Raw genomic sequence first — 72,089 nt, 5'->3', positions numbered from 1 at the left:
AAATGTAATCACATGTAAGTTCTAGTATAATATATTTGTCCAATGAATACCCGTTTATCATCTGCATTTCTTCTTGGTGTAGCAATTTTAATGGCCAGTAGTGTATAAAAGCTCTGTACTTCACTATCGTATACATCCGGTTGCTGCATGAAAGATCCGTGTGTAAAAGATGGAAAGTTGCTCAGGTCACAGGAAGGAAGTAAGAGTAATCCGACGGATTACAGACCTGTAACACTGACGTCGATTTGAAGTAGGATTTTATAACATGTACTGCATTCGAAAATCCGCCTCGGTAGCTGAGTGGAGGCCGGCACAGTAGCTCAGCGTGTTTGGTCAGAGAGCTACCTGCCCATTGTAATAAAAATATTGAGTGATCGGATCAACGAACAACCTGAACGAGTGTCATCGGACGTCCGCCACGAGCAAATTCAACGAACAGTACAGAACAAAATAAGATTAAAGAAAAAAAGTAGTGGCCAGCGCGGCCGAATGCTGTGCAAAGGGGCCCGGGTTCGATTCTCTGCTGCGCAAGTCGCTGAAGTGGCGTCAAATCAAAAGACTGGCACCAGGTGACCAATCTTCCCGACAGGAGGCCTTAGCCACACGATATTTCATTTCATTTCCGTTCCAACATTATGAATTACCTTGAGGAAAACGATCTGTCAGAACAAATGCAGGAAATACCATTCTTGACAAGCACAACTAGATCTTTATTCTCATGAAATAGTGAGTGCTATCGACAGGGAGCCTCAAGATGTTTATATGTTCCTAGATTCCCAAATGGCTTTTGACACAGTTCCTCACAAGCTGTTTTTAAACAAATTGCATGCCTGTAGAGTATCGTATCTGTTCTGTGACTGGATCCATAATTTATTATCAAAAATATCACAATTCGTAGTAATTGATGGAAAGTTATCGAGTAAAACAGAAGTGATAACTGGCATCACCCAAGGAGGTCCTACAGGCCATCTGCTGTTCCTCATCTATATAAAAGGATTGAGAGACGATCTCAGCAGCCCTCTTAGATTGTTTACAGAAGGTGCTACATTTAGCGTCTAATAAAGTAATCAGAAGATCAAAACTATTTGCAAAGTGATTTATACAAGATATGTGTATGCTGCAAAAAGTGGCAATTGATCCTAAATAAAGAAAAGTGTGAGGTCATCCACATGACTACCAAAATGAATCTGTTAAATTTTGGATGCACGATGTTACTGTGAATTCAACTACGGGTCTAGGAATTGCAATTATGAAAAACTTAAATTGGAATGATCATATAGACAATGTAGTGGGGAAGGCAAACCAAAAACTGTATTTCATTGGCAGAACACTTAGAAGACGAAACAGGTCTAGTAAAGAGGCTGCATACACTGCACCTGTCCACTTCCTGTTCGAATATTGCTTTGCAGTATTGGATCTGTACTAGATAGCACTGATGGAGGATATTGGAAAAGTTAAAACAAGGGAACCTCATTTCGTATTATCGCAAAGTAGGGGAGAGAGTGTCATGGATATGATATTCGAGAGTAGTAGGAGATGGGTGGCATCAGTGCATTTGGTTAGTACGGTTTGTCTAAATAAGGGGCAAGGATGCACTCAGCGGCAAACCGATTGTTCTCCTATGACTAAGATGTCATTAACCTACTGTTCTGCTAACAGGATCCTTCCTTTTGATTCACAGGCCCTTAACCTATTGTCTCCCGGCACCTCCACCGAGCCCTCCCCAAAAACCCTCAGGAAACCCCCAACCTACCCCCTCCCCCTCGCTGATGCAGGTACACTTTTAGCTCCCAGTTATTCCAATAGCCTCATCTCATTCTTATCAATTGACTGACTACTTAATTAAATTTATCAATTAATAAACCTCTCCCACTCTGGTAAACCTCCACATCCCTCCTTCCCCCTCTCCCTGCTCCACCCACAGCTGGAAATTAATGGCTCTGCGGCGGAGAGAAACGATCTCATAACAGGAAATTCAAGGGTATATTCTTTATTTATAAGAAATTCAGTTTGGTGGGTTGGATTTTTCTTGCTCATTGTTCTCTGCTGTTTGGGAAGATGCAGGTCTTGTAGGAAGTATTTCATCAAATGCTTTCCTCATTTTTTTCCAATCGTGCAAGGAATACTGTCATGAAACACCTATGACATGTAATTACACTGGTAAAAATTTTTCAAGCGCGAAGCATGAACCATCTACTGGACCACGCAGAATGCCACCGCACGCACTGCCAGGAGTCAGGGTGCACCGGCAGCCCCTGCAAATGCGGCCATCAGCTGCCGAGCCACGTGCAGGAGTCCATTCATGACCCACAAGCATGAGGCTGTGGCATCCCTTTCACACTTCACACCCAAGAAATTCCTGTCGAAACAAGTGTTCTCCTAGCCACCAAAGCTGATGCATAGCCTTCATAGCTGTGGGTCCAGTACCGATCGAGATGTTTGCATAGAGGCTCACCCTCGCAGATGCAGCTAAAAGGTTGTCAGTGCTATACTGACGTCACATGTCTATGTAAATCACAGTCAAGTCTCACTCTGGATTTACTCTAGAAATCTGATGCAATGCTTTCAGAAAACATTTACGAAAATATCCCAGAATAACACAGGTTGCATTGTTGCTAGAGATCCTTACGGGATAGCCCATTCGTCATGCGTTATGCTGTACTGCCTTCAACATACATCTCAGAAATGGTAAAAATTCTCACCACTAAAAGTTTTCATCTTGTCTGTGCATGGTTGCGAAAACACCATTTATCATAAGAGCATTCTTGTTATTTGGGAAGAGAGCACTGTCTAAGCACAGATGGGAAATTAAGATGTGGATTTAACCTAATAATTAAAAATCAAATTGGACACTATTAAAACTACGTCTAACAAAAATAAGGAAAGAGTTGTTTTCTGTATCTAAAAGTGTATGCTAAAGTTAATAAAGACTTAGTACAAGAATATGTGCTTCTCTTGTTTGCTAATCTACCAAAAATCCTAAGATATTTCCTAAATACATTGATCTGTGGGCATGAATTCAGATGTGGAAAGTGGGTAGCTGAAGACCTTTAAAAGTTGTTGAAACTAGGTAGCTGAAAGTATAGTGAGCCCCTTTTCGTACCTATATGAAGAATTTAGCTGTCAGTGCAATATGGCGACCGGTACAAAATAGGTTTGCCACTGAAAGTCTCGTCTGCAGAAGAGAATGGCAAACAGTGCTGCCACACCGGCAGTAATTTGGCGGTTGAATTCAGGAAGAGCTAACCAGAATGCTCCATTCATTCACAAGAATTCCTTTGTGCTGGGACACAATAGCCTCTACAGACTGGTTCAAACAAGATGGGGGCAAGGTATCTACTTAAAGTTCTGAGAGTAATGTGATGTCTTGTTTGTTCAAGTGTTCAAAGACAGGATGAAGCATACCATCCGTCCCTGGCAGGATTGTGGCATTAGGACATCTCCACTGTAGGTCAGAGCTTCGAATTCTGTTTGTGAAATTGTTCTGAATTTCCCATCTTTGCTTAGACAGTGCTCTCTTCCCAAACAACAAGAATGGGTTTATGATAAACGGAGTTTTCGCAACTACGCACAGCCATAATGAAGGCTTTTAGTGATGAGAACGTTTACCATGTCTGAGATGTATTTTGAAGGCAGGACAGCGTAACACATGATGAACAGGCTGTCCCACTAGGATCGGTAGAAAGAATGCAACTTGTGTTATTCTGGGATATTTTCATAAACAGAGGGAGACTTGGCTGTTATTTACATAGACATGTGACATCAGTATAACACTGTCAGCCTTTTAGCTGCACCTACAAGGGTGAGCCGCACCTATGAGAGCTATGCGTCAGCCATGGTGGGTAGGAAAGCAATTGCTTCGACAGGGATTTCTCATGTGTCAAGTATAAAAGGGCTGCCACCATCTCATGCTTGTGGGACCTAAACAGACACCTGCACATGGCCCGGCAGCTGATAGCCACATCGTTGCTTTGTGGGGCTGCCAGTACACCCTGACTCCTGGCAGTGTGTGTGGTGGCGTTGTGTGCAGTCCAGTGGACAGCACATTGTTCGTGTTAGAAAGATTTTTACCAGTATAATTACGTGTCATAAGTGTTTGATGATGACATTCCTCACACAATCGGAATAAAAAAAGTAAATCAATCAATGTGATTACTCCAGAATGAGATTTTCACTCTGCAGTGGAGTGTGCGCTGATATGAAACTTCCTGGTAGATTAAAACTGTGTGCCGGACCGAGACTCGAACTCGGGAGTTCGAGTCTCGGTCCGGCACACAGTTTTAATCTGCCAGGAAGTTTCAATGTGATTACTTCTTGCACGGCCTGCATCTTTCCTAACAGCAGAGAACAACGAATGAGAGAAATCCAACCACACAAACTGAATTTTTTATAAATAAAAAATATACCCTTGAATTTCTTGTTATGAGGTCCTTCCTCTCCATCGCAGAGCCACCAATTTTCAGGTAGGGGAGGGGGGGGGGGGCTGGAGGGATGGGGACGTTTACCAGAGAGGTAGGACTAATTGATCAGTTTAACTAAGTAGTCAATGATATTGAGAAGAATGAGAGGGGACTATTCAAATAACTCAGAGCTGCAAGTGTACCTATATCAGTGAGGGGAGGGGGTGGGTTGGAGGTTTCCTGAGGGGTCAGAGGGGAGGAGAAGGAGAGGAAGAGGTGGGGAACAATCTGTTAAGGAACTGTCAATCAAAAGGAAGGATCATGTTACCAAAACAATAGGTTAATGACCTGTCATCACAACAGGTTGACCCTGAGTGCCTACTAGCCCCTGATGTAGGCAACCCACACTAAGCAAATGCACAGACACGGCCCTTGGCCTACTACTTTTGAGTTGGGGTGACAACCAGTAAAACAATGGCATTTTTCATTGCAGTGAAAATTTCCCATGACATTTCAATAAACTGTGTTCTGCTCCAAGTGCAAGAATATTTTGTGAACACCCACATTCATAGGGAGAAATGATCATTGTAATAAAATAAGGACGTCAGAGCTTGCACAGAAAGATTGAAATGTTCGTTTTTACCATGTGCTCTTAGTGAGTGGAACGGTAGAGAAATAGTGTGAAGGAGGTTCGATGAACCATCTGCCAAGCATTTCAGTGTGAATTGGAGAGCAGTTATATAGATATATATGTCGGATATCATTTGAGGTGAATAGAGGGTTAAGGTTCTAGCAAACAATGATAGTTTACTTCTTCTTTTCTGTTTAGTGAAGAAAGTGTTCCGACTCTAAATATCGTTCAGTCGACCAAACTTCAGTCTATAGTCTTCCTTCCTTGAAGCAACAATGGAAGGATCGTTGATATTGCGCATCCCTGAAAGTGCTGTCCAAATAATCAATCTCCCTTATATATTTCCACGCATCGGAAAAAGAGATACTGACTGGGATTCATTTCACATGTGGCGAAGTATCAGATGCTAAGGGGAACTGCTCCTACAAAAGCTGTTGAATAAAGAAATAAAGACACTTAACCTAAGTCCCACTGACTGTTGTGGCTTGAATTGTTACCTTGAATAAAATAAATATTTGTCTCCAAGATCAAATCTTTTTCCAAACTGGTTCCTCTGAGGCTACTGGCAAAAATTTATCTAAAATAACGTTTGTCTGGGGGAGATGAACAAGTCACATAAGACTCATCCCTGGGGAAATGAGATCTACATAAATGTTAATTATTTTGCCATAGGTATCTTAGGATGTACGTAGGTGCTTGAATATACAAATATACAGTATGCTGAACTGTTTTTAGATTTTTCTCATGCGTAGTATTAACGTGTCTCACATATAGGCCAACTTCTACAGCTTTTACAATTAAATTTTACTTTCATTTTCAAATCTTCTGTTAATTACTAAATGCCCTTAATATATGTAAACGTTTATAAATCGGAAGGGACGATGGTTATGGTACAGCTGGAAGGGTGGTTTGAGTTTTGTACTTGACAAAACAGTTGGAGGTGTGGAAGTCCTTCCCAGTGTATGAACAGGCGCCGACAAGAGAGGCGACAGCCTCTGCTGCAGGATCTCCTCATAACACAGACAGCAGACAGCAGAAGCAGATAGCAGGGCCGTACAGAACAAGGCTAGCCACACAGCCTGCTCACACATACAGTGACACGGAAATACTTGTCGCACCCACTGCAACACACTCTGACTGTCTTGTGCTTACTGCAGTATACAGTCTAATATTTCAACTTCTCATGTTTCAGGTTCCTCTGGTGGACCTGTATCGTCCTGGATCGGTAAGACCCATTTTAGCTTTTTACTTTTACTTTACATTATCCATAGATTTTTCTAAGTACTTTGCCTGGTAACAGGTAAAGTACATTTCTTTTGTTTACATTCCTTTCATCATCAAAATTAAACGAGTATGTGGACTTACTCTGGGGCCCCAGGTCCCTGACTGTACCAGATGTCAAAGAAATGATGATGTGTCCCAGGACGATGTAGGCTTCAGGACTCCAGAGTGTGGTTTAGGCCACTACTGGGAAGGGATATCTTCTTCACATACATTTGCAGCAATCCTTGTGTATATACAGGTGCTGTATCATACGAATTTGTCTAGTGCAGAGGGTTGTAATGAAGCTGTGTAGAGTGTAGAGGTGACTTTGTGTCCTTGATGGTGAAAGAGGAAGTGACAGCAGATATCACAGCTTACTCCTTCTTCTCCAGTATCAAACCAGAGGGCAATAAACATGATGTCACAATATGACCAACGAACCACAACTGACACTTTTGTACCCAGTAATTCAACATGTCTCTGCAGAATGCCAGGGCATTGAAACCAGGGCGCAGACATATAGTCTGGTGACCAGAGAGTATGCAAGACTATGTCTGAACATCAGTCTGATGGAAACCTATGGAAACATCTCGTATCATTAGGAATTATACGGAAAAGTCATAGACTGAACGCCTACACATCCTGTTCATAGCTACAGCCGCAGAGGCTGGTTCCAAAGGCGTGTCCAAATTCTCTGAATCTTCATGTATGTAACGTCTATATAGGCAACATTTATAAAATTATTAACAACTTTTTGTCTTTTTGGCCCCGGTTTATTTTCCAGAGAAACACAAATACGTCATTCAGTTTTATTTGGAATGAGAAGCTCCTACGTGGAAATGAGCTATACAGATCTCTACCTGCCCTGTGGTCCTCCAGCCCACTGCTGGATGGAGTGTCATTGTATCTTTAAAAACAATGCTTCCTCTAACAGAGAGAAGATTCTGCGAAGTCGAACTGCTACCACAACTGGAGTAGATCAGCTGGAGTTATCTCCAAGACATAGACATCTTGCTCGATGCTCTCCCAGGTATACTTAATAGGACCAGTGTCATATGACATGAAAACTTACACAAGTGGCCCCACGTGTATGGAGTGTTCCTAAAAGCATTCACACTTAACTGACAAAAGTAATGAATTGGACTCCTGAAACTACAAGTCAACACTGGGCGCTAAAGGTGGTGAAACAGATTTACGCAGTTATAATCAAACAGTAGGTTAAGGTACTGATGGCCGGGAGAAGATGATAGTAGTGCATCCACCTCTTTTCATCCTGCGTACTGAACATGTGGCTTGAACGAATTTGATCACTGCCATTGGTGTGCACCAACTTATATCGTGACACGTTACTCCTGATGTGTATTTTCCAAGCTTATAGGGCAAATATTCTTCCGATCTCCAACACTTCGACCACTGTCGGCAATTCAGAGTACACTACACTCCTCTCGATAAGATAGTTGGGACTGAGCGAGCTGGTGCTGTGGTCAGACACTGGACTTGCATTTGACAATACAGAAGTTCCAGCTCCATCCCTCACAAACCTGTCTTGGGGTTTCCGTGATGTCCCTAAGTAGCTTACGGTAAATTTCTAGATGATTCCCTCAGAAAGAAAGCAACCAGTTTCCTTACCTGTCCATCCCCATCCTTTCCCAATCCAGCCTTGTGCCCAACCTGCAGCACTCTTGGCATCAAGGGGACATAGAACCATAACATTTTTCTTGTGCCCACAGCAATTTCAGTGCTTGTTTTGTGCAGCGAGTGTAGGTACACATGTGGAGCGATGAATTGTCTGTCACAGGGATATGGCGATATGGCTGTTGGCAGGATGCTGTCGTCCAGCATTAAAATGGCTAATAGTCGCTGCATTATTATCCATCAGTCCACAGTCACAAGCCACGACAGTTGACAATAACAAATAACAGTATAAATACAGTGTTCACATGTCGACAAAAGGCTGTAGCGATAGTGATTTTCCTTGAATCGGTGCTGTGTCCTCACAACATTGGCTAAATGGTGATATATGTACTGATATCACAGATCCTATGCCATGTATGCTCTTCTGTTCAGTGTATCCCAACCATGGGTGCCAAGTCGAGTGGTATGATTTATTTTGCTGTGTCCAGAGAGTAAGTTTGAATGGAGTGTCATTCTGTGGACCCGACATGGCAGACAGCCCAGATATGTGACTGCTGTGAGTGCCACTGTGGTCGAGCTAGTATCGAGCATGTATGGTAGTATAATGAGTCAGCTGCAACTACAAGAACAAGCAATGTCTTCCAGCACGATCACCAATTTTTAAGAGGCGAACAAGCCTACAGAGAAGAACCAGTGGCCAAAATGTCATGGTGGCCAATGTGTCCATATTGTGGGGCGGACCTGAAGATGTTGGAGTTACTGAGCAGCTACATGGAGACGAATGTGCAGGTTCTGGGCAGAATTGTTCCTGAGGGCCTCAAGAATTTGATGCACTACACTTCTGTCACCTGAATGTCACTACAGTCTGTGAAGGGCATGACCGCTGTGTGGACACAACAACTTGGTGGAGTGGTTGGTGCCTGTTCACAGCCAGATGGACAGTGATCCCAGTTGAGGCAGAGAACCTGGCTTCAGCATATCAAGAGGAGCACTAACTGAGAACTTTTGCAGCTGACAGTTGCATGCTGGTGACTTTATGGTTGGTACAGTGTATCGTGTGGTATACTAGCTGAACATTGGGTACATCTGATAGCAAAAGCGTTCCACTTGCAAGTCTTTGGTTGTTGTGTGACAAGGTGTGGTTGGTTATTGATTGCACATAGATGTGTGGGTGTGTGTGCAGTGAATGAGAGCACTTCAGTTTGTTAACTACATGATGTGAGTGTGATTAATTGTATTGATCCTAAAATGTTAGCTTAAATTATGCTGTGAACATAACTCTCTTGTTGAGACTATTCTGCTTGAAATTCATCTTGTTACTTGTTCTATGTCAAAAATCAATTCATTGTATTATTAGATAAATTGTTGCTGAAAAAAAAAAAAAAAACACTTTCAGCTGCAAATGAACTTTTACAGAGCATAATGTGTAGTTCGTTGTGGTATTATATGGTGACAGTGGTGGTAGTAAACAAATACGCAGTTTTGTCTTATGATCCTAGTTAGGACCTAGAGTGTTTTTATATTCTGTCTTTTGCTACTGAAGTTGTCTCACATATTATTACTCGTTATGTGCCAAGCATTGTAAATTTTTGTCATTGTTAGCTGTGTACGATTGTCCTAAGGTAAGGTTATTTGATGGAAGATACTTTTTATTGGTTGTTTGGAGCCCAGTGTTGGGATCTTTATAGGCTACAGAAATATCTTACTTAAGGAAACTGTATTTCTAATCTGTTGATGTTAAACAAAATAAATTGAGTCCCACATGTACACAGCTCTCAGTCCAAACGCCACTTCATCTAAATCCTAGGCCACACATGTGACTCACTTTTTTCTTCAATAGCATGTGTCAACACAAGTAACCTGGAAGGCAAGCGTTAATAATTCCAACCACCGTTAAGGAATGGTTCGTCAAGATATAACGCCAGCAAACAGTCCTGGAACTAGAGTGGAAGAACCTTAGGGAAACTAGTCTCAGAACAAGCTAGGCCTAAGACATTCTTCAAAATTGGGCAGAGCACAAAGAGCTTTCGTTAGCTGTGCTAATCTAATGAGCATGACTCTCTTTTTATTGCCAGGGTGTCCATAGTAGTGGAAGTTGTAGAAACGTTAGTCAATGTGCAGTCTGGTCATATACTGAAGCATGTTTCTCGTCCTTGCAGCAAGTCTGATGAACGGGTAGCGAAGAACGAAGATTGGTCTGGGCCACCTGCTGCACCACCACCACCACCACCACCACCAGCAGCAGCAGCAGCAGCAGAGGAGGGTGTTGCAAGAGAGATGTCCGTGGACACCCTGAGCCTTGTCGCTGGTAAGTGGGGCAACTTCTTGTATGCAATTTAGTAGGCGCCGCTACTTTCTGCACACCTGTACCACACCCTGGAAAAGTCACAAACGTTCATGTGAGGCAAGCACTGTACTGTTTAGACCCAATCCTGTGACCTAGCCTTTGCTTCAGTCTGCAGAATTTTGCCAGCGAATGCAAAAATTATGGAAACCGTTTTGAGGAACTTCAGAAGTTTCATCCAAAGTCTATGATCGTATATAGCTATAGGTCTCAGAACTCTAGTTGGCTTCATGGAGCTGTGAAGGTTCGATAGATTCTTACACTTTTCTGTGCCGAATAATTTCAAATGTGGATGAAACATGTCATTTGACTGTAGCAAACGCTTATGATGAGATTTCGTCGATACCTCTTTCCGAGTAAAGAAATTATTCGGCAGATGATAAAATTGTCGCAGGTTCTTTTTTTGCGCTCTGGTTTTGACCCAAGCACATAGTGAATTAAATCAGAAACGAGCTTTGGTTAATGCGATAGCAAAAGTATAGTCAACCGCCCCACATTAAGTAGCATATGATTTTTGTGTCAACCTTAATGAAGTTCTGCCACTTCAATCATTAGCAAAACGGTATTCACCATTTTCGCAAAACTGCTGCTTTAAGTTCATTTTTTTTTTTCTCCAGGGAGTAATGATTGATCCATGACTAACCTACAGAAATTCAACCTAGCTGAGAGACCTTTGAACTGACTTTGAGCTTTTTAAATGCACTTTTGAAGTTTCTCCTTAGGGCATTTCGCTTCTACATTCACAACATTGAACACCCATTTTGAAACTGGTTCTTAAGATAAAAATTCATTTCCTGCGAGATGTCTACCTTTTTTTCATTCTTTATTTATTTCTTCCCTTATTGTATTTTGATCTCCCCCCCCCAGAAGGGGGGCAGGCTGGCAGCAGCATAATACGCCACTCTGCAGCCTACAGATAAATTTAAAAAACATAATAAGAAGATATAACAGTATAAAGAGGTGATAAAATGGTGACTGTTTAAAACTTGTACATGGCAAAAAAGTTGTGAAGAAAAATAAAAAACAAAGAGGTCAGTGATGCTGATTAAAAACGCTTAGGAAACAGACAGGCACAATTAAAAAACATGGTGACAGTCTGGTTTCTGTTCGCAACACTTTAAAAAGGGGACGTACAACACTGAACACTCATGGAAAATACTGCACTATAGAGTACAATGGCATATGGGTATGGTGTGGCGGGGGTGGGAGGGGGGGGGGGGGCAAATAAGGGGGAGGGGGAAGCCAATAGAGGAAGAGGGCACAGAAAAGGGGGGGGGGGGGGGCGGAGCAGGGCGGGCGCGACAAAGGAGTTGGGAAGACAGTGATGTCTACCATTCCATCAAACTGTAGAATCTTAATGCAGTACTCTTCCACTGTGATATCAACAGTTAGGTCGACAGATAGCTGATAAAGCACATATTTAACAAAATCACTTCCAAACTGACTACAAATTATATTGCCTGAAAATAAATAAATTAATTAATGAAGCACCCAGAAGACTTGGCTGGATGTCAAGTGTGACTTTGTATACCTGTACACCATAGATGGTAAGTAAACGATTAGAGTGGCAGTTCTCTGTGACTGGTAGAATGGCCCACCAGAGTGTTCTAGTGTTAGAAATCTTACAGACACAGCTACATACAGGCATTGTATTAAATCCAATGGCGACATGTGAAAATTTGTGTTGGACCAGAACTCGAATCCGGATGCTCCACTTCTCTATAGCAGTTCCTTTAATCACTTAAGGCACCTGAGCACAGCTCCTGCCCTGCCCAAATCCCTACATGCCATACACTACAGATGTAGTGTCCTCTGTCCATTATTACCCATCACATGAGTCGCACAAGTATTCAGACAAGTAAGTGCATCCCCACAGAAGATATTATTTTGAGGTGTCTGTTCTTTTGGACATGTTAGAAAGAACAGACACCATACATACATACATGCATTACTGTTGTTCATATTTAGTGTTGTTACTAGGCCTGGTAAAATTATAAGAGGCAAACCAGCGTCAACATTAAGTGATGACTGTGAAGGGCACAGAGATGCTGTGAACTGTTGTGAAACGGAGTTATAGCGCCTGACAGAGATTCAAAGAGTCCTCATGGCAGGTGTAAGTTTTTGAAACATTCAGATGTGACAGTGGCCCGATGGTGGACTGGAAGGGAATATGAATGTGAGTAAAATGTGTGTGAAATCTTATGGGACTTAACTGCTAAGGTCACCAGTCCCTAAGCTTACACACTACTTAACCTAAATTATCCTAAGGAGAAACACACACACCCATGCCCGAGGGAGGACTCCACCAGGACCAGCTGCACAGTCCATGACTGCAGCACCTTAGACCGCTCGGCTAATCCTGCATGGCAGGGAATATGAGGGCAGGCATACTCATCGTCATGGTTCCAATGAAACACTTATGATTACACCACAAGGGAGATTCTCCTTATTGTGCACGAAACATATTGTAACCCTTAGATATCCTTGTCTGCTATCTGAGAACAATTAATGGACTCCCTCTACATTCTGTGTCATCCTGCAACATTGGTCAGAGACAACCAGCAGCCAGACTAGGGGATTACTATGCCATGTGTGGGCTGGCATCAACACCACAACACAAAAGGCTGCATTTGGAGTATTGCTGTATGATTCTTCCAGTGGAGGGAAAAATCGGGTATCACTTCCAGTCGTGGCTGGTATTGACCAAGGTAACTCTGACAGCACAATAGTACGTCACTTACATCCTGCATCTTCATGTGGTGCCTTCTATGAGACAGTACCATGGCGCCATTTTTCAAGAGGACAACGATCATCCACATGCAACATGCGTCCCTATCAGCGCTCTGTGTTATGTTTAGCTATTAGCTCTGTACCCAATAGAATATATGAGACATCAGATCGTATGCCATCTCCATCCCAGTGAAACGATCCAGGATATCAAGGACCAGTTACATCAGCTGTGGACCAGCTAGCTTGTGTCAGGACTGGGTCAACAGTTTTATGACACAATTCTGTACTGAACCAATACATGCACCCAGACCAGTAATCCGGCAACCCCTTAAAATTAACCCACAAGAGGTGCACTCCTTTGTCTAGAGTTGAAATATTTACGACGAAGTCTTAGGATGCTCTTGCTCGCACTGTTTCATGGTTTACTCACGTCGCAGGCAGCTGGGGTACACTGATTCCATCCCGGAGGGGGGGACGGGGGGTTATGGGGTGGTGGCAGGAAAGTAATCCAGCCATCCCATAAAATTAACCATGCCAGTTCTGTACTAAACACTGCCGACCCTGTGCATGATGCAGAACAAAGCCAGTCTCAAAAGAAGAAGAAGTAATTAATGAATAAAAGTGAAAAATTCATATTCATGAAAAGTCAGTTTTCAAAATGCAAAGATGTAAGGAGAGAAATGTCTTCTGTCATTTCCAAATAAGTTCTTGTTAGTTCCCTTTCTATAAACAATCGTCACACAGGAACTAACACCATTTATAAAATTTACTGTTTCAGATATACTTCCTGCAAAGGCCCGAAACAATATTTTTGTCCCTTTTTGCAGATAGGATAAATAGTCATCCTAATTGGCCTAACATGGTTGAGAGGTTAGCGAAATAAGAGATTATCAGGAGCAGTCAAGAGTATGATGAGATCCAGAACATGTCATCTGTAATCGAAATAAAATGAAGCATTAAGACACAAACGGATAACATTCTATCAGAGGACATCGCTGTAGTGGAGTCCGAGTTGCACTGTTTGACTAAAATAGAGAAATGCGGAGGTGACAAAATGAAATTTCATGAGTTGAGAGGATACATGATGCTATTTCAGTGATTAACACACTGAGTCAAAATTACTTCATTTATCAGCAAGATGCTGAAATCCCTCCTGCCTGGATGCATGATCTAAATTGGTTAGAAAGGGTTTCTCCTGAGGTATCCCAACCCACAACGATTGTAATCGTACTTGATATTCTGGATACAGGAATGACGACATCGTTGGTGTTCGAACTGGTCTAAATCATGCACCATCAGAGATAGATCTAGGGATCTTGCAGGCCATAGGGGTATCTCAGTTACGCAGACAGGATACACGTCCATGTGTGGATAGGCATTGTGCTGTTAAAAAAATGCAACATGATACTGTCACATGAGAGATAATGCATGATGGTGCAGCATGTCCATGTCAAACCAGTGTGCTATCACAGTTCAGTTAATCTCTACCAGCCATGACCCGAAATGATATCTGATAGCTCCTCTCAATATGAGACCAGGTGCAAACAAATTGTGTCTATCCAAACCAGTGGATGAATGGGACCACTCCCCATGCCGCCACCACACTCGTTGACCATAGTCGTCAGGGTAATGTAGAACAACGATTTATTGGTGAGTGTGTGTGTGTGTGTGTTCAATTTTAAACCAATGTGATATTTTGACACTGCATTATTTGACCATCCAACCCAATGGACGCCCATTGTGAGGCTACTTTCAGTCCAGTCAGGAGCTGATAATGCTGTCTCTCATGTGTACGCAGCATATCAATGTCATTTACAGTGACCACTCAACATTTGAAGCTGTTCACGTTCCTTATATATCCTACCAGTTTTGATACAACACCAAACATGAACACCACTAACACAGTTTGGTGACCATTCTGTCTTAGAGAATTGCTACACAAATTTTTTAGAAATACGTGGATTCCGAATGAGATTTTCGCTCTGCAGAGGAGTGTGCGCTAATATGAAACTTCGAGTCTTGGTCCGGCACGCAGTTTTAATCTGTCAGGAAGTTTTAAATGCATGGATTGTGTGAACATAGACGCAGTTACATTGTTATCTGACCATGGTTTCTGGGAGTTTCACTCTTTTTTTATAAGGCAGTGGTTATACGTCAACTCCACATGTATACTAGGTGAACTATAGTGCAAGGTGCTTATGAAGAGTCGGCACTTCTAAAATTCAAGCAATAACAATTTAAACCACATGTTTATATAACAAGGAGAGTGGGCTCACTGTATTGCAATACAGAGTGTGAGATGACGTTAACCACATCGTGTTTGCCTACCAGTGACGGAAATACGGAACATGCATACTACTTCATCAGATTCTGTATGTGGGATACAAGAGACCTTCCACCATCTCACCGCTTCTGCCTGATACCGATGTCATTGCCTTGAACCTATTATCGAGCATCCTCATTGCAGACAATATGGAAATAAGACAGTTATTCCTCAAAAAAAAAATAAACCCACTGTGATGACCTATGCAGTCAGCAACTCTGAAATTAATGTGTGTTTGTGTGTGTGTGTGTGTGTGTGTGTGTGTGTGTGTGTGTGTGTGTGTGCGTGTGTGTGTGTGTGTGTGAGATAGTGTAGTCGAGGGATGAAAATTTTCTGAACTTATGCTGCAAAGATAGAACTGCTTGTATGGTGTGTTGGATGGCTGTATGACTGTCTTAACCAGCATAAAATAAAATAAAATTTACAGCAATGGATAAAATGCTTACTATCCACTCTCCAAAACACTACAAAATTGCTCCACCACTGCTCAGCATGTAACACAAGAACTAAGCTATTTGCTGTAGATACTCACGCGACATTTGTGATTTGATCATAATAACATTTTACCTGATGTTTTCTACACTGTAAACTTACAGCTCTCTTGGTGTAAACAGTTGAGATTAAATTTACTGCACAGCTAACTAATCAGTTTTGTGAATTTTATTGTGTTCTTACACCAGTTTATATTTCTTACCTTTGTAAACAAGGGTGCATTTTCATGAAAGTTAATCTTTTTCTTTACAGTGCACTCAGGCATGTCAGATATACAGGAATTTGTTTTGCCCGAAGTGGAGTCAGCATTCTGCTCGCTGGAGGTTGTGCATGAGAAGTAGACTGGTTAGTATACAATCAACACTGCTGTGATATTGCGTTCATAAACTTGTTTATATTGTTTTAGCTCTGTCAATTTGGGTACATTTTGATAGACTTTATCCCTTTTTTCGCAGCCTTCTCAAGCATGTTAGCCGGGAGTGTGCCAATTTTGGCCCCAAAGAACACCTGTTCTGCACACTCCACAATACGGCCCGCAGGGCCAGCACAACTCAGACCTGTAGGCCGGGAAGAAGCTGGATTTAGTCCAGAGCAGCAAGCATTCCGCTCACCACACGAAACGCCATTCAGACTAGAGCACAATAAGTAGGATGGTGAGTGTATGATCCAGTCTGCTTTATATTTTGTACACACACTTGTTTATATTTTTTACCCCTATCGATATGGGTACATCTTGATAACATGTAACCTTTTTGTTCACAGTCTACGCATTCCTGCTGGACAGAAGAGTGACTATACTGGCCCAGAGCAGCAAGTGTTGTGCTGTCTAAACAAAACACCCTTCAGGACCAAGCACTGGTCTGGGCTGTTGGCCTGAAAGGATCTAACTATAGCGTGGAGCAGCAAGTCTTCTCAAGCATGTTAGCAGGGAGTGTGCCAATGTTGGCCCCAAGGAACACCTGTTCTGCACACTCCACAATACGGCCCGCAGGGCCAGCACTACTCAGACCTGTAGGCCGGGAAGAAGCTGGATTTAGTCCAGAGCAGCAAGCATTCCGCTCACCACACGAAACGCCATTCAGACTATAGCACAATAAGTAGGATGGTGAGTATATGATCCAGTCTGCTTGATATTTTGTACACACACTTGTTTATATTTTTTACCCCTATCGATACGGGTACATCTTGATAACATGTAACCTTTTTGTTCACAGTCTACGCATTCCTGCTGGACAGAAGAGTGACTATACTGGCCCAGAGCAGCAAGTGTTGTGCTGTCTAAACAAAACACCCTTCAGGACCAAGCACTGGTCTGGGCTGTTGGCCTGAAAGGATCTGACTATAGCGAGGAGCAGCAAGTCTTCTCAAGCATGTTAGCCGGGAGTGTGCCAATTTTGGCCCCAAGGAACACCTGTTCTGCACACTCCACAATACGGCCCGCAGGGCCAGCACTACTCAGACCTGTAGGCCGGGAAGAAGCTGGATTTAGTCCAGAGCAGCAAGCATTCCGCTCACCACACGAAACGCCATTCAGACTAGAGCACAATAAGTAGGATGGTGAGTATATGATCCAGTCTGCTTGATATTTTGTACACACACTTGTTTATATTTTTTACCCCTATCGATATGGGTACATCTTGATAACATGTAACCTTTTTGTTCACAGTCTACGCATTCCTGCTGGACAGAAGAGTGACTATACTGGCCCAGAGCAGCAAGTGTTGTGCTGTCTAAACAAAACACCCTTCAGGACCAAGCACTGGTCTGGGCTGTTGGCCTGAAAGGATCTAACTATAGCGTGGAGCAGCAAGTCTTCTCAAGCATGTTAGCCGGGAGTGTGCCAATGTTGGCCCCAAGGAACACCTGTTCTGCACACTCCACAATACGGCCCGCAGGGCCAGCACTACTCAGACCTGTAGGCCGGGAAGAAGCTGGATTTAGTCCAGAGCAGCAAGCATTCCGCTCACCACACGAAACGCCATTCAGACTAGAGCACAATAAGTAGGATGGTGAGTATATGATCCAGTCTGCTTAATATTTTGTACACACACTTGTTTATATTTTTTACCCCTATCGATACGGGTACATCTTGATAACATGTAACCTTTTTGTTCACAGTCTACGCATTCCTGCTGGACAGAAGAGTGACTATACTGGCCCAGAGCAGCAAGTGTTGTGCTGTCTAAACAAAACACCCTTCAGGACCAAGCACTGGTCTGGGCTGTTGGCCTGAAAGGATCTGACTATAGCGAGGAGCAGCAAGTCTTCTCAAGCATGTTAGCCGGGAGTGTGCCAATTTTGACCCCAAGGAACACCTGTTCTGCACACTCCACAATACGGCCCGCAGGGCCAGCACTACTCAGACCTGTAGGCCGGGAAGAAGCTGGATTTAGTCCAGAGCAGCAAGCATTCTGCTCACCACACGAAACGCCATTCAGACTAGAGCACAATAAGTAGGATGGTGAGTATATGATCCAGTCTGCTTGATATTTTGTACACACACTTGTTTATATTTTTTACCCCTATCGATATGGGTACATCTTGATAACATGTAACCTTTTTGTTCACAGTCTACGCATTCCTGCTGGACAGAAGAGTGACTATACTGGCCCAGAGCAGCAAGTGTTGTGCTGTCTAAACAAAACACCCTTCAGGACCAAGCACTGGTCTGGGCTGTTGGCCTGAAAGGATCTAACTATAGCGTGGAGCAGCAAGTCTTCTCAAGCATGTTAGCAGGGAGTGTGCCAATTTTGGCCCCAAGGAACACCTGTTCTGCACACTCCACAATACGGCCCGCAGGGCCAGCACTACTCAGACCTGTAGGCCGGGAAGAAGCTGGATTTAGTCCAGAGCAGCAAGCATTCCGCTCACCACACGAAACGCCATTCAGACTATAGCACAATAAGTAGGATGGTGAGTATATGATCCAGTCTGCTTGATATTTTGTACACACACTTGTTTATATTTCTTACCCCTATCGATATGGGTACATCTTGATAACATGTAACCTTTTTGTTCACAGTCTACGCATTCCTGCTGGACAGAAGAGTGACTATACTGGCCCAGAGCAGCAAGTGTTGTGCTGTCTAAACAAAACACCCTTCAGGACCAAGCACTGGTCTGGGCTGTTGGCCTGAAAGGATCTGACTATAGCGTGGAGCAGCAAGTCTTCTCAAGCATGTTAGCCGGGAGTGTGCCAATTTTGACCCCAAGGAACACCTGTTCTGCACACTCCACAATACGGCCCGCAGGGCCAGCACTACTCAGACCTGTAGGCCGGGAAGAAGCTGGATTTAGTCCAGAGCAGCAAGCATTCTGCTCACCACACGAAACGCCATTCAGACTATAGCACAATAAGTAGGATGGTGAGTATATGATCCAGTCTGCTTGATATTTTGTACACACACTTGTTTATATTTCTTACCCCTATCGATATGGGTACATCTTGATAACATGTAACCTTTTTGTTCACAGTCTACGCATTCCTGCTGGACAGAAGAGTGACTATACTGGCCCAGAGCAGCAAGTGTTGTGCTGTCTAAACAAAACACCCTTCAGGACCAAGCACTGGTCTGGGCTGTTGGCGTGAAAGGATCTGACTATAGCGTGGAGCAGCAAGTCTTCTCAAGCATGTTAGCCGGGAGTGTGCCAATTTTGACCCCAAGGAACACCTGTTCTGCACACTCCACAATACGGCCCGCAGGGCCAGCACTACTCAGACCTGTAGGCCGGGAAGAAGCTGGATTTAGTACAAAGCAGCAAGCATTCTGCTCACCACACGAAACGCCATTCAGACTAGAGCACAATAAGTAGGATGGTGAGTATATGATCCAGTCTGCTTGATATTTTGTACACACACTTGTTTATATTTTTTACCCCTATCGATATGGGTACATCTTGATAACATGTAACCTTTTTGTTCACAGTCTACGCATTACTGCTGGACAGAAGAGTGACTATACTGGCCCAGAGCAGCAAGTGTTGTGCTGTCTAAACAAAACACCCTTCAGGACCAAGCACTGGTCTGGGCTGTTGGCCTGAAAGGATCTGACTATAGCGTGGAGCAGCAAGTCTTTTCAAGCATGTTAGCCGGGACTGTGCCAATTTTGGCCCCAAGGAACACCTGTTCTGCACACTCCACAATACGGCCCGCAGGGCCAGCACTACTCAGACCTGTAGGCCGGGAAGAAGCTGGATTTAGTCCAGAGCAGCAAGCATTTCGCTCACCACACGAAACGACATTCAGACTAGAGCACAATAAGTAGGATGGTGAGTATATGATCCAGTCTGCTTGATATTTTGTACACACACTTGTTTATATTTTTTACCCCTATCGATATGGGTGCATCTTGATAACATGTAACCTTTTTGTTCACAGTCTACGCATTACTGCTGGACAGAAGAGTGACTATACTGGCCCAGAGCAGCAAGTGTTGTGCTGTCTATGCAAAACACCCTTCAGGACCAAGCACTGGTCTGGGCTGTTGGCCTGAAAGGATCTGACTATAGCGTGGAGCAGCAAGTCTTTTCAAGCATGTTAGCCGGGAGTGTGCCAATTTTGGCCCCAAGGAACACCTGTTCTGCACACTCCACAATACGGCCCGCAGGGCCAGCACTACTCAGACCTGTAGGCCGGGAAGAAGCTGGATTTAGTCCAGAGCAGCAAGCATTCCGCTCACCACACGAAACGACATTCAGACTAGAGCACAAGAAGTAGGATGGTGAGTATATGATCCAGTCTGCTTGATATTTTGTACACACACTTGTTTATATTTTTTACCCCTATCGATATGGGTACATCTTGATAACATGTAACCTTTTTGTTCACAGTCTACGCATTACTGCTGGACAGAAGAGTGACTATACTGGCCCAGAGCAGCAAGTGTTGTGCTGTCTATGCAAAACACCCTTCAGAACCAAGCACTGGTCTGGGCTGTTGGCCTGAAAGGATCTGACTATAGCGTGGAGCAGCAAGTCTTCTCAAGCATGTTAGCCAGGAGTGTGCCAATTTTGGCCCCAAGGAACACCTGTTCTGCACACTCCACAATACGGCCCGCAGGGCCAGCACTACTCAGACCTGTAGGCCAGGAAGAAGCTGGATTTAGTCCAGAGCAGCAAGCATTCTGCTCACCACACGAAACGCCATTCAGACTAGAGCACAATAAGTAGGATGGTGAGTATATGATCCAGTCTGCTTGATATTTTGTACACACACTTGTTTATATTTTTTACCCCTATCGATATGGGTGCATCTTGATAACATGTAACCTTTTTGTTCACAGTCTACGCATTCCTGCTGGACAGAAGAGTGACTATACTGGCCCAGAGCAGCAAGTGTTGTGCTGTCTAAACAAAACACCCTTCAGGACCAAGCACTGGTCTGGGCTGTTGGCCTGAAAGGATCTGACTATAGCGTGGAGCTGCAAGTCTTCTCAAGCATGTTAGCCGGGAGTGTGCCAATTTTGGCCCCAAGGAACACCTGTTCTGCACACTCCACAATACGGCCCGCAGGGCCAGCACTACTCAGACCTGTAGGCCGGGAAGAAGCTGGATTTAGTCCAGAGCAGCAAGCATTCCGCTCACCACACGAAACGCCATTCAGACTAGAGCACAAGAAGTGGGATGGTGAGTATATGATCCAGTCTGCTTGATATTTTGTACACACACTTGTTTATATTTTTTACCCCTATCGATATGGGTGCATCTTGATAACATGTAACCTTTTTGTTCACAGTCTACGCATTACTGCTGGACAGAAGAGTGACTATACTGGCCCAGAGCAGCAAGTGTTGTGCTGTCTAAACAAAACACCCTTCAGGACCAAGCACTGGTCTGGGCTGTTGGCCTGAAAGGATCTGACTATAGCGTGGAGCAGCAAGTCTTTTCAAGCATGTTAGCCGGGAGTGTGCCAATTTTGGCCCCAAGGAACACCTGTTCTGCACACTCCACAATACGGCCCGCAGGGCCAGCACTACTCAGACCTGTAGGCCGGGAAGAAGCTGGATTTAGTCCAGAGCAGCAAGCATTCCGCTCACCACACGAAACGCCATTCAGACTAGAGCACAAGAAGTAGGATGGTGAGTATATGATCCAGTCTGCTTGATATTTTGTACACACACTTGTTTATATTTTTTACCCCTATCGATATGGGTACATCTTGATAACATGTAACCTTTTTGTTCACAGTCTACGCATTACTGCTGGACAGAAGAGTGACTATACTGGCCCAGAGCAGCAAGTGTTGTGCTGTCTATGCAAAACACCCTTCAGGACCAAGCACTGGTCTGGGCTGTTGGCCTGAAAGGATCTGACTATAGCGTGGAGCAGCAAGTCTTTTCAAGCATGTTAGCCGGGAGTGTGCCAATTTTGGCCCCAAGGAACACCTGTTCTGCACACTCCACAATACGGCCCGCAGGGCCAGCACTACTCAGACCTGTAGGCCGGGAAGAAGCTGGATTTAGTCCAGAGCAGCAAGCATTCCGCTCACCACACGAAACGCCATTCAGACTAGAGCACAAGAAGTAGGATGGTGAGTATATGATCCAGTCTGCTTGATATTTTGTACACACACTTGTTTATATTTTTTACCCCTATCGATATGGGTACATCTTGATAACATGTAACCTTTTTGTTCACAGTCTACGCATTACTGCTGGACAGAAGAGTGACTATACTGGCCCAGAGCAGCAAGTGTTGTGCTGTCTATGCAAAACACCCTTCAGAACCAAGCACTGGTCTGGGCTGTTGGCCTGAAAGGATCTGACTATAGCGTGGAGCAGCAAGTCTTCTCAAGCATGTTAGCCGGGAGTGTGCCAATTTTGGCCCCAAGGAACACCTGTTCTGCACACTCCACAATACGGCCCGCAGGGCCAGCACTACTCAGACCTGTAGGCCAGGAAGAAGCTGGATTTAGTCCAGAGCAGCAAGCATTCTGCTCACCACACGAAACGCCATTCAGACTAGAGCACAATAAGTAGGATGGTGAGTATATGATCCAGTCTGCTTGATATTTTGTACACACACTTGTTTATATTTTTTACCCCTATCGATATGGGTGCATCTTGATAACATGTAACCTTTTTGTTCACAGTCTACGCATTCCTGCTGGACAGAAGAGTGACTATACTGGCCCAGAGCAGCAAGTGTTGTGCTGTCTAAACAAAACACCCTTCAGGACCAAGCACTGGTCTGGGCTGTTGGCCTGAAAGGATCTGACTATAGCGTGGAGCAGCAAGTCTTCTCAAGCATGTTAGCCGGGAGTGTGCCAATTTTGGCCCCAAGGAACACCTGTTCTGCACACTCCACAATACGGCCCGCAGGGCCAGCACTACTCAGACCTGTAGGCCGGGAAGAAGCTGGATTTAGTCCAGAGCAGCAAGCATTCCGCTCACCACACGAAACGCCATTCAGACTAGAGCACAATAAGTAGGATGGTGAGTATATGATCCAGTCTACTTGATATTTTGTACACACACTTGTTTATATTTTTTACCCCTATCGATATGGGTACATCTTGATAACATGTAACCTTTTTGTTCACAGTCTACGCATTCCTGCTGGACAGAAGAGTGACTATACTGGCCCAGAGCAGCAAGTGTTGTGCTGTCTAAACAAAACACCCTTCAGGACCAAGCACTGGTCTGGGCTGTTGGCCTGAAAGGATCTGACTATAGCGTGGAGCAGCAAGTCTTCTCAAGCATGTTAGCCGGGAGTGTGCCAATTTTGGCCCCAAGGAACACCTGTTCTGCACACTCCACAATACGGCCCGCAGGGCCAGCACTACTCAGACCTGTAGGCCGGGAAGAAGCTGGATTTAGTCCAGAGCAGCAAGCATTCCGCTCACCACACGAATCGCCATTCAGACTAGAGCACAATAAGTAGGATGGTGAGTATATTATCCAGTCTGCTTGATATTTTGTACAGACACTTCTTTATATTTTTTACCCCTATCGATACGGGTACATCTTGATAACATGTAACCTTTTTGTTCACAGTCTACGCATTCCTGCTGGACAGAAGAGTGACTATACTGGCCCAGAGCAGCAAGTGTTGTGCTGTCTAAACAAAACACCCTTCAGGACCAAGCACTGGTCTGGGCTGTTGGCCTGAAAGGATCTGACTATAGCGTGGAGCAGCAAGTCTTCTCAAGCATGTTAGCCGGGAGTGTGCCAATTTTGGGCCCAATGAACACCTGTTCTGCACACTCCACAATACGGCCCGCAGGGCCAGCACTACTCAGACCTGTAGGCTGGGAAGAAGCTGGATTTAGTCCTGAGCAGCAAGCATTCCGCTCACCACACGAAACGCCATTCAGACTAGAGCACAATAAGTAGGATGGTGAGTATATGAACCAGTCTACTTGATATTTTGTACACACACTTGTTTATATTTTTTACCCCTATCGATATGGGTACATCTTGATAACATGTAACCTTTTTGTTCACAGTCTACGCATTCCTGCTGGACAGAAGAGTGACTATACTGGCCCAGAGCAGCAAGTGTTGTGCTGTCTATGCAAAACATCCTTCAGGACCAAGCACTGGTCTGGGCTGTTGGCCTGAAAGGATCTGACTATAGCGTGGAGCAGCAAGTCTTCTCAAGCATGTTAGCCGGGAGTGTGCCAATTTTGGCCCCAAGGAACACCTGTTCTGCACACTCCACAATACGGCCCGCAGGGCCAGCACTACTCAGACCTGTAGGCCGGGAAGAAGCTGGATTTAGTCCAGAGCAGCAAGCATTCCGCTCACCACACGAAACGCCATTCAGACTAGAGCACAATAAGTAGGATGGTGAGTATATTATCCAGTCTGCTTGATATTTTGTACAGACACTTCTTTATATTTTGTACCCCTATCGATACGGGTACATCTTTATAACATGTAACCTTTTTGTTCACAGTCTACGAATTCCTGCTGGACAGAAGAGTGACTATACTGGCCCAGAGCAGCAAGTGTTGTGCTGTCTAAACAAAACACCCTTCAGGACCAAGCACTGGTCTGGGCTGTTGGCCTGAAAGGATCTGACTATAGCGTGAAGCAGCAAGTCTTCTCAAGCATGTTAGCCAGGAGTGTGCCAATTTTGGGCCCAATGAACACCTGTTCTGCACACTCCACAATACGGCCCGCAGGGCCAGCACTACTCAGACCTGTAGGCCGGGAAGAAGCTGGATTTAGTCCAGAGCAGCAAGCATTCCGCTCACCACACGAAACGACATTCAGACTAGAGCACAATAAGTAGGATGGTGAGTATATGATCCCGTCTGCTTGATATTTTGTACACACACTTGTTTATATTTTTTACCCCTATCGATATGGGTACATCTTGATAACATGTAACCTTTTTGTTCACAGTCTACGCATTCCTGCTGGACAGAAGAGTGACTATACTGGCCCAGAGCAGCAAGTGTTGTGCTGTCTAAACAAAACACCCTTCAGGACCAAGCACTGGTCTGGGCTGTTGGCCTGAAAGGATCTGACTATAGCGTGGAGCTGCAAGTCTTCTCAAGCATGTTAGCCGGGAGTGTGCCAATTTTGGCCCCAAGGAACACCTGTTCTGCACACTCCACAATACAGCCCGCAGGGCCAGCACTACGCAGACCTGTAGGCCGGGAAGAAGCTGGATTTAGTCCAGAGCAGCAAGCATTCCGCTCACCACACGAAACGACATTCAGACTAGAGCACAATAAGTAGGATGGTGAGTATATGATCCCGTCTGCTTGATATTTTGTACACACACTTGTTTATATTTTTTACCCCTATCGATATGGGTACATCTTGATAACATGTAACCTTTTTGTTCACAGTCTACGCATTCCTGCTGGACAGAAGAGTGACTATACTGGCCCAGAGCAGCAAGTGTTGTGCTGTCTAAACAAAACACCCTTCAGGACCAAGCACTGGTCTGGGCTGTTGGCCTGAAAGGGTCTGACTATAGTGTGGAGCAGCAAGTCTTCTCAAGCATGTTAGCCGGGAGTGTGCCAATTTTGGCCCCAAGGAACACCTGTTCTGCACACTCCACAATACGGCCCGCAGGGCCAGCACTACTCAGACCTGTAGGCCGGGAAGAAGCTGGATTTAGTCCAGAGCAGCAAGCATTCCGCTCACCACACGAAACGACATTCAGACTAGAGCACAATAAGTAGGATGGTGAGTATATGATCCAGTCTGCTTGATATTTTGTACACACACTTGTTTATATTTTTTACCCCTATCGATATGGGTACATCTTGATAACATGTAACCTTTTTGTTCACAGTCTACGCATTCCTGCTGGACAGAAGAGTGACTATACTGGCCCAGAGCAGCAAGTGTTGTGCTGTCTAAACAAAACACCCTTCAGGACCAAGCACTGGTCTGGGCTGTTGGCCTGAAAGGATCTGACTATAGCGTGGAGCAGCAATAATTCTGCTCGCCATGCAAAACGGCCTTCGAAATTGACCAAAGGAGCTAAAATGGTGAGTATACAATCCAGTGTCCTGTGATAATGTCATCTTACACTGGTTTATATTTTTCACATTGATCAAATGGAGTTTATTTTATTGAAACATAGTTTTGTTGTTTACAGTTACTCAGGCCTGTTTGCTGGCAGTGTGCTGATTTTGGCCCAAAGCAGAAACTGTTCTGAACACTTTACAAAACGGCATTCAGAGCCAACCACTACTCAGATCTATTGTCCGTGAAGAATCTGATTTCAGCCCACAGCAGGAAGCATTCCGGTCACCAGGCAAGATTGTGTTCAGACTCGACAACAGGAAGTAGGATGGTGAGTACATGATCCAGTGTGCTTGATATTTTGTTCACACACTTGTTTATATTTTTTTCCTCTAATGACGTGGGTACATTTTGATAAAAAGTAACCGTTTTTGTTCACAGTGTACTCAAGCCTGCTGGCTGGAGGGCGACTATATTGGTCCAGGGCAGCAGGTATTCTGCTCGCTAACAAAACAGCCTTCATGGCCAAGTACTACTCAGGCCTGGTGACGAGAAAGGAGCTGAATTTGGCGCAGAGTAGCAACCATTCTGCTCACTAGATAAAACAGTCTTCAAACTCGAGCGCAAGAGATGGGACTGTGAGTACATGTTTCAGTCCGTTGTGATACTGTGTTCTTATATTCTTCTGCAATTTTACCATGATCTATAAATATACACTTTTATAAAATGTAACCAGTTTCTTCACTGTCTAATCAGGCCTACTTGGCGGCGAGGAGCATTTTGGTCCAGAACAGCAACTACCCTTCTAGCTAGACAAATTGGCCTTCGGTGTCTAGTACTACTCAGAAATGTTGGCCGGGAAGGAGCTAATTTTACCTTGGAGAAATCAGCATTCCGCACACCATGCAGAACGGCCTTCAGCCTCGAGAACAAGGAGAATGGTGAGTATATGTTCCAATCTACTACTTTCTTGTGATCTTACACTTGGTTATTTATTTACCTTCATCTACAACAGTGCAGTTTGATGAAACTTAATGCTTTCATTCACAGTGTACTTACACGTGTTGGGTGGGAAAGACTTTTTGTTGACTCCAGAGCACACACAGATTAGTGTCAACGTCTTCCCAACTATGTTGGACTATTCTTATTTCCTCCCATATCACCATTCTACATTTCTAACACTAACATGCGATCACACATCTTAGTAAGCACCTGCAGACCATTCCGTTTTTTGTTTCTCATTGCTTAACTTCTCAGTTCGGGCTAAAACTACAGAGTTGCTCATTCATAAATTTGGTCCGTTTTTCACCACAGTTAGCGATGTTACAGATAGAAATATTTCATTACAACCTTTACTCTCTCAGATTGTCACTTTGTGAAAGCCACACTAATAGACACAAACCGTTATTTACCGGTAACTTCAGACTGTTGTTTGTGTTAGCTACCTGTGTTCTACTGATCAACAACATTCATTGAAATTTCAACTTAAACTGTAACATAGTTGACCTTCTCTCGGTTATTTTGTGAACATAGTTTATCAATTTGATGTTAATACAAATAAATACATTGGACTGCACTGAGAGAAAGAACCAAGGCAATACACAGCACGGTAACGTAATTCGGAACAACTTGCATGTGACGGTAATCGACGATCTAACAGGAGTGCAGGATTTCATTTTGTCGTAGAACTACGTTGAGTGACTGCGTGCCTTAAGTCTGGCCACACAATCCCTACCTATGATGCAGTTCTTTTAATGCTGCACTCCGGTCTGCACACATCACTGAATCTTGCATAACTACAATAACACTTGGAAAAGGGTCAGTGCACCAACAGAGAAAGAACAAACTATCTGGTAAAATCAACTATTTTGTCGAGGCCCCTTACTTGCCAATGAAGTTAACGGTAAGAATGCACAGCATTTGTGCAAAATTGACAACAGTACTTATCTGAATTCAGGGTGTTGGGAGACAAACTAATGTGGATACAAAACAATCCCGTTGTGACATATTTATTTACTCATAGATAACCTTAAAATCCCTTTGATGTTGTGCCATGTAGCTCTTAGGAAAGTTTTGGACTCTGCCTTCAATAAAATCACACGATTTCTTCAGAACAAAAATCACACCAACAACCTAGACTCAACCACACAGCGATCTTCAACATCTTGTTACAACAATGAGCCAGTATACCAATGAAGCCCACAACCCACTGACCGACAGTTGGTTGAGTCACGATGTATGACCTCCCATATGCTTTGTTCACTTAAACTACCTCCATCTAAGTCTGTAGATATTGCCACCAGGAAAAATAAATACTGAAACGGCAACTAAAAATGGTTCAAATGGTTCTGAGCACTATGGGACTTAACAGCTGTGGTCATCAGTCCCCTAGAACTTAGAACTACTTAAACCTAACTAACCTAAGGACATCATACACATCCATGCCCGAGGCAGGATTCGAACCTGCGACCGTAGCAGTCACGCGGTTCCGGACTGCGCGCCTAGAACCGCGAGACCACCGAGGCCGGCGAAACGGCAACTAAAAAGATTGCCTATGTGATTGTATCTATGTAGTCTTATTTAATATGAAATGAACAAATAGAAAGCATATGATGTAACGATGGCGGATTACAGTCCGAAGTAGGTCCGACATCAGCCAGGCCCCAAGACTTTTCTTCCATTCAATGGCCTGTCTGTCTTACTTAGAACTTTTGAGGCTGCTGTGACATCAGGCAAGCCACTTCATCAATTATTTGTCTATCAAAACTGCAGTGTCCTATATTGGTTTCTCCAGTGGATACTCTTTAGCAGCACTCTCTGAAAAATTTTCACTTCATTGTTATTGCCTTAAAATGCGTTTTTCGGAAGTAGTATTTTTTTTCCTTGGTCGTCCATTCCTTGGACTCGTCCGTTCGCTGATTTCCAAGGGATATCTGCCCTCAAAAATTCAGTCATACGAATTGTTTGTGCCTTAGCGAAACATTATGTCAGCTCTCTGAAACTTTCTGCAACTATGCTCTCCTGCCTGCCCTAATGACATGGTGCCCTTGTCCCCCCTTCCCCCTCCCTTTCCTCCCCATGCAACAATGGCAGCTTCTTCCCTTCAGGTGGTCCAACAAATTCTAATTTCAGTGCTTAGTTGCAACTGATATATCTTGAGATCAAACACTCAAATCACAAAGCATGTTTTCACAAGGCCCTCTCTAATCAAATTGTATGTACATCATCCTGTGATTGCATATACTAATCACTCTCCTTCATTATTTTAATTTATCTATAGATTAGCTATGAGTGTGCTGAGCATGCAAGAATCTACCTCTGCCATGTCTCAACCTTCTCATATTGTTTTTGAAACATTCATGAGCACTGAATATCGGTACATGATAAACTTCACTATCTTTATTTCTACGTCATGCAGGTATATTTCATTTTCTCACATTTTCTCCTGCCCCCAACTGGTCACAGCATTCAATTCTGGCCTTTTCATGTCCTTTGCAAGTCTTACTAGTTTTTAGAACTCCCCCCCCCCCCTCCCCCCCCAACTTTTGTCACTATATATTTTTAAGAAAACATGCACTGATGGTTACATCATTTTATTTGTCATGAGGATATATATATATATATATATATATATATAAAAAACAAAGATGAGGTGACTTACCGAACAAAAGCGCTGGCAGGTCGATAGACACACAAACAAACACAAACATACACACAAAATTCAAGCTTTCGCAACAAACTGTTGCCTCATCAGGAAAGAGGGAAGGAGAGGGGAAGACGAAAGGAAGTGGGTTTTAAGGGAGAGGGTAAGGAGTCATTCCAATCCCGGGAGCGGAAAGACTTATCTTAGGGGGAAAAAAAGACAGGTATACACTCGCACACACGCACATATCCATCCACACATACATGGATGGATATGTGCGTGTGTGCGAGTGTATACCTGTCCTTTTTTCCCCTAAGGTAAGTCTTTCCGCTCCCGGGATTGGAATGACTCCTTACCCTCTCCCTTAAAACCCACTTCCTTTCGTCTTCCCCTCTCCTTCCCTCTTTCCTGATGAGGCAACAGTTTGTTGCGAAAGCTTGAATTTTGTGCGTATGTTTGTGTTTGTTTGTGTGTCTATCGACCTGCCAGCGCTTTTGTTCGGTAAGTCACCTCATCTTTGTTTTTATATATAATTTTTCCCACGTGGAATGTTTCCTTCCATTATATATATATATATATATATATATATATATATATATATATATATATAAAAGAAAGATGATGAAACTTACCAAACAAAAGCGCTGGCAGGTCGATAGACACACAAACAAACACAAACATACACACAAAATTCTAGCTTTCGCAACCAATGGTTGCCTCGTCAGGAAAGAGGGAAGGAGAAGGAAAGACAAAAGGATATGGGTTTTAAGGGAGAGGGTAAGGAGTCATTCCAATCCCGGGAGCGGAAAGACTTACCTTAGGGGGAAAAAAGGACAGGTATACACTCGCACACACACACATATCCATCCACACATACACAGACACAAGCAGACATTTGTAAAGGCAAAGAGTTTGGGCCACGTGGGAAAAATATATCTAAAAAGAAAGATGATGAAACTTACCAAACAAAAGCGCTGGCAGGTCGATAGACACACAAACAAACACAAACATACACACAAAATTCTAGCTTTCGCAACCAATGGTTGCCTCGTCAGGAAAGAGGGAAGGAGAAGGAAAGACAAAAGGATATGGGTTTTAAGGGAGAGGGTAAGGAGTCATTCCAATCCCGGGAGCGGAAAGACTTACCTTAGGGGGAAAAAAGGACAGGTATACACTCGCACACACGTGGAATGTTTCCCTCTATTATATATATATATATATATATATATATATATATATATATATATATATATATATATATAAACAAAGATGAGGTGACTTACCGAACGAAAGCGCTGGCAGGTCGATAGACACACAAACAAACACAAACATACACACAAAATTCAAGCTTTCGCAACAAACTGTTGCCTCATCAGGAAAGAGGGAAGGAGAGGGGAAGACGAAAGGAAGTGGGTTTTAAGGGAGAGGGTAAGGAGTCATTCCAATCCCGGGAGCGGAAAAACTTACCTTAGGAGGAAAAAGGGACAGGTATACACTTGCACACACGCACATATCCATCCACACATACAACCTGTGTCTGTATATGTGTGGATGGATATGTGTGTGTGTGGGCGAGTGTATACCCGTCCTTTTTTCCACCTAAGGTAAGTCTTTCCGCTCCCGGGATTGGAATGACTCCGTACCCTCTCCCTTAAAACCCACATCCTTTCGTCTTTCCCTCTCCTTCCCTCTTTCCTGATGAGGCAACAGTTTGTTGCGAAAGCTTGAATTTTGTGTGTATGTTTGTGTTTGTTTGTGTGTCTGTCGACCTGCCAGCACTTTCATTTGGTAAGTCACATCATCTTTGTTTTTAGCTATATATTTCCTACGTGGAATGTTTCCCTCTATTATAACCATATATATATATATATATATATATATATATATATATATATATATATATATATATATATATATATAAAAAAACAAAGATGATGTGACTTACCAAATGAAAGTGCTGGCAGGTCGACAGACACACAAACAAACACAAACATACACACAAAATTCAAGCTTTCGCAACAAACTGTTGCCTCATCAGGAAAGAGGGAAGGAGAGGGAAAGACGAAAGGAAGTGGGTTTTACGTGAGAGGGTAAGGAGTCATTCCAATCCCGGGAGCGGAAAGACTTACCTTAGGGGGAAAAAAAGGACGGGTATACACTCGCACACACACACATATCCATCCACACATATACAGACACAAGCTGACATATCTGCTTGTGTCTGTATATGTGTGGATGGATATGTGTGTGTGTGCGCGAGTGTATACCCGTCCTTTTTTTCCCCCTAAGGTAAGTCTTTCCGCTCCCGGGATTGGAATGACTCCTTACCCTCTCACGTTAAATCCACTTCCTTTCGTCTTTCCCTCTCCTTCCCTCTTTCCTGATGAGGCAACAGTTTGTTGCGAAAGCTTGAATTTTGTGTGTATGTTTGTGTTTGTTTGTGTGTCTGTCGACCTGCCAGCACTTTCATTTGGTAAGTCACATCATCTTTGTTTTTAGATATATATTTCCTACGTGGAATGTTTCCCTCTATTATAACCATATATATATATATATATATATATATATATATATATATATATATATATATATATATAATTTTTAAGTTAATTCTAATACAACAAATTTCAGTAAGAGTATCTCTTTATGCTATGTATGTAGTGTTATCACAGTTACTTTGTCGTACCACTTAACACTTCACATCTAACTTCACCACACAGTTTCACATGCTAGTGCTGGTGTGTTAACCTATAAGATATGAGGTAAGTGATTATGATCCTCCACCTTGAGATCTAACCCTAGGCATGGGACAAAAGAGAGTATTGCTGTCCACCATGACTCCCATGACACCTTCTTCCTCATTAACACCATGGTCCACTCCAATCCCTACTCCAGAGCCATCTTTCTCTAATGTGAGATAGGTTCATAAATCTCAGAATAAAAGCCTCACAATGACACCTGAAAGCCACCATTTTCCACACCATGTAACAGAGTTTGTATTCTAACTACACACAGATTAATTTGTTACACTACTTTTCCCAAATATTTTCAGAATAATTTTAGCCATGACTTCAGTGATGGAAGCTTACCATTATTACTCATTATGATTTACTCTGTCCAAGGAATACCACTCATGACTCCATAGACTTTTCCCTGTCCATTATTGTACTTTTTTGGTTTTCATACACTAAAAATCATACTTTCTTGATTGCATTTGCTACATTTACTAAATCACTGGACCTTTTTATATTTATACTTCTAAGTCCACCTATTCTGGTGCTCCACACTGCTCAGTCTCTTGTTTCCTTAGCCAATTACATAAAATATACAGATCACACACCTGCTTGTGACACAAATCACTAATCTTCTTAACATCAGATTCTTGCCCTTGTGTATATTACACATTCCGCACTGTTACCTTAGTTCCAAGTTACATTTCTATTAGATTTATTCCTCTTGTAACCTATTTAACTTAAAACATAAAAACACTGTTCATACTTGTATATCACAGAGCGTTACTTCCAATATCATGGTTTACCCAGAATTTTGTCTTGTTTTCACTTCATGTCCCCCTTGTTATTTTCTCTGTATTTCAAAACCCTATTCACACTGTTCTAATTTCGGGATTTTACGTTTATCATGATATCTTCATGACATCCTGTATCCAACCATTGACTTACTTCACATATTCTCTTGCATTTCAATAACTTCCTCACTTCTCAGTTGTCTATATGTACATACTGAAGACAACCAACAATAGATTAAACAAAAGGGGAAGAGAATAGAACAAGGAAAGAATGCATTGTTCTACCCGGCTCAAGTACGCACAGTCGCCTCGCTGTGAAGTTTCCCATAGAGCAGGAAACCTCGTACCCTTTGTAATGTGCCTCGTCTACCATCCCTTCATCAACTTTCCACGCATCTGTTTCTGGTCCTCCTTCCAGAGGATAACTCTTACATCCTTTTTCTGCTTCCCTTTGAACTCTAAAACGATATAAACTTATATTTCATACTTCTTTTTCGTTAGAACCTTTGGTCCTACTTGGAAGTTCAAAATTGCCCAGAAATGGCTCCTTTTACTAAAAAAATTGTGTTACTACTGCCTTTTCCTAACTAAACTCTGCGTGAACAGGCACCATGAAGTTCTAGCGGTACTGACTGGGCGCCATGTCATCCTCAGCCCACAGGTGTCACTGAATGCGGATGTGGAGGGGCATGTGGTCAGCACATCACACCACTGACCGTTAGTCAGTTTACATGACTGGAGCTGCCACTTCTCCATCAAGTAGCTCCTCAGTTTACCTCACAAGGGCTGAGTACAGCCCACTTACCAACAGCGCTCGGCAGACCGAATGGTCACCCATTCAAGTCATAGCCCTGTCTGACAGCGTTTAACTTCGCTGATCTGATGACTGCCTTTTACTGCATGCTGAGATTTTGTTAGAAAACGAATATTTGCATACTTGGAAATACACATGGTTTATTAGGTACCGGTTCAACACAAAGCACATACAACAACAACAACAACAGAGAAACCACACACAGGTGCGTATTACCAACCACTGAACATGAAATACTGACTTTAGTTATTTAGTTATTAAAGAACACCAAAGATGTGAAACACATTAACGCTCTTCCTTATTTAATAACTTGCGAAGTCTACTCTTATTACATAAATACTGATATCTAATGTAAAACAGTGGCTTTTTTAGTATATCAGCAAGTTTTTCTACAGTGTCTACTTTTGCAACTGTGATTTCATAAGCGTCGACTAGTTCACGGACAAAGAAATGCCTTATATGAATATGCTTCATTCTTCAGTGAAACTCAGGATTCTGGGCAAGCCAGATAGCAGTTTTGTTGTCAGCCTGCAGAACTGGTGTTGCCTCCAATTGGTCCATTTCTGTCAGAAGCTTCTTGATCCACACAATTTCCCAAGCACTTCACTGGCAGCCACAACCTCAGCTTCAGTTGTGGCTATGGCAACAGAAGATTGCCTTTGACTAATCCAGGAAATAGGTGCCCCAAAGTACAGACAAAGGACACCATATGTTGAGAGCCCAGAGCCAAGATCACCTCCAATGTGGTCAGCATCACTAGAACACTCTAAAACCTGCTTCTTAGAATTGTTTTTATATAAAAGTCCATAATTTGTTGTGCCTCTCAAGTATCGTAAGATTCTTTTAACTTTCACTACATCACAATCTGTTGATTTCATGATACAACACTGACAGCATATGCAATGTCAGGACGTCTCCCACACATCAGAAACATCAGTGCTCCAACAGCTTGGCTGTATGGAAATTCGGAGTTGCGAGGACTTTCTTCTATATCATTGTCATTTATAATGGGTGTAGTTACAGCCTTGCAGTTCTTCATGCTGAAACGTTCTGGTATTTTCCTGTGTAATGAGTCTGACTTACACATACAGTTCCACATTCTTGTTGGTCAATTTCCAGACCTAAGAAAAATGATGCAGGCACTGAAGTAATTTTAAACTCTTCTCTTAAATCACTGACAATGTCTTCAAGTTCCTGTTCACTGTGAGCTGCAATCAGACCATCATCAACATAAAGCACAAGGAATATTTTCTTACAGCCTTACTGTCTCACGAAAAGACAAGGATCAGCTTCACTCCTCAGAAAGCCCAATTTAGTGAGATAATTACTGAACTTCTCATTCCAGCAATGCAGAGCCTGTTTCAGTCCGTATAGTCTTTTCTTCAAGTGACATGCTCTCCCAGACCCATCGTCACATCCTTGAGGTTGTTGCATATAAATGGTTTCTTTTAAATCACCATAAAGAAAAGCCGTTGAAACATCAATTTGTAAAAGTTTCATGCTCTAACTTGCAGCAACACTTAGTAGTGCTCGAATGGTAGACACTCTAGCTATAGGACTGAAAGTCTGGCCATAGTCAACTCCTTTCTGCTGCGAATAACCCTTAATCACCAATCTTGCCTTGAATTTATTGACTGAGCCATCAGCATTTGTTTTGACTTTATACACCCATCTATTAGGAATGGACCTCTTTGCATATGGTAGGTCAACCACAACCCACGTTCTATTTTCTTGAAGAGCTTTTATTTCAGAATCCATAGCTTCCTTCTAGAAATCGTGTTGAACAAACTTCATGGCATTGCTGTCTGTTTCTGGTTCTTGGAAAGATAGTGAGAGGTTCATTACATAATCAATAAATTTTTGTGGACGTCTGAGGGTTAACCAATCACGCAGACATGGTAAAGCTTCTCCACTTGTGACTTCCTGATCTTCCTCCTAAGCGTCTTCATCTACATCCAAGGAACTGCCATCCTCTTCACTCTCACTATCAATACCATTGGTCTTCAGTCTGAGGTACTGGATCCTGATGACTGAAAACATTCACTGGAAGAGTTGAACTTTTCTCACTCTTCAGTGGCCTCTCCTCGAAGATGACATCTCGTGACCTAATGAGTTTGCACACCTCTCCACAATAAATTCTGTAACCCTCATTGTGATCATATCCAATAAGGACACATTTCAGTGCTTTTCGGTCCATGTTCCTCCTCTGTTGTTTTGGAATATGAGCATAGCAAGTGAGGCCTATCACCTGCGGATGTTTCAGGCTAGGCTTCCTTCCATACCACAATTCATATGAATATGTTCCTGGAATACTGGAAGGCCCTTTTCGGTTTAGAATGTAGGTTGTGGTGTTCACCATCTCTGCCCAAAGTTTCTGTGGAATGTTTGCATGTGCATGCATTATGGCCCTGGCAGTTTCCACAACTGTGCAGTTCTCTCTTTCACTGCACCCATTTTGTTCTGGAGTGTAAGGCATTGTGACGCGTTGAATTACACCCTCTTTGTGAAGAATCTCTTTTGCTTGTTTGTTGTCAAATTCTTTCCCATTATCACTCAGAAGTTCCTTGATGGTATGTCCAGCAGCTTTTGCTTCAGCTATGAACTGCCTTAACTTTTCTGCAACTCCAGACTTTTCTTGTATGAAATTTGTTGCCGTAAACTTTGTACAATCATCTTTGAAAAGAACAAAATACCAGTGCCCTGACACAGAAGGTACTTGAAACGGACCACATACATCAGCGTGAATAAGTTCACCTGGTTCTGCTGTCCTCTTTCTGTTGCCAAATGGTAAACGAAGAGCCTTGACATAAATACAGCCTTCACAAAGTTCACTATCCATTTCCACCTCATTATTTAACTCGCTACAAAGTACAGACTTCACATGGCGGCTTGTTCTGGTTTCCAAATGTTTCATGATAAAGCTGCAACGTATTGTCTCTGCTAGTGGTATTAACTGCGCTGAGGGAGCTAGGTTTCACATTTCTTACAGCAAGTTTAAAAAGGCCTACAAAGCAATCACAGACAACTGCCAATCTAGTAACATTATCAATCTTAAGATGACAAAATTCTACGCTAGATGTGAATTTACTTTCTGGATGTTTATCCTGTGCTGCAAGAACAGAGAATAAATTCTTGTGAATCTGAGGTACATACCATACATTTGTCAAGGTAATTCTGTTCCATTTTCCTCCAACTGCTGCTTCAGTGTCTATTGAGCCTTTTCCAATTGCTTCAATTATGTCCCCATTAGCTGTAGTAACTGAGTGTTTTGTTAGAAAAGGCTGAAATGTTTTGAAACAATTCCTGTCATTTGTAATATGACTTGTTGCACCATTGTCTATATACCAGTCCTCATTTCTACATTCAGAGTTCATCACAGAAGATGTCACAGAAAGAAGTAGTATATTTGTATCTGTTGTAGCTGGTTTTGGAGGTTTGCCATCTGATGCCCACTTTCTGCACACTTTAATTGTATGGTTCAGTTTCTTGCAGTAATTACATATTAATTTCTTATACTTCTTTTTCTCCATTGGATTTACTTGCTGAATGACAGCCTTGATGAGTCTATAGTGAGGACTTCTTGTTTACTAAAATCACCCTCCTTTGTACTCAGAGCTTTTTCATGTGCACACAATTGATTTGTTAAATTATCAATTGTTCTGTCATCTCTAGATGTTAGCATCCAACTAGATTTAAACAAAAAATAGTCTTCTGGTAGTGTACCTAATATTTTACAAATCAAAAACAAGTAAGGCATTTCTGAATTATTTACGATATCTTTAGTAATTTCCTGTTTCAATCCACTCCACAAATTTTTCAGTTTGGAAATGTGTGTCACAATATCGTCTTCAGGAGCCTTTTTGTAACTAAAGAACTGCAAACAAAGGTTGTACATTTTGTCTTCAGAAACACCATCAAATATTTAGTGTAATTCTGTCCACACTTCACATTCTGTATTTAGACGCATTATGTTCTGCAAAGTTTTTTCCGACATATTTGTAGTCAAAACAAGTAGAGCATTGCTGTCTGCTTTGTTAAAAGTTTCTAAAGCACTTTTGTAGATCGCTCTTTGTTCAACGGTAGCACTTTCTGAAATAATACTAGGTTTCACTAACCTGCCTTCCACAAGATCAAGTGCACCAGGAATTCCTTGTAGACAAATACTTATTTTGTGTTTCCAAGTGCTCCAATTTGTTTTGCCTTCCACAACCCCGATGTTGATAATTCTCATTGAATCCATCATTGGTTGCGTGGAATTAACAAATTCAAAGACGTCTTCTTGGAGATAACTTTACACACATTTTACACAGAGCTAAGTTATTATTTTCGTACAAGTGTCCTTTTAACACGCACCTGGGCCCATAACCTGCTGAGATTTTGTTAGAAAACAAATATTTTCCTATTTGGAAATACACATGGAGGTACCAGTTGAACACAAAGCACATACAACAACAACAACAATATACAGAAAAACCACACACAGGTGCGTATTACCAACCACTGAACATAAAATACTGACTTTAATTATTTAGTTGTTAAAGAGCACCGAAGATGTAAAATACATTAACACTGCATGTACATTATTATACAACACCACTCGACATTTACATCACAACAATTCATATTAAAAAATCAATACCTATGATCATGTTGACACTGAGTTTCTGAATTCTCTAATGTGTGTAATTCTGTGACCACAACTTTGAACTGCAAGAGTAGTTTGACTTCATGTTGGATCGTTTTTGGACACCATCCCTGTAGCACCGTAAATTTTAACGTTACAGATCAGCAGTAGTACTGTGCCCATTTTGCTGGGTGAAGTCACCGAAATCTGTGAACAGCTGTCAACCAATACCTCACTTTCTAAGCCACCTACGACTACTTTTACAATTGGATTGACATCAGCTGAAATGGGCACCAACTCTCCTCCACAAAACAACTCTTTTATTTGACTTTTTTTTACCAAACTCAGTCACAGGCATCGAATTTCTATCTTTGCTCTTCCTATTCACCATTGAGCCTGGGAGTCGAAAATCACACTGCATGAGCACTGTCCAACCTTGATGGCAGCTCATATTTGGAATCTCCATCAAATATGAATTTATAAATCATACGAATTTACACACTAAGCAGATTCAGAAGGATGTAGGTTGCAGTATGTACTGGGAGATGAAGAAGCTTGCACAGGATAGAGTAGCATGGAGCGCTGCATCAAACCAGTCTCAGGACTGAAGACCACAACAACAACAACAACGAATTTATAAATCACATTACTTCCGTCCGGAGGCACTCTTGCGTTTTGTAATGAACATGCTTGTTTGAATTCTCTCACTTGCAGTTCAGAAGTGCTTGCTTCCTTGCAGTCTTTTGTATACTGTTCTGGAGCCTGAAGTCCCCAGACTTGCCACATCAATGAATTTTTACTTCTTATTGTTCCAGTTCCAGTCAATTGCTTTTTGTCAAACTGTCATACCATCCCTATAGTACCAGCAGTGTTTAATTCGTCACTTGTGTCATAATAATAACTGGTGTGTAAGTCAGGTGACTCTTCACACACACACTCGGTGGTGCAGGAATGTCTCCCCCACTCATCAGTGTCTCCATTCCTACCAAGTTCACTAGAACTTCCTATCAACTGCCCAACCAAGCTATTCAGCAATCTTGTTCCCTCACTGAGTGCACCTCCTTGCCACCAAGGTAATCTGTGGCAGCTGCTATCCACACTTTATTTATGTTCTTCACTCTTACTTAAAACTGGTCATCACAATGATTGATATTCTGTTGCCTGTCGTGCACATCATCATAAGGGGCACCAGTCTTCCACCTTCCCGCATTTGCTGTGTTATATTTTGCACTATACTGTAAGGGCCATGAGAATATTAGACTCTTTCGAGAAAACGTTCATAATTCTCATAATTGTCATGGAGTGGTGCTACAAGTTCTCACCAAACACAGTATGGTAACAAAAGTTTTATACCCACAGCAACAACTGTACAGCCACCCCCACATCAGTGCTTACAGAATGACTTCATTGTGCCCTGACCAGGTTGATACTAGTCTTCGATCCAGAAATCTATGAGCAGTTCTTGCTGAATTGCTGTAGACCAATATTCTTTCAAAAATTGGAGCTTGATAACTTGTAAATGATTCACCTGTCTAAAGACATCATCTTTGAACTGCTCTGCTGTAAAAGAAGCAGACAGTGAATGAGTTGTAGAAAAGGTAGTAAGAGCAACTTGACTTTCTGCAAGCTGTATCCAAGGCTGTATCCTCAAAGTCTTATGTGGATGACCTTAGCAGCGGCTGGTTCCATGGCTAAATAAAGATGAGGACAGCAACCAGGCAACAGTCGGTTACCACTTCACAGTGGGCTAGTAGCACTTGTCCAGAAACACATGGAAGTATGACTTCTTGAGATGGCTGGAAGTACGAGAAGATTGTACTGAAAGATGTTAGGCGATTAGCCAGTTTCATCCACAGCTAGTTTCACACTCTTGGGTATTATCGTGCAACTTAATGGTATAAACAGTAACAAACATTATGAGCACATTGAAACAAACAAAAATTAACAAAATATAGGCACTAGTAACTTCACTAGGCAAAAATTACATCATATCATTACCTTTGCCAAAGTATCATTAACCACTAAGCCACATTGCAAGACTAAAATGTGAGTAAGTCCCTCATATAACTATGAAACGTAGAAACTGTAGCTTATATGTTTGAAATCTGTGGTAACAGCTAAAAGAGGCGAAACTTCTAAAACATAATAATTGTTTCCAGTTTAAAATACGCACCTCCCTCTTCTCATTATGTGTAAGATCTATGTGTTTTGGCATACAACTTGAAATTTGAGATTTCTCTCGTGTGGCATAGGCACCAGCACTTAAATCAGCATCTTTGTTGTCCACAGGTGTGCTCGGTTGTCTTGGACAGGCCTAATGTCCCCTGTGACGGGTCAGCCAGCAGCGACAAAGTCATTAGTATCGGGGTGGACACCCACCTTCCAGGCAATGGGGCCAGCTCATCACTGACGAGGATTTTTTTCCTATTGTGGTGGGCATCTGCCTACTATAAGCGCAGCCAACACACTAGCAGCACCAGGTGCCGACGTCATGGACACTGACAAGACACCACCTGTTGGATGGAGACGCTGTGGCTCTGCTGCTACCACAACAGAAGCATTACGTCATTGTGAGGCTAACATCAGTACAGTCAGTAATGTTTGCCTGGCATTTAAAACTGATTTTTGTTTACAATAAACAAATTATTTGAGCAACATGAGAATACTCATTGAGTGTAACTATTGTTGTTTAAAAGTTCTCATAAAAAAAACTTCACTGGGATCAGTGTAGGGCATCTGTTTTACCTTTGTACTAGAGTATTATTTACACAATGGTACATGCATTGGCCTATTCACTTTCATTCAGCATCTTGTTTCATCAGAAATCTGTCAGCATTGTTGAACGCAATCACTGCCAACTACTTAGCCTATCTGTAGCAATGTATGTTATGCGTCACCAACCTTGCAATTTCTTCATGGCAGAACTCTCAATAGAGATCAGGTTTCCAGAGCTTCATATTTCCGAAGCTATCTTCAGAGAATAACAGTCCCAGATCGAGAGATTATGCCTGAGAAAAGAAACTTATAATAGAGAAGAATTTATCTGTGGTTGTCACAGACACAGCTACAAACTAATAATCCTGACTTTTTTCCCATGGAAATCTTAACGCTTAAACATCTCTCATGACATACTCTGCCTGAGAAATGGCCACACCAATTTAGTTACTGCAATATGTTCATTCATTTCATGACAGATATTTCACATGAAAAGTCATAATAAAAAGGAAATAATTTCATGCTTGGCAGAGTGAGTGCACCAGCATACATCATTGGTTCAGGAAATGACGTGTTGCAGTCACCTGAGTGGACATCTATCCCTATCAGCCGACTTCCATGATTGGTGGCTGGAGTCTGGTGTGACAAAGTAAACTCTAGAGCACAGTGTTTTGAGCTGGACCACAGCCAACAGCTTTTTTGCATAACATTTTTTGATCTTTTTCTATTACTAAAAGTCAGAAAGTGAAATACATCATTTTTACTCTTCCATTGTAGCAAACTGATACTTTCAGCTTACAGGGGAATGTAAACACATGTCAAGTATTGTGCATCACATAGTAGATATCGACTGCTGTACCAAAACACTATTTCTGGGAAGCTGGATCTTCCCCAATGTGGCGAGAGGTAGTAATAGGTAATGCATCCAGGAACATTGTTGAACATGATTGTTTTTGTGGTGCAGGTGTTAATGGTGGGCAAACGCATAATGTTACTTGATCGAACTGACCTCCACGCCCACCTGTCAATGTTATTGCGACACTGTACTTGTTTCCCTCGTTTGCCTTTCCGGAGGTGCATTTGGCACTGGCTTCAGTTTCATTCATATATATTATTTCTCAAGTCAACATCCCTCTTCTTCAAGACATTGTTATCGTACAGAGATGAATGAGGCATAATTAGAAAATTTTGAGCTATCATAGGCAAAAGGGCATCATGGATGCCCAGCATCATACCTGTATTTTGTGAAGCTAACCCCTTACTCAGGAACAAGAGACTCGGTTTTCATATTTTCTTATTACAAATAACTTCTTATTAACTGGATAATTTGTAAACAGCCGTGTCACAGATAATAACGGTGACCACTGCAGTAGTCCATTATCTCTGCCCATCGTACAGTTGACTTTTCTAAATGAATATACGTTTCAAAACGACAAAGATATTAGTCATAGTCATCATAAATTGTGATTTACGTACTGCTGCTACACCCCAACTTGCTTACATGAAGTAATAAATGCAATCAAAATCCCAAAATACAGTTAGAATTTATTGAGGTCTTAGTGAATACCAGATAAGAAGCGAATTAAAATTGCATTCGCTGTCACTACAAGCAAATTACAGGGACAAAAGTTTAAAAACACAGGATCATATTTACCATATCCATTCTTTACTTAGAGGCAGTTGCATGCTGCCATTTCAGGACTAACGAAACCAACTAACATTTTCGTATCCCTTAAGGAAAATCAAAAATAAAAAGTTCATGAAGCTCTAATTCTTATACGACATATCGTTTACAACGAGGTATTCTAAAGCCCTGGAAGGAATTTCGTTCAAATTTTCTGTGTGGAAATATGTAGAAAATGGTGCTTCATAAATTTATGATTATTATTTCGCTTTTTCAGTTTATTTTTAAAGAATTTTTTTTTTCAGTTCACACAACTATTCTTATCCCAACTGCATTCTTATCCCCAATACTGTCATTATTTAAAATTATGAAAGTGCTAAAGTTTTGTATGGGGCCCCTGATGAATAATAATGTCCAGCTGCATCGAACAGCACAGTTGGAGGTTCTCTTGCAGTGAGAGGATATTTGGCGAATGGGCTGGCCTGTCCGTTCTCGTGACGTAAATCCCATCGAGCACGTGTGAGATCCATTAGGGAAATGTGTTGCAGCATATCCACATTCACCAAGGACCATCCAACAGCTGTCAATCCTGCTGGCAGATGAATCAAACACCCTGCCACAAAAACTTATTACGAAACCTTACTGTCATCAGTGGTGATCACACATTCCTTTAAGAACCATGTCCCGCCATTTGTAAACCTGGGGACCATCATGAAACGCAGACACTTTAGTGTAATTCTACTTTGAATGAAATTGTTATTTCTGTTCTTCTCATTGCACACTTGTTTCAGTGACCTTCTCCAATACACTGCAGCAATTCTTTCTATGAGTGGCCCACATTTCATTGAACCATATTACTTGGCAGAGACATATCTAACAAAAATTATGAACTTTTTGTCCATAGGGTTTGCACAACAGCTATATTGCCATGATTTGATACACAAATAGCCATGATATTGAAGATACTGCAAATCATGATTCACAATAAGATTCTATGCAGCTATTATGTTTCTCTACTCAATCGCAATCATAAGGCCATCTGCAATTATCTACCACAACACCAAGAATAGCCCACACACAGTCATATAGTGATGATAGCTCTAAGTATAAGTCCTGTTGTGAGACATGACACAGGAGTATGACATAATTTTTGTTCATCTCATCACATCTTGATCTGCAGTTATTATCACCATTCAAAATTAATTTTTGTACGTAAAATACCTCCTACATGATAGTACATAATTTTATTTAGCAATGTCAGTTGAAGTCACAATAAATCTCATTGCATCTCTTGAGGTAGTGTCACCTTGAGCTACACCTGCATGAATACTGTGTAAGCCACCTTTAGGTGCCTGGCAGAGGGTTCATCAAAGCACGTTCACTATTCCTCTACCATTCCACTCTGTAACAGTGAAAGGGAAAAACGAACTTAGCTGAAAAGAGATCACTGCTCTGAAAAACAGTTTTGTTTGAATGAATGGAATCATTAGTCATGTATCATGTCCCTCTCTCTCTCCCATAATTTTTGATAATACCAAATGAGCTGCCCTTCTCTGAACTTTTTCAATGTCCTCTTGTCAATCCCATCTGGTAAGGGTACCATACTGCACAATCATACCCTAGCAGAGGGTGGACAAGCATAATGCAGGCAATCTACTTAGTAGACCTGTTGCATCTTTTTAGTGCTCTACCAGTAAAATGAAGTCTTTGGTTTGCCTCCCCCAAAATATTATCTATGTGATCGTTCGAATTTCAGGAACATTGCAGTATAATTATGAACAACACAGGCACTTCAATATTGTAACCATCCACCGACACTTAGCAAGCGACTTTCAGTTAAAAATGTCACCCCTGTATGGCAATATACATAATTAACATACGAATGCCGGTTGTAGATGCATGGTTGACAACATATGGAAATTTGGGTCTGGCTGTGTGTGGCATAATGACAACATATGGACATTTGGGTCTGGCTGTGGGTCACGCTCAGATAGCCTAATGGTAAAGTGATCACTCCTGATAAGTGGGAAATGCTCGGGTAACCTAATGGTAAACTGACAGCTATTAGTAAGACAGAAATCTGCCGCAAGTCTAGGTCCAGCACAAAAAAATTTCATTGTCACTCCATTATACAGCTAATGTTTGTCCATATTTGCAACTACAAATACATTTCATGTACTTATCTGACTCAGTTCTGTCCTATGGTATAATCTGCAACTTGTTGAAGTTTAAATGAAAAAAAAAATTATTGCCACAGAAGTTGAAATAAGAACATTTTGACAAGTTGACAAGTAAATATCTTGAAGAAGCCTCTTCAGGGAGCTAAGAATTCATATACTTACATAACAGTACATGTACTCCATACTGGTATTTCTGGTTCATGATAAAAGTGAATTTAGGGTGAATTCATAAATTCACTGACACAATTTAGAAAAAAATGGTTCAAATGGCTCTGAGCACTATGGGACTTAACATCTGAGGTCATCAGTCCCCTAGAACTTAGAACTACTTAAACCTAACTGACCTAACGACATCACACACATCCATGGCCGAGGCGGATTCGAACCTGCGACCGTAGCGGTTGCGCGGCCCCAGACTGAAGCGCCTAGAAACGCTCGGCCACACCGGCCGGCATCACAATTTAGAATTAAATATAATTTTAATATAGATTACATACCAATCTCGAGTATTCAGAATGGAGCTTATTTATTCTGGTGCAAAAAGTTATAATTGTTTATAAATTGGCTTATGACTGGAAACTGAAAATATCCAAATATTTAAAGTCAAAATAAAAGAATTTAGTAGCCATTCTATGTGCAGTGTACTCAAGGGTACTGAGTAATATAAATTGTGTTTATGTTTGCAAATATGTAGGCAGCTGGTTGTGGTCTGCATAAAGTTGCTGAAATACTCTGTTTGAAGTGTTAAAACACCAGCTAATTAATGTGTGGGAAACGTAGTTCCCCCTTTTTTTTCTTTTTTCAAAATAGTTGTTTCCCTCCTAACAAAAGAAGAAGAGCATAATATTCTAATTCCAAAGAAAACAGATGTTGATAGGTATGGATATTATCAAGCAGTACATTTAATGAGTGAAATACTAACATGAATTATTTGTCGAAGAATGAAAAAACTGGTAGAAGCTGACCTTGGGGAAGATCTGTTTGAATCCCAGACAAATGTAGGGACATGTGAGGCAATATTGACTCTGTGATATTTCGTAGAAGATAAATTAAGGAAAAGCAAACCCACTTTTACAGCATTTATAAACTTAAAGAAAGCTTTTGACACTGCTGACTGGAATAAAATTTTGACAGTAGCACAGCTAAAAAACAGGGAGCCAAAGGTTATTTACAACTTGTTCAGAAACCATATGTCGATTATGAGTCAAGGGGCATGAAAGAGAAGCAATGGTTGAGAAGAGAGTGAGATATGGTTGTAGCCTATCCCTGATATTGTTCAATCTGTACATTTAGTAATCAGTAAAGAAACCAAAGAAAAATTAGGAGTAGGATTAAAGACCAAGGAGTAGAAATAAAAACTTTGAGGTTTACTAGTGAGATTGTAAATCTGTCAGAGATAGCAAAGAACTTGGAAGAGCAGTTGAATAGAATGGACAGTGTCTTGAAAGGAGGTTAAAAGATGAACATTAACAAAAGCAAAACAAGGATGAGGGAATGTAGTCAGGTGATGCAGATGGAATCAGATTAGGAAATGAGGCATTTAAAGTATTACATGAGTTTTGCTGTTTGAGCAGCAAAATAACTAATAGTGGTCAAAGAGAGAGGATGTAAAAATGTGGATTTGCAGTGGCAAGAAAAGTGTTTCTAAAGAAGAGAAATTTATTAATGTTGAATATAGATTTAAATTTTAGGAAGTATTTTTCTGGAAGTATTTCTATGGAGTGTAGTTCTGTATGTATGTGGATGATAAACACTTTAGACAGGAAGAAACAGAGGCTTTTGAAATGTGGTGCTACAGAAGAATACTCAAAACTGGATGGGTAGGTCATGTAACCAATGAGGAATTACTGAATAAAATTGGAGAAAAAAGAAGTTTGTGGCACTGCATGACTAGAAGAAGGGATTGGCTGATGGGACACATTCTGACACATCAAAGTATCACAAATTTAATATTAGAGGGAAGTGTGAGGGGTCCCTTTTAGAGGGAGGCCAAGAGATGAACACAGTACTTAGGTTCGAAAGTATGTAGAGTACAGTAGCTATTTAGAGATGTAGAGCCTTGTGTGAGATAGAGTAATGTGGAGAGCTGCATCAAGCCAGTCTTCAGGCTGTGTGTGGCATAATGCAATAGATTTTCATGATTTAACCACGGACCAAGGACTGTGGTGTTCCTCAGCAGGCCAGAGGCCACAGGCGATGGATTTCGGGAATTGCAACTGTCTCACTGCAAGTACATTGAACAGTGCAGCATTTTATAGACTTTTTATTTATTCTAGTACATTTTGTCACTTCCAAAGTAGTTTATATTTTAGAAAGTATGGATGATAAGACAAAGAAAATTGTGGCAGTCACTGCAGTTTGTATTCTATGTACCCATGTATTTCTTGAAAAAAAGAAAAAAAAAAAAAAAGAAAAGAAATCACGCAATACCTCTGGAATAATGGACATAACACAGTGGATAATAACCGACAATAACAAACTTAGTAGAAGCAACATTTTATTGGCAGGCACTTATAATGTTGGTTTACACAACTCTTCCCCACCTTACATATTTTCTTCAAGAGGTTTACTTTTTTCTGAGGTTATTTCGGGAAATAGAGAAGGTATTTTAAATCTGTCTTGCGACTCCAGCAAAAAGCCTATTGTTGTCATCAAATGTGTTTTGCTTTATTGAAGTAAAATAACATCAGTGGTCTTAATGAAACATATATACCATTTTGCTTGCTTTCTCCATCTAAAAACAGTTCATCACAAAAGATGTTGATGTCAGTACTTAACATTTTTGTTCAGAAGTTTAGAAATGCAGAAGTCCTTACATTTTTATCAACTTAAATCTGTCCTTACTCTTGAGATCAAAATTTGTCAGGGAAAAATGCAAAACCTATCTGGAAATCAGAGAAATATCAGGGAATTTCACTTGAGGAAACTTGTGGCAACCCTGGAGAGATATTAAGAAACAGTTGCCTTGATAATTCAACAGTCTACAAATGATTACAATCCACATAATTCAAACCCCCTTGGACAAAATAGGATATGGGAGGGAGATCGCTTGAGTGGGTCAGACTTCAATATAGGAGGATTCTTTTTTGAATAGATGATTAATTATGTAACATAACAATTATTTTACCATTGTCATTACACACATGCCTTGACCTTTCAAAATCATCCCCAATAACTTGGATCTTCTATCTGTCTTTAAAATGCTTAAAACAACTCACTCCAATTTTGTAAAGCAAAACTTTACAATCCAGCAAAACAGTGGCAAAATAATCAAAATTTTAAATACCCTTGTGTGGTTTGCAATGATTACGCTCATAAATTTCAATAATACATTAAGCAAACACAGTGTTAAAATTTCTGCCCCAAGTGAGCTATCCAAAAACATCTCATCAGAAAATACCTTCATTTGCTTCCAAGTTGCAAGCATAATAGATTCAAAAACCAAGAATATAATGAAACACTTAAACTAGAACACTTGGCACCAACAAACAGAATTAATTTCTTCGCCCTCCTAGGCATACCACTTGTATTGCAGTGCTCTGGAGCTTCCTTGGAGCTCAATCAACATGGCCACTGCTTTACAGATGAAATGTTGCACAACACCACAGGATCAAAACCCAGCCCACTCCTTCACAGTCCATCATTGAGACCAGTGTTACATCAACACTGATTTATGAACTTCTGCAACAGTGCACCATCATGGAATAGGGCTTCCGACGATGGGGGAGGGACCCAGGAGCGGCACAATTGAGGGGGCGGACAGCTGAATTGCAGGGATGGCTTCCCACTTGCGTCCTTGAATTGCTTGTGAGGGGCAGAGCAAAATGCCTTTGCAAAACCTGCCTGTGACTAGCACCACCATTGGGTATGCTCAGACAAAGAGTCAGAGCAACAACTTCCATGGGCGACAGTGGCGGCATGACATCAGCTTCAGCATCCATCGACTCAGGCACCACGAAGTAACACGACAGCGATGGCAGCTGGAGGGGGGGCCATGGCGGTGACGAGAGGCACCCGCCTAGTGCAGCAGACCAGACCAGTGGTGCAGTCAGGGGTGCCAGCACCATAGGCAGGAGCAGCGGAGCCGCTGTTGGTTGAGTTGTGGGCTGTATCAACGGAAGCTGCAGAGCATCCAATTCTGCTGGAAAAGAACCAGCAGCAAAAAACCGAGGACGTCACAAATGGATCTGGTTATGGCGTTGCTTGAGAGTGCCAGAGGGACCAGAAATCACACACAAGGCATGGCCAAGCTGACGAAGAACGCGCCCCTGCTCCCAGTGCTGCCTGACAGAGAAAACATGATAGAAAACCAAATCATGTGGCGCCCAGCCATAACAAGGCGAAGCAATCGGAGCGTGCAGCGGTGGGTGCAACACCTGCAATAGCAACCGATGTGTGCAGCCATACAGTGGTTCCACTGGGGAACAGGTGCCATGCAGCTGGGAGAGATATGAATCAAAGGAAGTCCATAGCGCAGGCTTGCAAGAGCGTGTGGTACGCAAATTGTTCATCTGCGACATAAACGTATGCACAAAGTGTTCAACCTTGCCATTCAACTGGGGGTGGAATGCGGCTGAGGTCAGATGGCGAATGCCATTAGCAGCGCAGAACACTTAAAACTCAGAGGACACAAATTGCGGGCCAATGTCGGAGACAATGACTTCAGGAAGGCCCTCAATGGAAGAAATAGACGTCAAGGTCTGAATAGTACTGGCAGATGTGGTACAAGACATAGGTACAACAAAAGGAACGTTGCTGTAAGCATCAATGAGTATCAACCAGCGGGTGTCGCAGAAAGAACCCGCAAAATCATTATGAATGCGCTGCCAAGGTGCAGTAGGAGTCGGCCATGTGAAAAAGCACTGGCGGGGAGCACACTGGTTCTCTGTGCAAGAGCAACAATTAGCAAGCAAATTCTCAATTTGGTTATCAACACCGACGGAAGTGCAGTGATGATACACTAATTGCTTCGTCCGCACTATACCTCAATGATGTGCAGTAAGCACAGGATTTCCGACTGCAATGAATGAGGTACAACCACACAAGACTGATCAGTGTCAGTTCGTAACAAAATAACACCGTGGTGTACAGACACGTTGAGATGTTCCGCAAAGTACCATTGAACAAGGGAATCACTAATCCGCATAGCAGACAGAGGCCATTGAGTTCGAATGTACTGCAAAACAATCTGCAGAGAAGCATCAGCAGCTGTCATGGAAGCAATGCGACGAAAATCCACTGGAAAACCATCATTGAAATCCTGCGAATCAATGAACATGCTTGGCAATTCCGAAGAATCAAACACTTCGTCAGGACGGATAGGTAGATGAGACAGATTATTGGCCATAGGCCAAAACAAAATTTCATAATTGCAGTTTGACAAAAACAAAGACCAACGTTGCAACTTTTGTGCAGTATGGGCTGGAACTGCCTTTGACAGGTGAAACAACGATTGCAAAGGCTTATGGTCGGTGACCAAATAGAACATCGTACAATAAATCGTGAAACTTGGTCACTCCATATACAATAGCTAAAGCCTCTTTCTCGATATGAGAATAGTTTTGCTGGGCAGAACTGAGCAATTTAGACGCAAAAGTGACCGGGCGATCAACAGAAGTAATATGGTGCAACAGAACTGCTCCGATGCCATGAGAAGATGCATCGGCAGCCAAAACAACTGGTTAGCAGGGATTGGAAGGAATCAAACAGCGATCACTCAACAGAGCAGATTTGAGGTTGTGGAAAGCAGCATCACAGTCTGAAGACCAAACAAAAAGAATGTTCTTACCCCGAAGGCAATGCAAAGGTGCTGCAATGTGCACTGCATTTGGTACAAACCAAACATAATATGTAATTCTGCCTAACACAGACAAGTTCTTTCAAGTTCCTGGGTACTGGAAAGTCCCTAATCGCATGGAGATGTGATGGTGAGTGGTGGATACCCTGTCCGTTAATCATATGTCCTAAATACTGAATCTCGGTTTTAAAAAAATTGCACTTGTTTCTGTTACACTAGAGTCCTGCCTGCAAAAGTACAGTAAATAAGGCCACAAATTCTGCAGATGTTCGTCACGGGTGTGACCTGATACGACAATATCGTCCACATAATTGTAACAACCAGGGACACTGGTGCACAACTGCTGCAAGTACAACTGAAAAAAAGCAGGACCTGAAGTACAACTGAACGGAAGGCGGCAAAACCTGAACTATCCGAGGTGGGTGTTGATCACAAAATATTGGCATGACTGTTCATTGAGCGGAATTTGAAAGTATGTGTCCCGCAAGTCAATCGTGGAAAAGAATTTACCTGCACCAAGCTTAACAAAAATGTCTTCAGGGCATGATAAGGGAACTGTAGCTACCACCGTCTGGGGATTGACTGTAGACTTAAAGTCAGAACAAGTACTGAGATGACCATTTGGTTTTTTGACACACACACTATAGGCAAAGCCCATTGCAAAGCAGAAACTGGTTCAAGGACACCACTGCCTTGCAAATGCTGAAGTTTAGCAGCCACGGCGTCGCATTGTGCATGTGGTACCGGACGTGCACGCCAGAAAACAGGCATGGCATTGTCTCTAACTACAATATGCACTGCAAAGTCTGTGGCATAACCAAAGCCCTCAGAAAAGAATTCAGAAAAATCATCGCATAGTGTAGCCACACTGTCTGCATGGTCACAAGCTTTGACGCAAAGTACATTGTCCTGAAATGCAAGGCCAAAAAGTTCAAATGTGTCCATGCCAAAAATGTTCGGAGCATTACTAGAGTGGAGAACATAAAAAGACACAGTTATTGTCATCGCACAATACATAGCTTGCAAACTACACACACCTAGCATTGAGATTTCCTGTTCAGGATATGCAGTCAGTGTGGAACGCGAACGACGAAGTCGGGACAAACCAAGCAAGTCATACATTGATCAGAGTATAGAAACACACACACCAGTGTCCAGCTGCATACAAACAGAACATCCACAAATGTTCAAAGCCACAAAAAGTTTATTCGCATCATGCTGAATGCGAGAGGAAGTGTCTGGCAAAACTTGTTCATGCACACTACGAGCTGTAGAAGCATGTGAAGCAGAAGGCTGATGATGGGAACTATGATCACGGCAGTTTCCATTGCAGTGATGCCCACATGAGTCACGCGAACATGAAACATTCTGAGATTTTGTGTGTCTCTTACTACACACACCTTGCACATGTCCTTTCTTATTGCAAAAATAACACTGTGAATGACAGGATGGGCAACTGTCCTGTGGGTGGGCAAGAAAGCAATTCAGATAAGATTTCAGTTGCTTAGTGGGTGCCTGGTTGGAAATTTGTTTACTTGTGCACAAGCGGCGCGGCGTGGCTCCTTGTGCCGGGGCAGGGCGGGAGGATGTGTGTTGTGCCTCGCTAACAGTACACACACCCGAGGCCACGTCGAATGTGGAAGTAGCCCAATGTAGTGTATCTTGTCTGTCTAACAAGTCTACTACTTCCTGCAAAGATGGGTTTTTAAATCTTAGGAGTTTTTCGTAGATGCGGTGATCCGCCACATTTTGCACTATAGCATCCCGAATCATGATATTCACATAGGAGAGTCCACAGGAGCAATTAAAGTCACAGCTAACCATGAATTATTTGACTGAGTAGGACAATGCAGGAGATGGAAAAATTTGTAGAGTGCAGCCACCACATTTACACTGTTACAGAAGTGGGAGTTTAAAGCTGCTATCACTTTGGCGAAATTTTTAGTTTCTGGGAGGGTGGTGGGAAACAATTTTATGAGTGCAGGGTATTACATAACACCAACATTGGCAATGAAAAAGGCAAGCTGCTCTGTACCTGGTATGTTGTATGCGGCAAGTTAAGCCTCGAGCTGGCCAATGTATTCTGGCCAATGTTCAGAGTTCGGATTGATGGCACAGAATGGCGGCAACGAAGGCATCATCTGTGGCACAGGCAGGGGCATCAGAGGTGCCGAGGCAGCTGCAGTTTGTAGTGTGACAAGTCCATTCACAGCAGCAAGCAGTGGCGTCATTTGCTGAGCCTGAAACCATACAATATCGGACAGTGAAGCCTGTTCCTGTTGCAAAGCCATCATTGACATAAAATCATTTCTTAGAGCGAAGAGTGGGACTGCACATTCACTCAGTCACACAGAGATAGCACAAAAAAGATAAAGCAGTGCCAAACAAAAAACATAGGTAAGAGGAGAAAAAAAAATATCCCATAATCATCGACACTTTTTGGTATCCCTCCTGGATAGGCGATGCATGGGTCTGCTCCTGTGAACTACTTCTGTAATATAGGCTGAGAGTGAAGGAAGCGAGTAGGAGCAGGAGAGCTGAATCACTTCGGTACTGCATGTAACTTTAACACTTTTAATAGAGTCAAAAACACAAGTAAATATCAAATGCATACATATCTTTGGACAGGGTGAGCACGTAAGTGTGAAGCCATAGTCCATGTCTAATCCTGTGAAGTTAGGATGACTGTTCTATATAATCTCAAAACTAACAAATACTCATTGCTGTCCAAACTCTAATTGAATGTAACTAATACAAAGTCTCAATAGCAAGCTAGCCCATTTGGTAGTAGAAGCGATATTTCCAGCCCATCTGCTCTTGATGAAAAAGGGCCAGAAATCAAGATGGCACTCGCTGAGCTCCACAGCATCAGCCAGATGGCGCTGTGGTCAGCATAGTTAGTCTTCTCTCTAGTGCCAACTTACGAGAACGTGCACCTATGTTGTTACGTCATAACTATCGACGCCACTCTACATAACGTCCAAAACATTGAGAATATTTGTAGTACAATACCACAATATTTTCTCATCAGTATACTAAAACTACATGATAATGTACTGTTTTGTAGACAAACATATATATATAACATAATAGAAATTTTGTAGCAAAGATGATTTATTTTATAACTATTTTCCTTAAATTCTTGCTGACTTTTTTTTTATTTTATATGGCTTACTGTTCAGCTGAAAGCTCTTCACATGTACAATTAATTGTGAACTATGTCCACTCATTTTGAAGGCCCAAACTTTGGCTGAGGTACTGCTGTCAGTGTCCTCAGTTTTACTTTCTCTCAGGACACATATACCTGGAGAAGGTATCTCATACTTTGAGGTGAAGAAGACATAAGGCCACACAGCCACCTACTTCAGTGAAGTCCTTCATCTCAAAATTGTACCAGCCTGTACAAAAGACTTGTAGTGGCAACCAGACACTGACAGCTGGACAGAGCCCAACCTACAGTTATATATGTACCCTCGAAGCTTCCACTTACAACTGAAACAATGGTGGCTGCAGAACATATTGTGGGAAGAATAATACACCTTCGTGGCAGAGAGAAACAGAAAAAAAATCTGTTAAAACAGCCTTACCAATTTCCCAAAACTTGAACCTGAGGATTAAAAACAACAGGCCGGAAAAAACAGGTCCAAAACCATCCGGCTATGTGATTTTCATCCTATCTGACGGATCAGATGATGACCATGTCATAGGTGGTATCAATGTCGATGTCTGCCTTGGTGATCAGCAAGTCCTCTCACCCTCCCTCGTTGCAGACTCCCCACCAAGGAGGAATAACAACGGGAAAACAGCTAGGTGGTATCAATGTCGATGTCTGCCTTGGTGATCAGCAAGTCCTCTCACCAACCCTCGTTGCAGACTACCCACCAAGGAGGAATAACAGTGGGAAAACAGCAGAAAAACCTCACTGCTAAGGCGGCTTTCACACTAAAGTGGAAAATCAATTGGTTTTGGGCACATGTGGTGGGTCCATGACCATTAGCTCAGGAAAGACCAAAGTGTGTAAGATTTCAACAGGTACATTTTAAGCTATATTTCACCATTGGACTACATGGTTGTGGCTACCACAAAAAATATGACCTTAGGACAGAGAAGGCTGAAGAAGGAGTGAGTATTTTCGTAAACAACACAGCCCTGAACAGAGGGTGGAGCATTCACTGCAGCAACGCAAGAGGGTGGAGCATTCACTGCAGCAATTCATTAGTGTCGTTGATTCCTCTTTGTCTTTCTGTTTGCTCTCCATCCCACATGCACACTGCTCAGTGGAAAGTGGTTGATGACTTTTACTGGTGATCACTTCTTGCTCTAGATTCACCTTCCAGACAGAGTGGTGCCCGGAATAAAACTGGGATAACAGGTGCTATGTAAGGCAAACAGGAAAGGCGTCGAGTTTACAAAAGTCAACCAGAACTAGGTTTCTGGATGACTTTTCTAAACTGTACCCCTTTCCCTAAATCTCTCCAGTTCTTTCCCTTCACCCCTCTTTCTTCCCCTTCAACTCTTCTGCCAGAAGAAGGAGCCACTACCTCCAAAAGCTCATGAAAGTTAAATCTTTTTGTGCATGTATTTCCCTGCCACTGCTTGGAGAGTAGATTTTTTATCTGTCCATTTACATTTTAATATAATATAATCTTGACAGTAGTAATATAATATTACCTCGACCTGTGTTCTTCTTTGTTTGGAGACAACTTCGTCATCTTTTGTGCCTCCTCCATCATTGCAACAACATTTATAGCTCTACAGTTGCCAGTAATTTTCTTAATTTATTTCACAACTGATTTTGGAGCTTAAAATTTTATCTTCAGGTGCCACCAAATAATTATCATAGCACCACCAACCAGCACCCATCTGAACAGCATCTCACACACACATGATCATGAACCCTAGCTGCTGAAGCTGACAGTCTGGATTCAGTAACCAGACTGTGGTCATATGTGTGTGAGAGTTGGATTTGTATGATTGTCTGTGTGCATGTATGTCATCTGTTTCTGATGAAGGCCATTTTGGCTGAAAGATTACTTGCTGTCAGTCTTTTTGTTGAGCACTGGATGACGAGAAACACATGACGAACAGTGTATAATTGTGCAGTAATATTGAGATGTTGTGGATTATGTCAAGGGGGACAGCACCTCGAGCGAGGGCACATTCAAGACGGAGGGGGGGCATGAGAAACCTCGACAGGGTGAGGCAGGCGACAGTGGAGAGGTCCAAGGGCCCAGTGGCGAGGGCATGATCATAGGTAAGTTCACGTGGGGAGCATGTGGTCACTCGGCGGAGTGCGTGAGACACGAGTATAGGGTGAGGTTGGAGGAGAGCTCGACAATTGGAGCTGGAAGCCACTCGATGGAGTGTGTAAGTCCAACGTGGAGGGAGTGGTTGGAGCGTTGTGAGCCACGACAGTGATTGGTGTGGTCGTGGCCTGAAGGGGGTTAGAAGAAGGCTCAACATGAGCAGGCTTAAGTCTGTTGAGAGAGACTGTAACAGCTGGATCTTTCATCTGGATGTCATAGGTGTTGGCTGAGTGCCGGAGAACTCGGTACAGGCCGGTATATGGAGGTTGGAGGGGAGCACAGACAGTGTCATCTCAGAGCACGATGTACTCGCAATTGTCCACAGATTTCAGGACGTGAACCTTAGGGCAGGAATGGCTGGTGGGCAGAGGAATATGGAGGTTGAATAAGTGGCGTCTGACGCGGTCCACAAAGGAAGGTAAGTCAGACTGAGGGAGAGAAGCAGAAGGGCTCACAAGTTCGCCAGGGAGAACAATGTTCTGGCCATATACGAACTCAGCTATTGCTGAGTAGCACAAGGGGAAGGGCCTCTGTCCATAGAGAGTTGTGGCATCGAAGAGCCGCCTTGAAAGTGCGGTGCCAGCGCTTGACTAGCCCGTTAATTTGCGGGTGATACGCTGTGGTACGGATGTGCTGGATGCCGCAAATGTTACAAATCCCGTTGAACAGGGCCGACTCAAATTGTCTGCCCTGGTCAGTCGTGATGATAGCTGGACATCCGAAACGTGATACTCATGACTTGACGAAAGCTCAAGCAACAGTTTCCGCCATAATATTGGGGAGGGGAACAGCCTCGACCCAGTGAGTTGTTTGGTCGATAGACGAGAGAACATAATGAAAGCCGTTAGAGGGGGAGAGAGGGCCGACAATGTCAATATGAATATGCTGGAAACGCCCAGGAGGGATCGAAAAGGCGCCAAGGGAGGGTGAAGTGTGCTTGTGTACTTTGCAGTGTTGGCAGGTGATGCAGGAGCGTGGCCATTGCTGGCAGTCCTTGTTGTCATTTCCCCACACAAAGCACTCCGCTACGAGGCAGGCAGACGCACGAACATTGGGGTGGGCTAAATTATGCAATGCGTTGAAGACAGCTCGACGGAACGTGGTTGAGATGAGGGGGCATAACTAGCCCGTACTGTCGTCGCACCACATCTCACCAGAAATGCCAGGGAAGGTGGTGCGGATAAAGTGTAGTGAAGAAGTAGAGTCTGTAATCAGGTTTTGTGTTTCCTCGTTGGCGGGTTGGAGGTTAGGCAGTTCACAGAGGTCTAACAGCGAATGGACGGCATTGACTCGTGAAAGGAAATCAGCAACTATATTGTCAGCACACTTTATGTGTCTGACATCAGTGGTGAACTGGGATATGAAGTCCATGTATCTGAAGCGGCGAGGAGGCGGGTCAGCTGGCGGGTTTGCAATGGCCGCAGCCAGGGATTTGTGGTCCGTTAAAACATAGAAAGGGCATCCTTTAATGTCAGTCTTAAAATGTTTAATCACTTCGTAGACCACGAGCAACTCCCTGTCAAATGCGGAATATTTCCATTGTGCATTGGTGAGCTTGCACGAGAAGAACTGCAGAGGCAAAGTCTGGCCGTTGATTGTCTGGCTAAGGACAGCTCCAATGACAGTATCGCTTATGTCTGTGGTGATGAAAAGCTGTGCATTGGGATGAGGATGCGCGATGGTGCAGGTCTCGGCAAGAAGATTTTTGAGGGCAGTGAAAGAGTCAGTCATAGCTGGGGTCCATGGAACGGGCCAAGATCCAGAAGTGTTGGTGCCTGCCAAGGTGTCCGTCAGTGGAGCCTGAATCTCCACAGCCCGAGGTAGGTGTTGGCGATAATAATTAACTGACCCCAGAAAGTGTAGGAGCTCTTTGAATGAAGAAGGTCTCAGTAGGTTTAGTATTGTTTGCACTTTCTCAGGGGGCAGTGAAATTCTGTCGGGAGAGACCCGAAAACCAAGAAAAGTGACAGCAGGTTGATGTAGCTGCAATTTTTCCTGGTTGGTCTCGATGCCTGCTGCTGCGGAAGTGTTCATAACAGTGTGCACATGTCGAATGTTGTCCTCGACGGAGGAGCTGAACACAAGAATGTCATCAAAATATGCAAAGCAGAATTTTAGGTCGAATAGCACTTCGTTGATGAAACATTGCCAGGTCTGGGTTGCGTTTTTCAGACCGAAGGGCATGAATCAAAACTGAAATAAACCGATCGGGGTGATGATTGCTGTCTTCTTGATGTCTTCAGGTGCCATGGGGATCTGGTGGTAGGGCCATTTGCAATCAATGACAGAGAATGTGGTCGCACCTGCGAGGGAACTGGTAAAGTTGGCAATGTTGGGTATGGGGTAGGTGTCCATAATTGTTCGTGCGTTTAGTCGACGGTAGTCTCTGCACATGCGCCAGAACCCGTCTTTCTCGGGTGTCATATGTATGGGCATAGACCAGCTACTGGCAGAGGGTTCAATGACGCCAGAGGTTAGTAGTTCAGAAATATGTTTTTTAAGGTCGGAGTGGGGCTCGGGACAAAGTCAACGTGGGTTACTGGAGATCGGGGGTCCTGGCATGAGGCGAAGCTTGTGAACCGTGCCGTTGGTGATGACGGAAATGTTGCCGGTGGCACGGAAGGCGGTTTGTTTACAATGTGTGGCGGGAGGGGCAGGCGAGGCGTGATCGCGGTGTTCGGAGCCACTCAGCGCTTCTGACGGGAGCCGAGGCAGCGAAGTGTCCCATGAGTCAACGTGACAAGATGGCCGCTGGCCCAAGGCAGTGGCACGATGGTTGGGTGAGCTCGGTAGAGCTTGTGGGCCGTTAGTGAGTCCATTGCCAGGGGTGCGGACTGTGGCAGCACAGTTGCGGGCGAAATGCTTGGCACGAGTGCACTGTTTGTGTTGTCAGTGGTGATTGCATGGCGGCGTGCAGGAGCCAAAGTTGCATAGTTTGAGGTGCTGCCCACAAGGGGCGGGCTAGGGGCCGTCAGTTTGGGGACACATGACGTTCGTCGCGCATGCGCACTTATGTCTGGCCGAGTGTCAAACGCTGCCGTGTTAGGAGGGTGTGGCCCTGCGGAACTGGCAGTACACGTTATGGCAGTCTTGATAGCACAGTTGCAAGGGTAGCGGGGGGGTAAACCCACGGAGGCTCGATTGCTGGGATTGCAAGCAGATTCGGCGGACTTACTGACCTTGCTTTGTCCTTGCTGTAGTGTCTGTAATTCCTTTGCTGCATCAGAGATATGGAGCTGTGTTTCATGGAGCCGGAGGGAGAGCAAAGTTTTCCTTGCATAGGCGAGTGACATGTTCAAGCTCGACAAGGCACTTGTGGGTGGTTTCTTGTAACCTCGTCGACAGAGACGAGCATGTACAGATGAGATGAGCCCGGACCGATGTGTCAAAGGGGAGGGGGGGGGGGGGGGGGGGGGAGGGGGGGGGGCGTTGTTCGACGGAGCACAGGGGAAGTGAGTCTTGGACGGATGATGAAACACGGTGTTTTGCACTAGGTATGGTGAAAGTTTGTGGTGTTGCAAGAAGTCAATGCCCAGTATAGGTTCATCAATTTCACACTATAAAAAAGTCCACTCAAGTTTGCAGTTTGTGGAGAGTGAGACAACGTGGGAAGTTGAACCCAAGCATTGTAGTTTAGTTGAATTCATGGCTTGCAGTGAAGTATGATGGGGGCAGATGTTCGACGACACTAAGGATGTACGCAGCAGCGAAACATCGGTGCCTGTGTCCACTAGGAAAAGGTATCCCGATGAAATGTCTTTAATGTAAAGTCATCCACAATTATCTGGTCGTTCCTGGACAGAATGGAGCACCAGGGGGTGCATGTCATGTTGTGCGCAGGAGGTGGCACCTGGACCTACCTGCAATTGGCGTTTGGGAAGTAGCAGGGTAGTTTGCAGTTCCATGCCGCCTCACCAAACCGTGTGTGGAAGTAACAGTACGGGTAGTGAGGTTGCATTTCCTGTGGAAAGTTCATTGCCAGTGGCAGTGGCGGAGGTTAGGTGGCAGCGGCAGTTCAGTTGCAGGAGGGGGCGTGACCATGGGCAGAGCCAGTGACGTCCCAGTTGCTTGTTTACTGCTTCCCGGTGTGAGTGGAACGGTCGGCTCAGTACGGCCCCAGCTGCATCCGGCCGCAGGACGATGAGCCTGAACCTGAGACTTGTCAGGTAGGCAGTGGCTGGTGAAATAGAACAGAGATGCATCATGTAGCTTGTCGGCAATTGTCATTCTTTGCTCGACAGGTTCAGGAGACCTTTGAGCCAGAGCAAAGGGGATGTGAGGAAATAGTTTACCTGACCAGATGGCGAGGAGAGCTGTGTCAGAGTGTAGATCGGCGCTGACCATGGCACGCAGCCATCTCCAGAGCTGGGAAGGTTTGTCATTGCCTAGTTGCTCGACGTGGAGCACTTGCCGTATTGCTGCCTCAGTTGAGCGTGCAAGCCGACGTAGAACTGTCTTTTTGGGTAGAGTGTACCAAGTAGATGAGTCCGGGGTGTCGACCAGGTCAGCAATCTAGTCCTCCTGGTCATGCAGGTGGGTGATGAGGCACAGAAACATGGTTGACTCGTTGAGTTTGTAATGGTCGAACGCTTCGTCCACAATTTTGAACCAGGTTGTTGCTCCGTCGAGATTAAATGGCGGCAGCATTGGTCAGTGTTGTAGAATTTTCGGAAGAACAGGTTGCATTGAGTTTGTCGGGGCACTGCCTGAATTGAGCTGTTGTTGCTGTAGTATTCCAGGAGAGTGTGCCTCCAGGGGATGTGACGACGATGGCTGGTCACGTGGCAGCGTGAAGGTGACGCATTGTGGTTGAGCGTGATCCGTCACAATGCGGAACGCCGACATGGGTGAGACACTGTAATGTGTCAATTGTAGTTGCGGAAGCTCAAAACGTTGCGGGTGTGTTTGGATTGACGCATCGTGGAAGACTGATGCAGATGAGGCACCGAGATGTGCTGAGAATGGTAGTGGAAGCTCGACTGGAGCCGGCGCGGGGGTGACAGGTGAGAAAAAGTTCAAAGTTTGAGAACACGTGTTAGTCCACGGAAAGGTTGACGTATGATCAGAGCCGGGGCCACCTGTGTTGCAGGGAGGCTGCGGAGGTGCAGGCTGTCCAGAAGCACAGTGTGGGAAATGATGTCGAACGTGGGACGGAATGTGTGAATGTTCACTGTTCATAGTCACTCCACTCAAAATGGTGTGCGGATAAGGTGAAAGTCGTGGCACAAAACACTGAGGCATAGCAGTGGGACGGAGGTGGAGGTCAGGCACAGATAACAAGTTATTGTTCCTGTTGCAGGCCGAGGTATCGAAGTAGGATGGCATGTGCTGACGCTGAACCAAGGCAGGCGCGGGCGTGGTCGGATGCTGAGGAGATAGACCTGTGAACGAAGCAGTTCCGGCCACATGGCAGGTATTCATGTGGTACTGCACAGATTGCGGCATGGCAAATTGTTGTCTTGGCGGTAGTAAGTTGTCCGTCGAAGCATTTGCAGAAATTGGCATTGGTCCCGCACTGCACGGAGATCCATAAGAGGTAACTGCACAGTCGATGAGGGAGGGCACATGGGGTGGGAACAAAGGCATTTGATGGCTAGAGTCATGTGCACTCCTAACCTCACCTATTGTTGCAGGCTCAAAAACGTCTGGTGAAATCGGCGGAATCATTGAGTCCTGGTGGGTGTACATCACCCGCAACACGATGCATGTTGATCACAAAATCCGGTGTTAGGCGCTGTTAGGAGCTTGCAGACACAGTAAAATGGCGAAAACAGAAGACGTTGCAACTCGGGGTCACCAGTGAGGAGGATTACCGGGTTAGTTGCACGAATAATCACACCCATTTAGCAATAGGTCATTTATTAGCCTTAACACATACAAGGATCACAAATAACTGAACTGAACATGGCGGAACAGCCAAAGATAATGCTTAGAGTCCAAAGATGAATGCATATCGATGTTGGTGTTGATTTCATTGGCGCCACAAATAGTTTACAACACATGACCTGGGATAAAAATTATAGTGAATTAAATGCTGAAGTAAAATTTAATTTATTCCATGATAAAGTCATATAGTTGTTTGAAAACAGCTTTCCTTGTAAAATAATCAGAAAGGCCATTAAACATCCAAGTAAAGAAACATGGATTACTGGACAAATTAAAGCATAATGTGAAAGGAAAAGGGAAATGTATCTGTTGGCAAGAACAGGTAAAGATCCTGCAGTAGTTGCATACTCCAAAAATGATGCAAGGTGACTAAGAAAGTCGTTTCAAATAATAAATGTGCACCTTACATCAAAAATCATTCCAACAACAGACATAAGCCATATGGAATGTAGTCCTATATGGAACATAGTGAAATGAGGGACAGGACAGCAGGCCACAGAACAGGATAACATCATTGTTGGTTCAAATGGGGGGGTTATACATGATCAGTCCCAGGTAGCAGGTATGTTTTTAATCTATGTATGTTTGCAGATGGGGATATTCAGCTGGAAAATAATTGTTAAAATTCATCGTGGACCTTGATCTGCACAATTCGCTTCACTACTAGTTTCAGTCAAATGAACATTATGAAGCATAAGCTGCCATAAACAGCTGGAAAGTTATACCCTAATAAGGAGTAATTTGAGTCCACCATAGTAGTGAAACAATTTCTTTTCAATAATGGCTGTGTACAATAGTTATTTTTGGAGAAGCAGAGCTCACAACAGAAAGTAACACACTGATCTATTTACATTATACAACATAACATCACAGGTTGGCATTTTCCGTGATCTGTCTAAGATGTTTGATTGTGTAAATCACAATATCCTCCTAGATAAAATAAGGTTTTGTGGAACTGGTAGTATCAGTCAACTGATGGATAAAAAGTTCCAACACCAAGAAATAATAACTGTAGAGTAATGAAATTTCAGGAATACGCTTTTCTAGGTAACATATTTAAGTGATTATGTTGCAGGATCACAGGTTAATATAAACATGAGAAAAACCAATGCAAATGTGAAATGTTGATACAGTAATAACTGACATAACTGCCAGAATGTTGAATGCAAACATGCAAACGTGCATTCATTTTGTTGTGTAGCTTCTGGATATCAGTTTGTTGAATGGAGTTCCATGTCTGTTGTACTTGGTCAGAGTCAATACAGGGATAATTAATGCTGGTTGTGGATAAAGCTGGTTGTCATCTGATTATCTCCCATAGATGCTCGATTGGAGATATACGTGGTGATTGAGCAGGCCAAGGCTACATGTCAACATTGTTTGATGTTTAGAATATTCCTATCTCCCAATTGTGGTGACAGGCACTGCACACACATGAGATTTTATTTCAGTTAACAGCACCCTGTCCAACTCTTTGCTCACTTGTTTCACAGCAGTGTTGACTCAGTGCTGGTCATGATACTGCAGGACTTCCACAAAACTCATGCTTGCGTCTGCAGTTGCTACTCATAGTCATTCATTGATTCTGTCATGAAGTACAAAGCAAGTGTATACTCAAAGTCTGAGTTTTAGGCTTGGTGGGGGGCAGAAAGATAGTAAATGTTAATTTTTGGACAAATGATGAAATAGTTTTGAGATATCACAGTAAATGATTCTGGGAACACTTTCTGTTAATGAATATTCATGACATATTGTGGCATCTGTCTGCTAGGTTAGGAATGGTGCAGGTTTCATTTGTGGCGATTTTTTGTAGGCAAGAAAAGAGGGGCAACTACTCTCCCCTGCCCCTTAATGGCTACATCATTGATACAAACTATTGCATACACCTGATATTTAGCCTTTCATAATCTAATATGTTTTGCTAGAATCTAGCCTCCAAGACATTCTCTTGTAACCATAATTTTCAGACCTTCAAGTGCACTTATGAGCAGATTATATTGTCACTACCAGAAACTGGATACAGTCAGGCCAGTTCACATTAACCACAGTTATTTACTTTCCTCCAGTTGTGAAATAAACTGAGCTGCTGGGAAATGGCCTTCTGTTATTAGTTATTCAGATTTATTGGTGTATCTTCAGTGTAATTTATTTACAAAAAAGTATTACCCGTAGACTATGTGGTATGAACATTTATGCATTCAGGGTGTAAATTTGCTATCACATGCTCATTAGAGGCATGAAAAATATATTTATAGTAAAAAATCGCTTTCTAAATTCAGTGAACTTAGGCATTAATCCATTGTAATCAAACCTGAATGTCTTATGGAGCAGAAACTTTAATTTTAAATAGAAAGATGGATATTGAAGAAATTTAAAAGAAAGAAAAAAGGTTATTAGGAAAATATTAGGCCCCAAAATTACTGATGGATAAACTCATAGGCTGAGAAGTAATAAGGAAATAGAAGAATACGCGGACATAAATAGTGACATGAGAAAATGAAGATTTAAATTTTATGGGCACATTAATGGAATGAGATGCACTAGGATGACAAAACAAATAGTAAAACTCAACAAAAACAGAAGTAAGGGCAAAACTGAGCAAATTAAATGGATCACTGCAATTAATGATGATCTTAAAGTAGTCAATATAACTCGGGCAGATGTTACAGATAGAAAAACATTCAGACAAAAGATATTCCATAGGAAAGTTTGTCAGAGGGAAATTAGAAAATGGAATGGAACACCATGGTCTGACGAAAGAAAAAGACTTCATTCTGAAAGGATGAAACAAACTTGGACACAAAGAAAGTCCAACCATCAAAAGTGACATTGATTGATTGTACCTCGCATGGTCCTATTGGGTCCATATATGAATAATAATAAATAATAATATTGCTCTTATTAATGTATACTCTTTCATCTGGCATGTTATCATACAACATGAAATTCCCAACCTGTACAGCTTGTGAGTTCAGTAAAAACACACTTATATCCAACTCACAAAAATTACCTCACTTGCATTTTAATAATTTTTCAGTACACATAGTGGAAAGATATTGTTACAAGCTACTCAAAAACTATTTTTTATACTGCATATCATTTTATCAAGTAGATTCTTCAAATTCCAGTTTCTGTGATTCTCAACACATTGTTCATTGACATTTTCTGACACAAGAAAGCCATATATATTCTGCTGGTGTCTCAAAAGGCAGCTGCTGGATTGCAGTCGCATGGCACTAACTTGTCATGGCCGAAAGTTAGTGGCACCAAAACGTTTGAACAAATTCAACTTTTAGTGACACCATTGAAATCTGATAATTTCTCTTGTAGTATTTGTGATTCACTTCAAGTAACACCACTTTAATTACATGTGGAACCCATCTTCAGCCACTGCACACATAATTTGCATTCTTCTCTTAGTTTGCGGTCCATCACTGTTTCTCCTGTGTGTCCATCTGTCAGTGCACAAGTTGTTGGATCAATTTCCTACTTTGTCTGCCAAGATTATCCTTCCTCCAAGCTCTAATGGACATCCTGTCAGGGTACTAGTGCATGGGAAAAAGGAGTTTTGAAATCTTTCAGAGCAAGCTATGATTTTTCTGATTTTATTATGGCAATCACTTATCTGTATATAGGTGGGTACCAACAGAATATCTTCACAATTGGAGGAGAAAGTTGGTGATTGAAATTTCATGAGAAGATCCTGCCACAATGAAAAATGCCCTTTTTTTAAAGATAAGCACCCCAATTCACATATCATGCCCATAGCACTCTCTCCTCTATTTTGCAATAATACAGAATCAACTGCCCTTCTTGAATTTTTTGATGTCTTCCATGAGTCCCAGCTGAGTAGATCCCACACCACACAGCAGTTCTCCAGAACAGGACAGGCAAGCATGTGTAAACAATCTCTTTTGTAGACTTGTTGCACTTCCTAAGTGTTCTGCCAATAAACTGCTGTTCTTGGTTTGCTTTCCTCAAATGTTAAAATGTGTGTGAAATCTTGTGGGACTTAACTGCTAAGGTCATCAGTCCCTAAGCTTACACACTACTTAAACTAAATTATCCTAAGGACAAACACACACACCCATGCCCGAGGAAGGACTTGAACCTCCACCGGGACCAGCCGCACAATCCATGACTGTAGGGCCTTAGAACGCTTGGCTAAACCCGCGCAGCGGTTTGCTTTCCTTAAAACATTATCTACGTGATTGTTCCAATTTAAGTTATTTATAATTCTGATCGCTAAGTATCAGGTTGGATTTATGGTCTTTAGATTATGCTGACTTATTGTGTAACCAAACTTTAGCGGACTTCTTTTAGTACCCATGTGGATGACTTCATACTTTTTAATTATTTAGAGTCAGTTACCACATTTTACATGATATATATTGTATAAATCATTACACATTTGGTTTTCATCAGCTGAAGACCTTACCTGATGGTAAATGATGGCTTCTTCTGCAAAAAATGTAAAAGGGCTGCTCAGATTGACTCATAAGTCATTTATGTAGATCAGGAACAGCAGGTGATGTATCACATTTCCTTGGGAAATGCCAGTTATTACTTCTGTTTTACTCAATGACTTTCTGTCAGTCACTATGAACTTTTGTCTATCTGACTGGAACTCAAGAATCCAGTCACACAACTGAAGCAATACTCAATAGGCACACAATTTGTTTAGAAGTCACTTGTGAGGAATGGTGTCAAAAGCCTTCTGGAAATCTAAAATATATGTAATCAATCTGACATCTGCTGTTGATAGCACTCATTACTTCATGAGAATAAAGAGCTAATTATATTTTACAAGAACAGTATTTTCTGAATATATTGTAGCTATATGTTAATAAGTCATGTTCTTTGAGGCCATTCATAATGTTCAAACATATTTTAAATTGGTTCTCCTCAAATGGTTTCTCACTCAATGCAAATAAAACTCATTATATGAGGTTCCGTACATCACAAAGTAATCTCAATGAAATTAACATAAAATGTAGAGATCAACCAATACAGAAAGTTGAAGATACAAAATTCCTGGGTGCTTATATAGACAGCAAATGTAATTGCTCAGTTCACATTCTCCATCTATGTAAAAAACTTAGCTCAGCAACATTTGCATTACGGGTAATTTCTTCAGTGGCTGAAGTTACTCCATTAAGGTTGCCTACTTTGGCTACTTCCGCTCATTGATCTCAAATGCTATCATATTCTTGGGGAACCAACCACTTGCAAAAAAAGTTTTCACCATCCAAAAAAAAGCAATCAGAATAATGTGTGAGGTCCATCAAAGATACTCTTGCAGGCACTTGTTTCAAAAGATAGGTATCCTAACAACTGCCTCACAGTACAGTTTTTCCTTGCTGACCTTTGTGTGCAAAAATTATTCTATCTACCAAGACAACAGTAAATTCCATGGCTACAACACCAGAAACAAAAACAATCAACATGTCGAAATGAAACATCTCATCTGGTACAAGAAGGAGTTTACTACTCCAGCATTAAGCTGTTCAATGCTCTCCCACTACATATCAAATGTGTTCATACAGAACTGCCAAAATTTAAACAAGTTCTCAAAGATTACCTGACAGAGAAATCTTTTTATACTGTGGGTGAATATTTGAAAGAAAATGTATACCATCACTAAACTTATTGTGTCTAGAACTAGTTCAACTGATTTTATTGAGCATTTGAGCATTGTCACACTTTTTGTAGCAACAGATTGGCTGTACCTGTATTTACTCTTGCAGGCCTAATATCTGATTTAACTTCGTGCTCTTATTTATAACCTTTATTTGAAACTCCCTTTCCTGTTAAATTGTTGTTATGTTATCTAGTTGACATTGTATCTATTGCTGTATTTATAGCATATCTTACTTAAATTATGTAAAATTTGGCATTGAATTGCCCTTGTATCTATTGTAAGTTTAAATCAAAACCTGTAAAATTTGACATGTTCCATGTCCTTGTGATTGACTCACTAACTGGATCTACGGAACATGAAATAAATAAGTAAATAAACATAGTATATGTTCCAAAATCCCACTGCAGATGACTATTTTATATGCCATGCTGGATCACTCCTTTGCTAGCTAGGCTATGGAATAGCTGACAATTCTTGTTACCATTGCTTATACTGTTCTCACTATAACACATGCTAAACAGTTGCAAACCATGGGCCTGTGATTCAGTATTTATTATCATCATCTTGCGAAGTTATGATCTGAAGATGGTTGTGAAGAACAACCAAAACTAATCACTGTCCTTTGACTATATATTGAAAATTGTGGCCTTTGCATTAAAAGATTTTACGTTAAAATGTTTTTGTTCAGTAAATTATATTAAGACTGCCACGTCCTCCCTGACATCCAGCTTCGCTAATAATGAGGCTTATTTCCAGAGTATTTGTACCTCTGAATTTCTAGAGACTTGTAAAAGAGTAATTTGCTATTCAGCATACTACTTGAGTGATCTTTTTCTCCATATTGTAATAAGAATACTTTCCAGATCACTGCAAATGGATATAATACACACTGTGTTTCACAGTACACACTGTTGCCAATTTAGTTAAATGAACTCTCAAAATCTCAGGTATTAAGCCAGGTGGCATCATCCAAATGGTCCAATATTTCAGGAAGCTAACTTGCCATTTTCAGGTGGCCATGGCCATCAGCACCACATACTATCATCTGCCACGAGAGCCTAAAAACACAAATGAGTTCTTACTTCTTCAACACAATGGTTGAACTTCAAAAATTTTAAGAGACTGTCATTTGTTCAGTAACAGATACAATTAACTTACAGAACGATGGTAATTGTAGTAAAAATCCAAACAGTTCTCTCTCTCTCTCTCTCTCTCTCTCTCTCTCTCTCTCTCTCTCTCTCTCTCACTCACTCTTTCTTCCCCACCCCAACCCGCCACCTGACCACCTCTCTCTCTTGATACTTCCAGTTTTCCCCAGATATTATTCAGTAACACCCATGAAACATGGACCTTGCCTTTGGTGGAGAGGCTTGTGTGCCTCAGTGATGCAGATAGCCGTACCATAGGTGCAACCACAATGGAAGGGTATCTGTTAAGAGGCTAAACAAATGTGTGGTTCCTGAAGAGGGGCAGCAGCCTTTTCGGTAGTTGCAAGGGCAACAGTCTGGATGATTGACTGATCTGGCCTTGTAACGTCAATCAAAACGGCCTTGCTGTGCTGGTACTGTGAACAGCTGAAAGCAAGGAGAAAGTACAGTCCTAATTTTTCCCGAGGGCATGCAGCTTTACTGTGTGTTTACATGATGATGGCATCCTATAGGGTAAAATATTCTGGAGGTAAAATAGTCCCCCATTTGGATCTCTGTGCAGGGACTACTCAGGAGGATGTCATTATCAGGAGAAACAAAACTGGCATTCTATGGATTGGAATGCCAGATCCCTTAATTGAGCAGGTAGGTTAGAAAATTTAAAAAGGGAAATAGACAGGTTAAATTTAGGTATAGTAGGAATTAGTGAAGTTTGGTGGCAGGAGAAACAAGACTTCTGGTCAGGTGAATACATGGTTATGAATCAAATGTGGATAATCCAGGAGTAGGTTCAATAATGAATTAAAAAAAAAAAAAAAAATAGGAAAATGGATAAGATACTATGAAGAGCATGTTGAATGCATTTTTGTAGCCAAGATACACATGAAGCCCATGCCTACCACAGTAGTACAAGTTTATATGCCAACTACCTCCACAGATGGTGAAGAAATTGTTCAAAAAGTTAAGGGAGATGAAAATTTAATAGTCATGGATGACTGGAATTCGATAGCAGGAAAAGTGGTAGGTGAATATGGAATGAGGGTAAGGAATGAAAGAGGATGCTGCCTAGTAGAATTTTGCACAGAGTGTAACTTAATCATTGGTAACACTTGGTTTAAGAGTCATAAAAGAAGGTTGTATATGTGGAAGAGACCTGGAGGCACTGGAAAGTGTCAGATAGATTATATAATGGTAAGATAGAGATTTAGGAACCAGGTTTTAAATTTTGAGACATTTCCAGGGGCAGACATCAACTCTGACCACTGTTTATTGGATATTACAGAAGGTTAAAACTGAAGAAACTGCAGAAAGGTAGGAACTAGAGGTTGTATGAAGTTTCAGAGGGAGCGTTATGGAACAATTGACAGAAACAGAGAAAAGGAATACCATGGAAGAAGAACGGCTAGTTTTCAGAGATAAAATAGTGAAGGCAGTAGAGGATGAAGTAGGTGAAAGGATGAGGGGTAGAGATACTGTATTTAATTGATGAACGAAGAAACTAAATGTAATTATGTAGAAGCATACACCACTAGGGGTAACATAGATGCTACCTACAGAGAAATTAGAGAGACCTTTAGGGAAAAGGGAACCACCTGTATGAATATCAAGAGCTCAAATGGTAAACAAGTCCCAAGCAAAAAAGGGAAAGCTGAAAGGTGGAAGAAGTACATAGAAGGTCTATACAAGTATGATGTACTTGAGGACAATATTAAGAACATGGAAGAGGACATAGATGAAGATGAGATGGAAGATATGATACTGCGTGAAGAAGTTGACAGAGTACTGAAAGACCTAAGTAGAAACAAGGGCCCAGGAGTAGACAACATTCCATTAGAACTACTGGTGGCCTTGGGAGTGCCAGCCATGACCAAACTCTTCTGTCTGGTGGGCAAGATGTATGAGACAGGTGAAATACCCTCACTCATACTTAAAGAAGAATAAAATAATTCCAATCCCAAGGAAAGCAATTATTGACAGGTGTGAAAATTACTGAACTATGAGTTTAATTAGTCACGATTGCAAAATACTAACTTAAATTCTTCACAGATGAATGGAAAAACCTGGTAGAAGCCAACCTAAGGGACGATCAGTTTGGATCCCATAGAAATGTTGGAACACACAGGGCAATACTGACCCTATGACTTACATTCGAACATAAGCTAAGGAAAGGCAAACCTACATTTCCAGCATTTGTTGACTTTGAGAAAGCTTTTGACAATGTTGATGAATTATCCCTTTCAAATTCTGAAGGTGACAGGGGGAAAATTCAGTGATCAAATGGCTATTTACAATTTGTTCAGAAACCAGGTGGCAGTTATAAGAGTTGAGGGGCATGAAAACAAAGCAGTGGTAGAGAAGGGAGTGAGAGAGAGTTGTAGCCTATCCCAGATGTTACTCAGTCTGTATATTGAGCAAGCAGTGAAGGAAACTAAAGAAAAATTCAGAGCAGGAATTAAAATCCACGGAGAAGAAATAAAAACTTTGATGTTTACCAATGACATTGTAATTCTGTCACAGACAGAAAAGGACCTGCAAGAGGAGTTGAATGAAATGGACAGTGTCTTGAAAGGAGAATGTAAGATGAACATCAACAATAGCAAAATGAGGATAATGGAATGTAGTTGAATTAAATCAGGTGATGCTGAGGGAATTAGATTTGGAAATGAGACAATCAAAGTAGTAGATGAGTTTTGCTATTTGAGAAGCAAAATAACTGAGGACAATCAGAGTCGAGAGGATATAAAATGTAGACTGGATATGGCAAGGAAAGCGATTCTGAAGAAGAGAAATTTGGTATAGATGTAAGTGTGAGGAAGTCCTTTCTGAAAGTATTTGTATGGAGTGTAGCCATGTATGGAAGTAAAACATGCACCATAAATAGTTTATACAAGATGAGAATAGAAGCTTTCAAAATGTGGTGCTACAGAAAAATTCTGA

At 42.3% G+C, this 72,089-nt stretch overlaps 1 long non-coding RNA gene across 1 annotated transcript; it reads left to right on the top strand.

Moving 5' to 3' along the window:
• Positions 1 to 26,152: 26,152 nt before the first annotated feature.
• Positions 26,153 to 41,251, top strand: LOC126438137 (uncharacterized). Its single transcript, XR_007581016.1, has 5 exons — positions 26,153 to 26,271; positions 26,382 to 26,579; positions 26,690 to 26,886; positions 27,005 to 27,189; positions 41,145 to 41,251. It is a non-coding gene; the product is annotated as an uncharacterized LOC126438137 (long non-coding RNA).
• Positions 41,252 to 72,089: the final 30,838 nt, after the last annotated feature.

Source organism: Schistocerca serialis, unplaced genomic scaffold (assembly GCF_023864345.2).
Source record: "Schistocerca serialis cubense isolate TAMUIC-IGC-003099 unplaced genomic scaffold, iqSchSeri2.2 HiC_scaffold_1261, whole genome shotgun sequence".
In the NCBI taxonomy this organism is placed as follows: domain Eukaryota; kingdom Metazoa; phylum Arthropoda; class Insecta; order Orthoptera; family Acrididae; genus Schistocerca; species Schistocerca serialis.
Note: the sequence above shows the minus strand (reverse complement) of the source record. Positions and strands in the feature narration are given on the sequence as shown.